Source organism: Sciurus carolinensis, chromosome 9 (genome assembly GCF_902686445.1).
Source record: "Sciurus carolinensis chromosome 9, mSciCar1.2, whole genome shotgun sequence".
NCBI classification, from domain to species: Eukaryota; Metazoa; Chordata; class Mammalia; order Rodentia; family Sciuridae; genus Sciurus; species Sciurus carolinensis.
In genome coordinates, this window is record NC_062221.1 from 12,724,416 (window position 1) to 12,796,504 (window position 72,089).

The window sequence follows — 72,089 nt, forward strand, 5'->3', positions numbered from 1 at the left end:
AATTTCCTAGATAATACTATTTTTAGAGCATGAAATGATATATTATCAGTTCTCTAAATAAATATGATTTATGGTCAGAAGAAAAATACATCGACACCTATATTTTAAGTCACCCAGCCCTGACTTCTCTTCTAGCTACAAACTTGAATACTGAACTACTGGAAACATCTTCACTTGGGTATTTAATAGTCCTCCAATCTTTTGGTCACCCTTGATTCCTTAATTTCTTTTTACAAGTCACTGAGAAAACAAATGCAAAGATCAAGGCCTTAAAACATTAATGGTCTTCAAAAGTGTTTTTCATTAAAGTCCCCTTGTTTCCCACTCCAGGTAGCATCAAGTGTCAGGTATTATGCACACTGGTTTCTCAGCCCTGTGCTGGTGAGGTCTCTCAGCGTCTATCTTTGCAGAGATCTAAGCAGAGGCCTGAGTGATTCCTCCACCCAAGAGCTGGAAAAGGGGTTGTCAAGGAAAGTGCTGACCACGGCTGGCTTGGACAAATAGATACTCCACATTCTTCATTCCATACTCTAAGGTACCTTTTTATCTTAGATAATGAATCTCAGAAGATGAAGTAGCTTAGGTAATCCTTTTCACATATTCACTACTAAGAAAGTATTATTCCATGGAAAATATACAGAAAAGTTCACTTTGTGTCCAACCATATTTGATCGCAAATTTGACCAAAGATCCCTGGCACAGATGCTAAAGCAGGAACACTAGATCCAGTAATAGTATGTGTATATGTGTGTATGTGTGTATGTATACTTACCATACATATATATTTTACTATACATATATATTTATATTATATTATATGTAATAATATAATATATTTTATAAAAAATATATATATAGTGAATACACACACACATACACAAATATACATATGCATTAAATGCTCGATAAAGTGTAAACTGTATTCTTGGAAATTTAAGTCAGTGCATTATACTTGTTTTGCTCTAAAATATTCAATTATCTAAGATTGAGACATTTCAATAAGATAATATGGAGAAATCACTTATTACTGTGAGTGCCCTATGCAAAGAGCCCATTTTCATTGTTAATAATCTGAAAATTAATTTAGATAATTGCCTTATATCTCATACTTCTCACTTAAATAAAATTCTAAGCATATAATAAATATCTATCTTTGTCCTTTAAAAAACTAGATGTTCTCAACCTTATTATTAACAGACTTTGTCTTTCTCAAAACCAATTAAGGGTCACATTGCAAGAATTCATATTACACTTGAGTTGTATTTGAGATGACATTGCATGTCCTCAAAGTGCGTTTTTAAAGATGCAATTATAAAATGCCAGTAAGTGAAGAGTCATTCTTAATTATTATTGACTAACCTAGGAACTGTTCCTCTGTAAAATATTTCTAAATTCCATGCTGAAGATATAAAAATACAAAGAACCAAAAATTGCTTATTTAGGCCAGAATACAAACAGTTCTTACAGATAGAAAGAACACAAATTGTATTTTTAACTGAAGTCAAGGGATAAGTGTTAAGATTTTTAAAAGAAACTGTGCAACAAGCCAAGCCATAAAAATGTGGGGATGGCAGCCTGCTGTAAATTTTTCTGGCAGTTATGTCTGTAATCCTAAATCCGAGTTACTGAAACCCTGTAATACAATAATAATAAAAGCAATGCAGCGTGAGCACAAGGCCTGTCAGATTTATGATGAGCTGGTGTCTTCCATGAAAGGAACACACCAAATCAAATTAGCAGAGGGGAGATTAATAGAATTTCATCAGTTTCTAGCATGGAGACCATAAGCTGCCTCATAAATTGTCAGTGTCTTGAAAGGCAATGGCTTAAGCCCTTCTGAAGCTGAGCACGAAAATGACCACCAGGAGTGACCTCAGCTATTGTGAGGCAAAGCTGTTCTGTGGAGCCCTAGGCAATTAAGACTGAGCAAGCAAGTTTCACAGCCAACACTAGTATCCTACCTCATGGGGCAATATGCATGGCAGCTGGCAAATTGGGACTACATCCAAATTGCTAGGGTTTGAATTCTGACTCCACTACCCACCAACTCCATGACTTTGGGAAATTTCTTAGCACCTCAGTGCCTCATTTTCTCAATTGTACAATGAGTATAATAATAATGATATCAAGCTTTCAGAGCTGTTGTGAGAATTAATATGATAAAGTGATGCCAACTGATTAGAAAAGAGTCATGGAATATTATGGTTTGGATCTGGAATGTATCGAAGACTTGGTCCTCAATGCAGCAAGATTTAGAGGTAAGACCTTTGGAAAGTGACTGGATCCGAAGGACTTGGACCTCATCAGTGGATTCAGCTATAATAGATTCATTATTTGATGGCATTATTGGAAAGAGGTGGGAAATGTAGCAGGTAGGGCCTAATTGGAGGAAGAGTTCACTAGGAGTGGGTCCTGGAAGGACATATCTTGTCCCTGGTCTTTTCCTTGTTTTCTCTCTGCTTCCTCCACCATGCTTTCTGCCATATTATTTCTGTCTTGCAACAAGCTTACCAGGGACTGAGACTCTGGGAAACCATGAGCCAAATTAAATCTTTCCTCCTTTAAATTGTCTATGTAAGTTGTATTTTGATTGCACTGTGGGAAACTGACTAACAAACACAAGGGAAATAATGTTACCAGCAATTCTTCTTCCACATCTTCTGATCCCTATCTGAATGACTGCACCAGTGAAGACGTAAGTAAGGCAAAAGCCAAACCAAAAATCAAAAGGGGCTGTTCAGTCCAGACTCATCTAAGGAAGACTGGGCAAAGAAAAGGAGAAAACAGTCCCTTCTACAAAGGAGGTTCCTACCACTCTGATATGGGAGTGTAGCTGCAGGAAATTCTGAGTTTTCCAGAGTCAAGATTCCAGCAAAGGTTAGTTGACTCATGTGGAAGATGCTGGCACCAGAGATTGGCCTAAAGAGTCAAAGTTGCCTCCATCAAGGCAAAGTGTTAAAATTGTAAAAATGTTTACTTGAAAAAAGAGGAAGGGATCGTTAACTCCTCCAACAATAAATCTCAACTCTTCTGGACTTTTAACCTGTTATTACTTTTTGATCTAGTAAACACTATTGGTCGCCAAAGACATGATAGTTGCTTGCTCAGTTTTGGTTTGTTTTATACAGAAAGATTCAAATTCATTTTCTAAGAGAATTTTATAATTAACTTAAACTAATAATTCTCAGATTCTCTAAGATATTATGGCTTTATATATTTGTATATTGGCCTAAAACTTCCTAACCTCTAAATTGGTTCAGTATTCAGGATGCTTCTTCAGATAGGGGAGAAAACAAATCAACTTTTCCCACATAAAGGGGTGAAGAGAAGATATGTAGAAATGGATAAAGATGCAAGATAGGTAAGTGGATAAAAAATTAAATAGTAATCCTAAGAAGACCTACCACAGACATCATCTCTTGAGATCCACACTGTGTTGGCCTATTTTATTTTTCAAATGGATTGTATGGATTGTATATCATCCTATCTATTTCTCACTAGGTCCCTAGAATATTGCTGTTCTGCATTTCTCTACCTACATTCACTCCCTAGATGATCCACAGCCTGTCTGGTTTAAATGCCATCCATTTGATTTAAACATTTCTATCTTTAGTCCTATCCTCTCTCCTAACTCAAGTCTTATGTATCCAGCTGCCTATTAGTTTTATTTGATATCTAATATGTTTCAGTGCATCCGTAAATGAACTATTGACTTTAATTTCTATAATGAACCCTAGAGTCCACTGGACTTGATGCTTCAACCAAAATCCCTGTGATTTCTCCTACCTTCTTTTTCTTTGTCCATCCCTCAGCTTTGAGGTGTTTTGATTCCATTGGCTTGTATCCGTATTATTCTGAGTCCTCTAGGGTTGCAGTAAAAATTTCCATAGATGATGAAGAGGAAGCAAAAGAGCTGATGGGAGCTGGATGGCTTAACAGTAGACATCCATCTTCTCACAACTGGGAGCTAAGAAGTCTAACAACGAGATGCCAACTGATTTGGTTTGGGATGAAGGCCCTCTTCCTAGCTTACAGATGACTACTTTCTAACGGGTCCTTATTGGTGGGGAAAGTCATCTTTCTCTTCTTCTAATAAGGGCACTAATCCCATCATGAGGGTTCTACCCTCATGACCTCATCTAACCCTAAGTACACCCCAAAAGCCTCATCTCGTACCATCACACTGGCAGTTGGGACTTCAACATGCAAGTTTTAGGAGAAACACAATTGAGTCTATGGTACCATCTTAAGAAGAGGCCCTTGGCCTACTGGAGCTACTTAGAAATCACAAGGAAACCGGGAGCTTATGCTGGCTCCCAATCCCGTTATCCCACACTCAGATCCCCGGAAAGAAGGAAAAGCAAAGCTTTGAGATGCTGTTTGTGCTCCAGAACTCCCTCTGGATTAAGGACAGCCTGGGTCTTTGTCTGACACGCCATCTCTTCTTGGCTTTTTCCCTTTTCTTTTCCTTCTCCCCACACCCCAGGAAATATCTCCTTGGTGAAGTGCTTGCTCCTGAATGCTAATCTCAGAGATTGCTTTTATTTTTAGACACCTCAAATATTATTTTCTCTCCTGCTGCGCTTCTTTCTCAGTAGTACTATGATTAAATCATGCTGCTCAGCCCCAAACCTCAGCATCTTGGTTCCTTTTTCTCCATATCTTGTTTGTCATCCATGAGAAAGTGTTGCTGGGTCTTTCAGAGAATACCCACCAGAACTGGTCACTTCCCACAGCTTTCACTGTTAACTTCCTATGTGACCAAAATGTGTGCTGTCTTTGAGTGTGAATGAGTGTGATACTAACAATTGTGTGGCAACAGCTGGAGAAACAAGGACTTTCCCAGGAGACTGAGCTGCCTGACGCCACTTTCCCCAATCTTAGTTCAGTCATCCGTCTCCTTCAGTCTTGGCCTATATGTATTCTTTGCACGGTATTGAAAGTGGGAATTGGGTCATGCCACCCTGCTGCTCCAAAACCCTCCAATGGCTTCACATCACCGTAGATAAATCCAAACTCTTTACCAATGCCTAACATGCCCTGTACGAGTTAGCATCTAATGACTCCTCTGACCTGAATTCCTACTGCTCTCCTGCTCCTCACTACCCTGCAACCACACTGAACCCTCTGATGTTCTTTCAGTCCTCCAGGCAAATTCTCAGCTTTGGGCTTTTGTGTTTTCTGTTTCTTCTGCATGAAATACGATGCCTCACATAGACCCATGTCTCGCTCACTGATTTCATTCATATCTCAGTCAGCCTGTCTGAAATACATGCACCTCTGCATTGCTTCGTACTTTGAACTTCTTTCCTGTTCTGTACTCCTTAGTCACAATTACAACAGCATGACATACCACCTTTGTTTATTCTTATTGATCTCATTACCCCTTATAGGATGCAAGCTTTTGGAAAGAGAGTTCAATTCAAAAACTACTCCTGGTCCTCAGGGGCTGGCAGTCAGCATTCAAAAATATTCCCCTTGGATGCCCAGTGTGTGTGAGTGTGTGTGAGTGTGTGTGTGTGTGCACGTGCACATGTGCTCACGTTTATTGACATGTGCACATGTACATTGCTTTAGCTAAAGCTCTTTAGAATTTCTAAAAAAAAATTCCAAAATATATTTTTATCCTCTAATCTCTTTTCACTTTAGACTTAATTATTGAATTAAATTTGTTGTAGATTTTGTATGTGCTTAATTTTAGAAACATAGTGAATTATTCATATTTAAATCAATAGTAAGAATTAATGTTGGAGGATGAGGGTTTAAATGTGTACAGTATTTGATGAAAGTACATTATCTATAATTTCTCAAAAACAAAATAGAAACCTACTCTTTACCTTTGAAAATCTGTATGTCTTACCATCTTTTTATTAAAGTCTGAATGCACAGTTCTTTTATTTGTATTAAGCATGCTTATAACGATTAATGTCTTATTTTTTAATATTTAATTTTTAAATTTTCTTCTTATTTTTATTGAGGTATTATAGTTTTACATAATTTGTTGCTACATATTCATACATGCACACAATAAAACAATATAATTTGGACAATATACAAGGTCCTTGAATATAATTTGCACACGTATAATTCTGGGAAATGAGTCAGGAAAGGTAGCCCAAAGCATTCCTGATCAAAATCCTGAGAATTTACAAAAAACACTGAGAATTCCTGTTACATATGGAGGCCCCATTTATTCCACGCCCCCGCTACCTCTTGAGGAACTTTCTACCACAATTGGAAAACCTACTTCTTCTAAATTTCAGCTTGAGCACTTTGAGGTCATCATATTTATTTTTAAGTGCAGATTTCTCCTGGTCAAGAAATTGCTTTTAGCCACAAGTCTACATGTTTTTTGGTCATTTCAAAGAAAGGAAGTGGAATCGCTAACATTTATTAGTGACCTATCTCCCAGTTGCAATGCTGTATTCTAAGATGCAATCTATTTGCTAAACACCACCCTCATCTTCAAATATCTTTTATTATAAATAATATGATTATTAATGTATAAATAATGTGAATACCTTCCATTTTAATTAAAACAAACTAGATCTACAGAGAGTAAAATATGAAAATCATTATTAATCTCTAAAAGCACCAACTGCTTTCTAATAGAAGATGTCAATAGTTAGATGAATGTCTAAACGGCTTTCTTCCTGTGAATGTGCATACGTATGTGTGCATATTTTTATTTATTTGCTTAGGTGACATCTCACCAAGTATGTTTCACTTTTTATGCAAGTTTAGATTTCCTTGTTCATAATAATAACTAAATATCTTCCATAACATATATTATATTTTTCAATTCCCTCTTGATTAACTGTGTAATTTCCAGTTTTTATATATAGCATTGTAGAAACATTGCAAAAAAATTCATATAAATAATCTTTGTGCACATGTGTCTACATGCTCATAGTTAAAAATTCATAAAATAATAAATTCTGAGTGAAATGCAATTTTTATTTTGATATATCCTGTCAAATTGCTCTCCATAAAGATTGCTCCAATTTATGCTCCCCCTGAGAGTACATGAGAGGAATATTTCTCCATATAAGCACGTAAGCACCATAGTTGATATTATCAATCATTTATATTCTTGTCCTTGTCGTGACTGAAAAACAAAGTCTAGTGATTGTTCTAATTTGCATCAATCAAATGAAGACATGTATGCTATATCTTTAAGGAGAAAAATATGACTCATTCAGGTTATCGTAGTCCCATATGTTTGAACTTAGTACTACTCCCTAGTTTCTTTATAATATCTACTTTCTTCGTTTTACTCTTTATCAGATATTCCTAGCCTATAAAACTTTTGGAAGCTTTTTCTTGTTTCAATTTCAAAATTTTATTTATATATTAGATAGATATCTATAGTATCTAATCTCATAAAACCTTTGAGTTTTTAATCTGCTTGTGTGTACTTGATTTTTCCCATTCTCCAGAATTAACTAGTAGCAATCATATTTCCCCGTAAAAGATCAAGTTCTTAATTATTATTTCCTCTCCCTCTCATCTCCAAAATGAAATCATCTTACTTGGAAATTACTTTGAGAGAGATGGGGAGGTTATTTGTTGTTGTTGTTGAGGTGAAATTTACAGTTAAATGATATTGTAAACGTACAATTCAGTGAACTTGGATGAACCCAGGAATTCATAATAATATCACTTCACTCGATGTGTGGAACATTTTTATCAATCCAGCAAATTTCCTTTTACCATATTCCAGTCTATCACACAAAGCAGGGGCAATTACTGTTCTGATTTCTAACACATAGATTAGTTTTGTCTATGCTTGAATGTCTTAAAAATAAAATCATAATGTGTACATTTTCCTCTGGATCATTTAAGTGAACCTAAAAGTTTGAGATTTGTCTGCATCTTTTCTCATAGCAGTGGTTTTTTTTTTTTTTTTCCTTGCTACAAAGTATTCTACTGGACACTTTGGTTGTTTCCAATTATTGGATATTATTAATCAAGCTGCTATAAGCATTCATGTGCAAGCTTTCCTGAGGGTATGTGTATCCATTTATCTTAGAAAACAGTCCCAGGGGAAAAACACTGTCATGTTATGGGATTGGTGCATGTTTAATGGTTAAACCTTACTTTTAAAAATTTCCAACAAGATTTTCAAAGAATTTGTACTATTTTGCACTTTTAGAAATGTTTGAGAGTACTGATGACTGCATATCTTCACTAACATGTTTCTCAGTATTACTGGGATCCATTTATAACTTTTCAAGAGTTTGACACAGTGACTAACTGCTTGGATCAAGCAACGTAAATTTAAATCCTACTTTCACCACTATCTACCTATTTGACACAAAACACCACGGCTAACTTTGTGTCTCTTTTGCCTCAGTCTTGAAACATGGATAATATTAGCACATGGTTCTCAGTTTTTTTCTTTCCTTTTCTTCTATAAAGATTGAAAATGAATATGCATAAAGATACTGGCACAAACAGTATGCAGTCATTTTTCTAGATATGTTAGACTATAAAAATTATTTTAGAAATAATATGAAAGTGTTATAATCATGGCTGATATGCTTTAATAATGTAATGATTCTGATTTCTTAAGTTTAAAAACTTATTTTTGTGAAACACTTTAAATGCGAATACAAGTTAATCTAAAAGTTGGTTCCAAAATATCTTTATCACAAAATTTGGAATATACTAATACATTTTATTCCAGGGTTGCTATTAAGCACTGTGGGACTAATTTAATTGTAGCTCTTCCATGAATTAACTTTTTTTGTCTCAAAATTGTTTTAGAATTTTTTCTATATATTAGTGCTCTGAAATTTCACCACTGTCTTCTTGCATTGATCATTGTGCCAGATCTATGGTTCTGGTAAAGTTTCTACTATTTAATCTGTATTTTATTTTCATTCCATTTTCCTCTCAGAAACTTTGTTTCACTAAGATTGGAATTTTTAAGTCATCTCCAGGTCTCTTACATTTTCTGCTTACAATTTGTATTACTTTTGATTGAAATTCTAGTTGATAAATTTGACCTACTATGACCATCCTCTTGTTCAGTCTATGTATAGGTAATTTTCCACTAGTCATTATTGTCTTTCAAAAGATGGTTATGCACTTTTAAGTTAATCTATTATTGTTTTCTGGACGTGATATCATCTTAATTCTCACTCCAAATTTAAATTTCTTTTGGTTTTATTAACTCAGTGCCGTCAGGTATGGGTTACTCTGTTTAGTAAATTTAATAATTTTCTTTCATGTTGCTGCTATTAAGCAGGGTTTGATGAGTTTTCTGTTCCATGAGGAACAAACACCTGTTTGCTTTCATTGTAACCAGTGTTTGCCACAGCTTGCTTTTTAGTTATGTATTGAATGTCAGGGTGGGCTTCGAGATTTTAGCCTAGAGATAATAGAACTCTATCTAAATCTATAAAGTTCCTAGTTACCTAGGTTATTGCCCAACATCTGTCCTGTAGGGGAAGCTCAGGAATAGACTGGAGAACTAACTTCCCCAATTCTCATTATCCTCTGTCAAATAAATCCCCTAATTAATATACACGATTAGGAAAAATAAACTTGTCTTTTCATTTTATTAATGTATTTCATAGACGAAATATTTATATTTTTATGAGCTCCAATTTATCAGATTCTTTATTATTCATTATGCAGCCTGTTCATAATAGAATAACTAAATACTCTTTATTAACCAATATCTAGACTTTGTCCAATGCTTTCTTCAAAAAGATAACATTCAATTTTGTATTTGATTCTGATATTCATTTTAATTTATACTTTCCATAAGGTGCTAGGTATAGTAAGAGGTTTATTTTCAAAATATATGTATTTATATATTTATCTTATTTATCTTAGGAAGTCGTCATTTCTATTCTTAAAAGAAGAAAAAAACTAAAAATCAGTGCTCTGTGCACTGAAGTACTGAGTTTTGGAATAAACTGCCACGCTGAGATTTCTGTTTAACACTTGACTTGTGGTGGCTCCTGCCTGGACACACCCCATCCTATGTACGGTTTGAGGTCAAAGTCCTCAGGGGTCCACATTTTTCCCAGAAGATAAAGGATCGTTCTTTTTTCTGCTCTAGTGTAATTTGTTTTCTCTTGAGCAGTAGTTTTACTTTTGTACATCCCCCAAATGCTGATGTCCATTCAAATAATATTCTAGCTCTGCCTCTCAGTTTGCACCCTAGCTTTGGGTCGTAGGAACTGTATCATAATTTTGCTTACCATCTACTCTTGATAATTTATTATTAACATTTTTTAAGACTCTCAAGAAAGCTATGGATTCTCTCTCTAGATGTTTATGAGTGAACCTGTGGACAGTTTTGCTGACAACTTCAGAGTAATTTTAGACCCTCTGAATAAGCACATCTGCAGGTTTTTACTGATGATTCATGGACTTGTCTCTTCAATCGTTTCACCATTTCAATTTTGCTTTTGAACAACTCATTGTCACCTTAGATAGCCCTCACACACTTCAGATGCAGTATGTTGAAGCAACTTTTCATGATACCCTTGACATTTATTTATTCCTAGCTTACAGTTGTCTACGTCACCAAATAGTGGTTCCATCTACCCATCTACTCAAGCTGGAAACACTTGTCATTCCTGATTTCTATGTCACCATCACCATCTTCTTCTCTTCTCCCAACCAAGCAAGTGTCAAGTCCTGTTGAAGCCATGTCCTCACAGGATCCATTCACTTATCTCCATTTCCTGAAGAAAACTGTCCTTTTTTCTATTGTAAACAAATGGGATACATGTTGTTTCTCTGTTTGTACATGGAGTAAAGGCATACCATTTGTGTAATCATAAATTTACTTAGGATAATGTTATTTGATTCAGTCTGTTATTTTTTCCCTTCCCCCACCTCTCCCACCCCTCTTTTCCCTTTATACAGTCCTTCCTTCCTCCATTCTTGCCCCCTCCCACCCCCCATTATGTGTCATCATCTGCTTATCAGTGAGATCATTTGTCCTTTGGTTTTTTGAGATTGGCTTATCTCACTTAGCATGATATTATCCAATTTCATCCATTTGCCTGCAAATGCCATAATTTTATCATTCTTTATGGCTCAGTAATATTCCATAAAAAAAGCTTTCTCTCAGCAAAGGAAACTATCAGCAATGTGAAGAGAGAGCCTACAGAGTGGGAGAAAATCTTTGCCACTCATACTTCAGATAGAGCTCTAATTTCCAGAATCTATAAAGAACTTAAGAAACACTACACCAAGAATACAAATAATCCAATCAACAAATGGGCTAAGGAAATGAATAGACAGTTCACAGAAGAAGATCTACAAGCAATCAACAGATATATGAAAAAATGTTCAACATCTCTAATAATAAGAGAAATGCAAATCAAAACTATCCTAAGATTCCATCTCACCCCAATTAGAATGGCAATTATCAAGAACACAAGCAACAACAGGTGTTGGCGAGGATGTGGGGAAAAAGGAACACTCATACATTGCTGGTGGGGCTGCAAATTAGTGCAGCCACCCTGGAAAGCAGTGTGGAGACTCCTCAGAAAGCTTGGAATGGACCCACCATTTGACCCAGCTATCCCACTCCTCGGCCTATACCAAAAGGACTCAAAACTGTCCTTTTTGAAACCTTCAAAACTATGTTTAGGTAATGGAACAGAATTGTGCCCAGCTCAAATCAACTTTCAAAAATGCACCTATGTCCATACTTCAAACCTTTAATGGAATCCCGTCTTTTCCTAACTTCAATTATAAGGGCTTTGTTTCATCCAACTTAGCTCCTAAACACACTCCACTTATCCTGAGCTTGCTCTAAGTTGTAAACCCAGCTAACTAATTTTCTAGGAGGAATGAGCAGCCTCTTCTCAGACCTTTCCTCAGGGCCCAGCCCCTTAAGGACTCCCCCCACCCTCTCCACCTTAGATACTCCTGTTGGCCTTTCAGGTTAGTCTTTTAACATGTCCCTTTCTCTCAAGAATGAACCATGTACATTTCATAAAGGGCCCTTCTCCTGGGATGCTCTAGTTCCTTCATTAAAGTCTTGAACACACATATTCTTGTGATTTAGTTGTCACTCTCCATCTATCAGAATACCATCTACCTGAGGGCCTGTAAAACATTACTGTCATATTATCTGTTCAGCAAATATTTCTTGAATAGGTGAACAGATGCTTCTAGAATCATTATAAATTTTGCTTTTCCCATGAAGATTCCCTCTATTATCACTTAAATCCATAAGATCATTTTCCTTAACTAAATGTTCCATACTTTGCAGTGTGGCACTTTGCCCTTGTACTGTATCATGTGGTTCATTCCCTATCACAGCTCCAATATCACCCTCCAAACCAACCTTGCTACCAGCCACCTCTTCCGAAAACAGAAATCTGGGCGTGTCATATGACCATTAAAAAATCTTTCTCACCCTAAAACCTTTTTTTTTTTTAAAGGTTGAACTTTACATTCTTTAATCATTACATTTCCCAGAAGTTGGAATTTGTTAAGTTGCTATACAAATGAACAGACAGCATGGAATAATTGACAGCATAATTCAGTTGAGGTCAAAAGGTTGATTGGAATTCTTTTTATTTATTTATTTGTTTATTTTATTGTAAACAAATGAGGTACATCTTGTTTCTTTTTGTACATGAAGTAGAGGCATGCCATTTGTGTAATCATACATTTACATAGGGTAATGGTGTTTGATTCATTCTGTTATTTTTTCCCTTCCCTCCACTCCTCCCACACCTCTTTTCCCTCTATACAGTCCCTCCTTCCTCCATATATATTTACAGTTTCTTTATCCATTCATCAATTGAAGGACATCTAGATTGGTTCCATAATCTGGCTATTGTGAATTGAGCAACTATGAACATTGATGTGGCTGTATCTCTGTAGTATGCTGATTTTAAATCCTTTGGGTATAGGCCAAGGAGTGGGATAGCTGGGTCAAATGGTAGTTCCATTCCAAGTTTTCTGAGGAATCTCCACACTGCTTTCCAGAGTGACTGCAATAATTTGCAGCCCCACCAGCAATGTATGAGTGTACCTTTTTCCCCACACCCTTGCCAACACCTATTGTTGCTTGTGTTCTTGATAATTGCCATTCTAATTGGGGTGAGATGGAATCAGGGTAGTTTTGATTTGCATTTCTCTTATTACTACAGAGGTTGAACATTTTTTTTTTTTTTTATGTATCTATTGATTGCTTGTAGATCTTCTTCTGTGAAGTGTCTGTTCATTTCCATAGCCCATTTGTTGATTGGGTTATTTGTATTCTTGGTGCAGAGTTTTTTGAAGAAAAATTAGGTCCAAATCTTCAACATGTCAGCTTAGGATCAGACTTCCTTAACATGATTCCTGTAGCACAAGAAATAAAATGAAGAATCAATAACTTGGATAGATTCAAACTAAAAAGCTTTCTCTCAGCAAAGGAAACTATCAGCAATGTGAAGAGAGAGCCTACAGAGTGGGAGAAAATCTTTGCCACTCATACTTCAGATAGAGCACTAATTTCCAGAATATATAAAGAACTCAAAAAACTCTACACCAAGAATACAAACTACCTAAATCCTGTTTACCTCAGTGTTTTTTTTTAAGTTTTAAATTCTCTCATTGCCTTATAAAATACCCTACAATTTGCATCTCTCCTAGGTCTCTAAGATTCATGCTCTCGTATGCCTCTTTGAAAGTTATTACTATATTTAAAGCCCCAGTTCCAATGCCACCTACTAAAGAAATCTCCTTAGCTCTTCCCCTTCAGAAGTCCTCCTTCCTCCCACCTGGATGGGACCTCCTGCAGTCCTCTGTGAGCATTAGCTTTTCCTTACCTCCTCTAGTCATGGATCACATCCAGCCTCTGGGGAAACTGCAGATCGCTGGCCATCACCTTCTCACAAACCCCGAGGCCATGACTCCCTACAGTCTAGGAAGGTGGCAGATCTTTACTGATGAGACAAAGGAAGTTTTCCTCTCCTTTATTGTTATTCCGAGACAGGGTCTTGCTGAGCTGATGGGATTGCCTTGAACCTGTGTTCCTCCTGCTGACCTGGATCTCTAGCCCTGAGCCACAGAGGCAGAGAAGGTGGCCTGGGTAGAGTGGAACCTGGGTGGCAAACGCCAGGCACAGCGTGTGGAGTCCTCCATGCCAGCACAGACCTGAGACGTGGTGAACCAGGCGAGACAGAGTGTCAACACGCCCTAGTGTGCGGCACCTGTGGCATGGTGGAGGCCTGGCATGGGTCAGGGGCCAATGCCCGCTCCATCCAACTCCACCGCCCCGAACCCCAAAGCATCCACAATTCAAAGACCTCAACCTCCCACGTCCCAGTGAGTGTTGGGAAGAAGGAAGTGGAGCGCACCCGAATGGAAGTTCAGACTCAAGGGTAAACCAAGAGTGCTAGCACGTTTCCAAGACCTGATTAGCACCAACTTGGACCAACAGTGTTGACCAGGTGAGATATAAGTCCCTACACTAGCAGCTCAGGCAGCCGCCCCTAAGGGGTCCTCTCTTTACTCTGCAAGAGTTCTGGTTCTATTCTTCACACTTGAATAAATCCGACTCCTTTCTCTCTGGCCTTCCGTGGTCCCTTGAATTTCATGCTTTGGATTTATGAGGAAAAAACCCTGGAAAGAAGTTGGCGGTGAGCTGCTGGGGTCCATGGAAACACTGGAGGGCACAGCCCCCATGTAGAGGGGCAATACGGAGAGCTGCCACCCACCACTCAGGGGTAGCAGAGAAGACTCTGCTGTGCCAGCTGCAACTCTCAAGAGTTGATGCCGGCAAATGGCCTGGCCGCGATTAGCTGTCACCCTGCAGTAGGCTTTCCGGGCTGCAGAGACCTGCAGGCTCCAGCCACAGAAGTGGGAAATAGTGTTTTGTCTCTATCACCAATTTCACTGCTTCAGCCTCCCAAGCAGCTGGGATGACAGGCATGTGCCACCACGCAGGGTTCTCTAGCAGTTCTTAATCAGACTCATTCAAGAATATACAGACAACTTTTAAAATGTTTGTCTAAAAACAGGTTTTTCTGCTCTTACAAACACAACACAGATGTCCCTTTTGATGTCAGATTAGATTATGCTAATACTTAGGAAAGGGAATTTTAAAATGGATTTCATAATATAGGTGAAGAGACACATTGTGATCCGTGAATGTGCTTTTCTCCTTTTTGTTACTTTAAATATTTCTCTCTTATTTTCACAGCACTGCCATTAAAGAAGTATGTTGGTTCCAAATTATTATCCCTCCCTCTGAACTCAGAGAAATGGGTGTGGAACTGTAGATGTTCCCTGTGAAAATGACCAGTTAACAGAGTTCATAAGTTCATCTTTTTTGGTCATCCTTAAATTTTGTTAATTTCTTGAAACTGTAGGAACACCTTACAGTTTTATGAAATGGGCATTTTACCTGCATGGTTAAAATTTAGCATAATGGTCTTGTATTTTACTGTTCCAGTAGAGGAGTTTCTATATCAGTGAGTTTCTTAGTGAACTCTTTCATCACATTTTAAGTATGCAGTACTATTTTTTAAAGTTTTGTTTTCTAAAATTTTAAATATAATTTTAAACTGGTACATGAAAGCATAGAAGCATACATATTAATGATGAAGCTTATAATGTTTCATGACATGTGAAGGTTTGTAATATGTAAATCAAGTTAAACACATCTATCTCTGCAAATGTCTGTCACTTCTTTCCAGTAAAAATTTTTAAAATCCTTTGTTCTCGTGTTTTGAAATGTACATTTGCTTTTACATGTATATTTAGCTGCAGTCTTGAGTTAAACGACATGTTTTACTTTTTACATATCAATTTTTAAAATATTTAACTTACATATGTGTGGAAATATAATAATAATAGTAATACTCATTAATTGAACAATTCGTGGTCCATTCATATAATTCTGCCTACCTCTGTGAGGTAGATTCTAGGTCACCCTTTTTTTCCTAATAGGGAAGAGTTAAGTGAAATAAGTAACTTAAATATCTTATCCAACACTACACAACTGTGGAGAATATGTGCATATATTTGCATAATCAGGCTTCTATAAAGGAGAGATACATTTTAATAACTTATATCTTATCTTCAAACATGGCTTTAAGAATTATCGAGCTATCCCCTTAAAAATAACCTATAAAATGTGATCTTGATTTAACCCATTTTGGGAAATTATTTAAAGTATAACATCAAACACAACCAACACTGAGGAGACCCTCGGTATACTTTTGACTTTCTACATGCAGACATAAGCCCTTTATTCTTACATATTTCTCTTTAAAGGAATGGTATAGGCAATAAATTCATGTGGGCCTTTAGTTTAAATGCCATATATATTGACTGAAGAAAGAAACATTCTAACGAGTGATGTCTTAAATCAAAAAGACATGATTAGAGGTTGCAAAGACCATAACTGCCAGAAAAGACAGTATTTGTCTCCCCCACAATTTTTATTTGGAGTTAAAATAAAATTCAATCTTGTTATCTATTACACAGAGCATTAGAAATAAGACTTTATATTTTCTGGGTATTTTAAACAACAGACTTGGGGTTTTGTTGGATTTAAATGACACCTAAAGATCCAAAGTGATTTTGCAGGACTCAGTTGCTGTTTGGACTCTGAGTGGACACCCAGTGCCAGAGAGTGATACCACCATTTACTGGTGACAAGTTCTGCTTCCTCTTAATGTTGAAGTTTGAACACTAGAGAAGCACGCCAAGGCAAATATATTAAGCAGGTTTTATTTAAAAGTAGTAATAATACAGACTTCTTCCTGGAGGGAGAAGGGGGCCATGGCTGATATTCTAGAATCCCAAAAAGTGAGCGCACCCTACATCTTTTATAGGCTAAGGTCTCTTTTGTTCTCCAGTTCTCTCCCTGCTTATCTCTCCTTTCTTCCTATGTGACTAGGTCCAGTTTTGCAGGTGAGATGTAAAAAGTGAGAAGTGAATGGGCAGGGGAGGGCCAAAGTGATTCTGGCCAGGCAAGGGCCCAGGGGGCATTAATTAGCAACTCCTTTCTTGCAGTCCTTGACAAGGACAGGTGAATTTGGTAATCAATGGGCTCCGGAGATCCTTGACATTCCACTTTCCCAGGGGTAGTCTCCAACTTCCAGAGGCAGAAGGCTTTCTTGGCCTCCATTTCCTCGATTTGACCCGATCCCCTATTTCTACACTAAGTGCCTGTCCCCAATTCTGGCTTCAAGGGGATCAGCATCCTCTCTGGGGCATGGACAGCTGCTTGAGGAACCAGCAACCTCTGCCAAGGACTCTAGGTATTTAAACTTGCATGGTGAGGTGGGAAGTTTCTCAGCAACTGTCCATACTACTCTGGCACAGGCTGGCTTTGCATTACTGTGAAATTGCTCTGGAATTCCTGGGGAATTTTACATAAGGATGACTCCACAAAACAATGAGTTGAATTTGATCAATGAGATGATAGTCAAAACAAAGACAAGTGATAACATACACCATTTCTGTTCTCCCCAAAATCATAGAGCAAGACATTTGATCCCTATTTCTTTTTTGATCCTTAGTTTGGTTTACTGCTTCTTTTGATTGTTTTTCAAGAAGGCTGTTAGAGAAAGTATTCCGTATTTCAGAAACTGAAATTTTATTCAATGATCATGTGGACACAATTTTGAAAGATGAGGGAAAAGAAACAGATTAAATATGTTATGATTTTGGCAAGAGTTTAGGAAATGGACCTTTGAAACAAATTTATTGTAGGAAAGACAGTGTGTGCAAGGTAGTGTAGGAACCAGAGATAGGGTGGTTTTGGGGGTGAGATTTGTATGTGTCTTAATTATACATCTGAGAGGCAAAGAAGCAGCTGAATCCAGTTCCAGCACAACAGAGGAATGTGTACTTTTTACTCTATGTACTGTCGATCTCATATTTTACATCATTTGGAAAGTAACATGATCCAGAAGTGGTCATCTCTTTTTTTTATTTTTTTTTCAGTTTACAAAGTTTTTTATTTATTTTCTACAGATACATTAGATTTGAGATGAATTTTAAAACCTCAGGGAAGTAAAAAAATTATTCAGAATGAGAAGAAATTTAAAATAGAATTTTTTCTTTTTTTTTATTTTATTTTTTTTTTATTGTAAACAAATGGGATACATGTTGTTTCTCTGTACATGGCGTAAAGGCACACCATTTGTGTAATCATAAATTTACATAGGGTAATGTTGTTTGATTCATTCTGTTATTTTTTACCTTCCCTGCCACCCTTCCCACCTCTCTTTTCCCTCTATACAGTCCTTCCTTCCTCCATTCTTGCCCCCCTCCTACCCCCCATTATGTGTCATCATCCACTTATTAGCGATATCATTCGTCCTTTGGTTTTTTAAGATTGGCTTATCTCACTTAGCATGATATTCTCTAATTTCATCCATTTGCCTGCAAATGCCATAATTTTATTATTCTTTATAGCTGAGTAATATTCCATTGTATATATATACCACAGTTTCTTTATCCATTCATCAATTGAAGGACATCTAGGTTGGTTCCACAATCTGGCTATTGTGAACTGAGCAGCTATGAACATTGATATGGCTGTATCTCTGTAATATGCTGATTTTAAGTCCTTTGGGTATAGGCCAAGGAGTGGGATAGCTTGATCAAATGGTGGTTCCATTCCAAGTTTGGTAAGGAATCTCCACACTGCTTTCCAGAGTGACTGCACTAGTTTGCAGCCCCACCAGCAATGTATGAGTGTACCTTTCTCCCCACATCCTCGCCAACACCTGTTGTTGCTTGTATTCTTGATAATCGCCATACTAATTGGGGTGAGATGGAATCTTAGGGTGGTTTTGATTTGCATTTCTCTTATTACTAGAGATGTTGAACATTTTTCCATATGTTTGTTGATTGCTTGTAGATCTTCTTCTGTGAAGTGTCTATTCATTTCCTTAGCCCATTTGTCGATTGGATTATTGGCATTCTTGGTGTAGAGTTTTTTGAGTTCTTTATAGATTCTGGAGATTAGTGCTCTATCTGAAGTATGATTGGCAAAGATTTTCTCCCACTCTGTAGGCTCTTTCTTTGCATTGCTGATAGTTTCCTTTGCTGAGAAAAAGCTTTTTAGTTTGAATCTATCCCAGTTATTGATTCTTGCTTTTATTTCTTGTGCTATGGGAGTCCTGTTGAGGAAGTCTGGTCCTAAGCTGACTTGTTGAAGCTCTGGACCTACTTTTTCTTCTATAAGATGCAAGGTCTCTGGTCTGATTCCAAGGTCCTTAATCCATTTTGAGTTTAGTTTCATGGATGGTGAGAGATATGGGTGTAGTTTTATTCTGTTGCATATGGATTTCCAATTCTCCCAGCACTATTTGTTGAAGAGGCTATCTTTTCTCCATTGCATATTTTTGGAACCTTTGTCTAGTATGAGAAAATTGTATTTATTTGGGTTTCTGTCCATGTCCTCTATTCTGTACCATTGATTCACCTTTCTATTTTGGTACCAATACCATGCCGTTTTTGTTACTATTGCTTTGTAGTAGAGTTGAAGATCTGGTATTGCGATACCCCCTGCTTCACTTTCTGCCAAGGATTGCTTTAGCTATTCTGGGTTTTTTATTCTTCCAGATGAATTTCATAATTGCTTGCTCTATTTCTTTAAGGGACATCATTGGGATTTTAATTGGAATTGCATTGAATCTGTATAGCACTTTTGGTAGTATGGCCATTTTGACAATATTAATTCTGCCTATCCAAGAACATGGGAGATCTTTCCATCTTCTAAGGTTTTCTTTAATTTCTTTCTTTAGTGTTCTGTAGTTCTCATTGTAGAGGTCTTTCACCTCTTTTGTGAAATTGATTCCCAAGTATTTTATTTTTTTTGATGCTATTGTGAATGGGGTAGTTTTCCTAATTTCTCTTTCTGAAGATTCATCACTTATGTATAAAAATGCCTTAGATTTATGTGCATTGATCTTATATCCCACTACTTTACTGAATTCACTTATGAGATCTAAAAGTTTTCTGGTGGAATTTCCTGGTTCCTCTAAGTATATAATCATATCATCAGCAAATAGGGATAGTTTGAGTTCTTCTTTTCCTATTCGTATCCCTTTAATTTCTTTGGTCTGTCTAATTGCTCTGGCTAGAGTTTGAAGGACGATATTGAATAGAAGTGGTGAAAAAGGGCATCCCTGCCTTGTTCAAGTTTTTAGGGGGAATGCTTTCAGTTTTTCACCATTTAGAATGATATTAGCCATGGGCTTATCATAGATGGCCTTTACAATGTTAAGGAATGTTCCCACTATCCCTATTTTTTCTAGTGTTTTGAGCATGAAGGGGTGCTGTATTTTATCAAATGCTTTTTCTGCATCTATTGAAATAATCATGTGATTCTTGACTTTAAGTCTATTGATATGGTGAATTACATTTATTGATTTCCTGAGGTTGAACCAACCTTGCATCCCTGGGATGAAACCCACTTGATCATGGTGCACTATCTTTTTAATATGATTTTGTATGCGATTTGCTAAAATTTTGTTTAGAATTTTTGCGTCAATGTTCATTAAGGATATTGATCTGAAATTTTCTTTCCTCGATGTGTCTCTGTCTGGTTTAGGTATCAGGGTAATATTGGCTTCATAGAATGAGTTTGGGAGGGTTCCCTCCTCTTCTATTTTCTGGAATACTTTGAGAAGTATTGGAATGAGCTCTTCTTTAAAGGTTTTGTAGAACTCAGCTGAGAACCCATCTGGTCCTGGACTTTTCTTTGTTGGTAGGCTTTTGATGACTTCTTCTATTTCATTACTTGAAATTGGTCTATTTAAATTGTGTATGTCCTCCTTGTTCAGTTTAGGCAATTCATATGTCTCTAGAAACCTGTTGATGTCTTTGAAATTTTCTATTTTGTTGGAATATAGATTTTCAAAATAGCTTCTAATTATGTTTTGTATTTCAGTCGTGTCTGTTGTGATATTTCCTTGTTCATTCCGAATTTTAGTGATTTGGGTTTTCTCTCGTCTTCTCTTTGTTAGTGTGGCTAAAGTTTTATCAATTTTGTTTATTTTTTTGAAGAACCAACTATTTATTTTCTCAATTTTTTGTATTGTTTCTTTTGTTTCAATTTCGTTGATTTCAGCTCTGAGTTTAACTATTTCCTGTCTTCTATTACTTTTGGTGTTGGTCTGTTCTTCTTTTTCTAGGGCTTTGAGCTGTAGTGTTAGGTCGTTTATTTGTTGAGTTTTACTTCTTTTATTAAATGTGCTCCATGAAATAAATTTTCCTCTAAGTACTGCTTTCATAGTGTCCCAGATTTTGATATGATGTTTCTTTGTTCTCATTTACCTCTAAGAATTTATTAATTTCCTTCCTAATATCTTCTGTTATCCATTCATCATATACTAGCATATTGTTTAATCTCCAGGTGTTGGAGTAGTTTCTGTTTTTTACTCTTTCATTTGTTTCTAACTTCAATCCATTATGATCTGATAGAATACAAGGTAGTGTCTCTATCTTCTTGTATTTGCTAACATTAGCTTTGTGGCATAATATATGGTCTATTTTAGAGAAGGATCCATGTGCTGCTGAGAAGAAAGTGTATTCGCTCTTGGTTGGATGGTATATTCTATAAATGTCTGTTAAGTCTAAATTATTGATTGTGTTATTGAGATCTATGGTTTCTTTGTTCAATTTTTGTTTGGAAGATCTGTCCAGTGGTGAGAGAGGCGTGTTAAAATCACCTAGTATTATTGTGTTTCGATCTATTTGGTTTCTAAAATTGAGAAGGATTTGTTTGACATACATGGATGAGCCACTGTTTGGGGCATAGATGTTTATGATTGTTATATCTTGCTGATTTATGTTTCCCTTAAGCAGTATGAAATGTCCTTCTTTATCCCTTCTGACTAACTTTGGCTTGAAATCCACATTATCTGAAATGAGGATGGATACTCCAGCTTTTTTGTTGAGTCCATGTGCATGGTATGTTTTTCCCCATTCTTTCACCTTTAGTCTATGGGTATCTCTTTCTATGAGGTGAGTCTCTTGCAGGCAACATATTGTTGGATCTTTCTTTTTAATCCAATCTGCCAGTCTATGTCTTTTGATAGATGAATTCAGGCCATTAACATTCAGGGTTATTATTGAGATATGATTTGTATTCCCGGTCATTTGGTTCATTTTTTAAATTTTATTTACTTATTTATTTATTTTTTTGACACACCTTGGTTCCTCCTTTATTTGACAGTTCCTTTAGGATAATTCCTCCCTTTGCTGATTTGCTTCTTTATTTTTTATCTCTTCCTCATGGAATATTTTGCTGAGAATGTTCTGTAATGCTGGCTTTCTTTTTGTAAATTCTTTTAACTTTTGTTTATCATGGAATGATTTTATTTCATCGTCAAATTTGAAGGTAAGTTTTGCTGGGTATAAGATTCTTGGTTGGCATCCATTTTCTTTCAGAGCTTGAAAAATGTTGTTCAAGGCCCTTCTAGCTTTTAGGGTCTGGATTGAAAAATCTGCTGATATCCATATTGGTTTCCCCCTGAATGTAATTTGGTTCTTTTCTCTCACAGCCTTTAAAATTCTGTCTTTATTTTGTATGTTAGGTATTTTCATTATAATGTGCCTTGGTGTGGGTCTGTTGTAATTTTGTGTATTTGGAGTCCTATAAGCCTCTTGAACTTGATTTTCCATTTCATTCTTCAGATTTGGGAAATTTTCTGATATTATTTCATTGAATAGATTGTTCATTCCTTTGCTTTGTTTCTGTAAGCCTTCCTCAATCCCAATAATTCTCAAATTTTGCCTTTTCATGATATCCCATAGTTCTTGGAGATTCTGTTCATGATTTCTTACCATCTTCTCTGTTTTTTAAACTTTGTTTTCAAGGTTAGATATTTTGTCTTCAATATCTGAGGTTTTGTCTTCCAGGTTTTGTATCCTATTGGTTATGCTTTCTATGGAGTTCTTAATTTGGTTTATTGTTTCCTTCATTTCAAGGATTTCTGTTTGGTATTTTTTCAATATCTCTAACTCTTTATTGAAATGATCTTTTCCTTCCTGTATTTGCTCTTTTAACTGTCGATTGGTGCTATCATTCAATGCCTGCATTTGCTCTTTCATCTCATTGTTTGTTTCCCTGATCATTTTAATTATGTACATTCTGAACTCCCTTTCTGTCCTTTCTTCTGCCATGCTGTTGTTGGATTCTATTGATGTAACATCTACATTTGTTTGGGACATTTTCTTCCCTTGTTTTCTCATATTGTTCAGGAATCAGAGGGTCATTAAAATATTGCAGATTTCCTCTATTGACTTATAATGTCCCTGAAGATTGCTAGTATATCCCCTCTTATCCTTCAGTAGCCTGAAGTCTTGCAGGAAGTTGATAATGGGGTGCTCCACAAGGAAGCTGCCTCTCTAGGGTTGGTGACCCTCAGGTGGGGTATATTCTCTGATAGTGGGCAGAGGTGCCTCCACTTGTTGACCAATGGTCATCCAAAGTGGAAGTAGGCTGCGGGCTGAGGCAAGGCCTGTTTGTGCCTGTGTCTCTGGTTTTACTGTCCTTGTGGGAAAACCTCACCCGGTGGGGAAGACTCACCTGGTGGGGAGGTCTCGCTGGTCAGTTCCCCTCCTAGAGGTTCCCCTCAATCTACAACTACCACCTGGGCTGGGCTGGCTTCCTCTGCAACATTCCCAGGGGCCCGGACCTACCTCCTGGGCCTGGGAGCCTCACCCTTCGCAGACGAGTCTCCTTAGGCTGCCTCTCCTCAGAGAATCTGCCCGCAGTCCTGGAAACTTCGCTCCACCCCTAGGCGTGTCTCTGTGCAGCTCTTCCACCAAGAAGCTGGTCCTGGGACCCTGCTCTGCACCTAATCGCCTGACTATGCGGCCCCTCCTCTGAGCCGCCACCTGGAGCCCCGTAATAAAGCTCCGAGACCCAGAGACCCGCCACACACCTCTTCCTCTGGACAGCTGCCCGGTTTTCGACGCAGTCACTAGGAGTCCAAGCAACTCACTTCTCGTCTCCTCCTCCCGCCAACCGCCCGTAGCCCTAGGCAGTCTCTCCAAGTCCAAGTGACCCTCCCTGTTCCTCCTCCTCCTCCTCCGGGTAACCCCCCCAGGTGTTCAGGAGCGGTCGCTCAGAGACCAAGCGACCCACCACGCTCCTCCTCCAGGCAGGCCACCGGTGTTCAGGAGTGGTTGCTTTGAGTCCAAACAACTCACCACTCACCTCCTCCTCTGGCAACCGCCTGTGGCTCTGATGCAGTCACTCCTAGACCAAGGGACCCGCTGCACTTCTCCTCTTCCTCCGGGCAGCCCCCCGGTGTTCAGAAGCGGTCATTCTGAGTCTAAACAGCTCGCCACGCAGCTCCTCCTCAGGCAGCCGACTGGAGCCCCAGTGGCTGTTCCGAATCCAAGGGCTGTGCTGAGCCGCCTCCTCTACGATGATCCCAGTTGCCCGTGTTTACCGCTCCAGTGGGGGGAGGGGCGTCCCGCTGATCAACTCCACTTCACAAAGTTCCCTGCGTTCAGGGGCTACCGCCCCATCCGGGACACCTCCCCAACAGGAGAGACTCACCCGGCGGCTTTGAGTTGGTCCCAAGTCTCTCACTATCTCCTCTTTTGAATCCTGCGTCCTGGAGCAACGTGAAATGCAGCCGCCCTCTAGGCCGCCATCTTGAAAAACCTAGCATGTGTGAGGTACTGAGTTCAATTCTTACCACATTTCCTGGTGCTCAAAAACCAGGCCTACTCCTGGGGATCTTCAGCACCCCCACAGCAGAGCAACTGGGGACTACAGAAAGTGAGAGTGAATCCTAGTGCCCCAGAAGTGGTCATCTCTTATCCCAAGCCCTCTCTGTGCCTGGAGAATTGGAGAGAGCTATAAGCAGAGGCATTTGGGGAAGACAGATCAGCCCAGCAGTACTCATCCAGAAACCTGGAACTGACACCACCGTGCTAGGGTGACTCTGAAGGAAGGGCTGTCTTTGCCATCATCATCTGTCATTCCATTCTCAAGGCGTGACTTGCTCTCTTCTTTTAAAAATCACACTGTTGAGGACCCTGAGTTATATACATAGTTATACCTTCAGCTCTGTTGTATCCATGCCATGTATCGACTCAAAAGCCTGTGTTTTTTCTTGATTCAAATATATTTGTGTATAGACCTACACGTTAATATATACACACAAACCCAAGCACTGCTTGATGTTATTACTTTCTAAGCACATTATGAACTCTAGGGATATTACTCATGCTTTTGCTTTTGTCAGCTCATATTATTAGTTCAATTTTTTTTCTAATGTACAATTGGTATTGCTTGGCAATGCGTAGTTTCAGATAGAAATTTTCAAACCTGTGAAATTGGTATGGTTTTCTAAGTGTTGCCACCTGAAAGGAGTTCTGATTAGAAATTTAAACAATAAATGAAGAGTTTGTCTTTGCTTCTATTACTTGTAATTTTTGTTTGCTTGTTTAAATCAAATACCCTCTTTGGGACTTAGCATCATTATGAGTAAAATGAGGGAGGTAAACTAGACCCCAAGGTCCTTATCAGCACAAATTCTCTGAGTCTTGTATTATTTCCACTTTTTGATCATTTATGAAGTGCACTTGTTTTGGGAAAAATTCAGGCCTAAATTCTTCTGAATCATTTTTTTCCAATAAATAGTTTAATTTTTTTTAAAATTTTTTTCTATTATTTACAGATTGCATTTTGATTCATTGTACACAAATGGGGTCCATCATTTCATTTCTATGGATATGCATGATGTAGATTCACACCATTCGTGTAATCATACATGTACATGGGGTGATGATGTCTGTCTGGTTCCACTGTTTTTCATACTCCCTTCCTCTCATTCCGCGACTCTACGTAATCTTAAGTTCCTCCATTCTTCTCTCACCTGGTTCTCCCAAGGTAGGGAAAAACAATAATAAATGAACAAATTGTTATCCATAATCTTTGAACATTTCCAATGCTCTGATTATAACATGTTTCCTTGCCTAACTTCCAATTTTAACTAGTGGCTTTGCATTGACATATTCTTCCTTTTCTCTTAGTTCAATTGTTTTCTGATGATAAAATCAATACATTGTCATTTAAAATAATAGCTCACGAAACACACACCTAAGAGCATGAGAAAAAAGTAATTACCTTTCATGTTTCTATCCCAGAGATCTATTACTGAAATTATTCCTCCAGGTCCAACTGCATGTGTGTGTGTGTGTGTGTGTGTGTGTGTGTGATATTTTACAACATTAGATGGATTGTGCTTCCACTGATGCTTTGTGGTATACCTTAATCACATATAAATATTGTGAAAATATTTCCATGTTTAATAAAGACAGAATCTATGCTATTTTAATTGCTATGCATTAATCCACTATTTGAAAGTGCCATGATTTACTTACTCAAACAAGGTATTTGAAAATTTAACTGTTTTTAATTTTTGTAATTATGAAATCTTTGAAATGAACATCTTTTGTTTTTAAATGCTTACCTGATTATTTCCTTGCATATAATATTTTAAATATCGTTACATTTCATTTTTTTTGTTGTTGTTGCTCAGGGTAGATGTATAAAAGCACTTATATCTGTGCAGATACCTTTTGACCCCAGGATTCAGCTCTTGACTCCCACTTTCCATGTTCCTGTTGCTTAGATTGTCAGCCTTCACCACCCACAGCACCAGGTCCCTGCCATCTCCAGAGTTCCAGCATGGCTCCAACCTCACTGTTACTCCAACAGTGTGGCTATCTGCCTTGGGTTTGAATTCTCCCTTTCCCTTTCTGTTTCCATAAATCCTGCTAGCAAAACCTTCTCCTCCTTCTGGTTATGTATCTTTCAGTTCCCAGCAACTATTTCGGGATAATGTGTATGTATCATCATGTGAATTATATAGTTTTTTATTTGTTCAATCCTCTTGGAAATCAAATTTTTTGGTTTATATTATTAATATCTGGATTATATACATTTTATTTATGGGTTTATATTATATGTAAAACTATTATGGCTGATCCTTTAATCCCTTGATTTTAGACTTAGTCTATATGCACTTAAAGGATTAATATAATAATTCAGTGACATGAATAAGATCAAGGAAATCCTTTCATATGATATTGACTACTAGGTTTAAGCAAAAAGCATGCATTTTTATAGTTTTTCAGATGTCCAGGGAAAGAAAATATAAATAAGCATTCCTACTGCTCAGGGGTCTACAGTCTCAAATGCATTTTAGTTTCATTTAATCTTCCATATTTTCTAAATAAAAACAATTATTTTTGCCTTTTCTGACAATGAAATCTCATAAAAATACAGAAGTTCTAAACAACTTTCCTAATATAGCAATAGCATATTTTTGTGCTAGGATAAAATTCAATAGTCAGGGCCTATGGCCTGACTCTGCCCATGTACTAAACCCAGAAAGCCAAGGTTAGCAATGTGTACCCTTGCCAGAACTTCAAAGCACCAAACCCAGAGCAGATGTCCAATACAGAAACTTTATGCAGACAAAGTTGCCGTGATGCTAGACCACAAAATGAGGAGCAAGATCACTGGCCAGTACAGAAATCTCAGGAAAACTGAAGAGAAAGAGCAAATATTTAAGGATTAAATAGAATAATACATCTGGAGCCATCTAGAAAACCTTGGAGATGAAGACAGGGGGGAGAATAGTGAGAGACCCTGTAAATGTAATTAAGGGTAGAGTAGGGAAAGGAGAAAAGAGTTCACTCATGTCTGCAACCTGGGAGTTGAGGAAAAAGGATAAAGATAATTGACCAGGATAAAAATTTAATTTAAAAAGGTCCAGAAAAGGCAACCAGGAGACAGATTTGAGCCATAAACCTTGCATGGCTTATGACCAGAGTTAGACATGGTGCTGTTCCTCACAGACGCCCAGGGTGATGGTTAAATTGTGGCTAATGAATTCAACTGGTTGAGCTGAGTTGCTTAGATACTGCTGGTGTAGTTAATCTGGCTTGGGAGTATACACACACATGTTCATGTGTGTATGTGCACACGTGTGCCCACATGCACGTGTGTGCGCGCACACACACACACACACACACACACACACAGTCCAACACCATTGCCTTATAAAGTGTGAGGTCACTTTTCTTTTCCACATCAGGACGAGGAAAAGTGGTTGCTGGAAACAAAACTGCAGAGACTTGAGGAACAGTGATTAAGCAGATGACATTGTGTCTATTCCTATGAAAGACTAGGTTAGAGAGATTAAATGCAGAAACTAATAGAAGTATGTTTATAAAAGATCATGAAATTCTGGGCAAATGTTGGAATCACCAGTGAAATTCTTCCATGAGGGTCTCTGTGAGGAACTGTAGTCTCTGTGGTGAAAGAAGGCATTCTTCCTCTATTGCATTCATCCCGACAGCTCCCTTATTTCTGGAGAACTTGTGGTTAGCAGGAGACAGCAGCCCAGGACATGAACAAAGACGTGCCACTTTCAGCAGGGAACTCAATCAGTTTCCTTCTGACAGACTTTCAGGTGACTGAGCTTACTTGGAAGCCAGATTAAAAGACATTTTAATACAATAATTCCATCTGACTCAATCACATAAGGGACACATTTTTCAAGGGAATTTCTGCATAAACTCAGGCATATACTGAAGGGTAAAATATTTTCCTGAGAAGTGGCAGGATACAGAGCCATTGAAATGTGATCATAAATTCATACAAATCCTACCTATAAGCATACACACAAAGTCTGGTGGTTTGGGGTTATATATAGAAATATATCAAAGGGAAGCCAGAGGTTCTTTGAGCATTGGCAAATTTACTTATGGTGCTGGAGAAGTTCCCATTTGGGAGTTTCTTGGTGGTCCAGTTCAATGTGAAACCCTCCAAATGACTTTGTAAAAAATACCAGGGAGTCCAAATCGACCAGAACCCTCCAGTTTCAAACACCGAACTGGAGTAGTAAAATAAGCCAATGCTTTTTCATAAATTCCTGGGATGGTTTCAGAAAAAAAAAAAAAAAAAAAAGCAAAGTCAAAAGCAGCCAACAAAAACTTTCCCAGGTCATAAAAATGTGGACCCTGGAGCCCCCCAAATAGGCTTGCTGTCTCCCTCTGATGAGATGGGGCAGCATTCGCTCACATCATCTGGAATAAACCATTTCTCCCTGACCAGCATTTAGAACATAACTGAGGGTCACCACATTAAATTCAGAGTAAAGGAAGGAAGGTTGCTGTTTTGTTAGTTAAGACATTAGTTTATCTGCAACATATGATAAATTATGCACCAGAGGCAGAGTCTGGAAGCAAAGGATGAGACATAATGATAGGAAGGGCCATCTATTTTTCAACATGAAGGTAATGATGAATCTTCAAATGACTTGTGTACTCTATCTTTGAGATATACAGCTTTTCCTTGAGGATGCCTGTGTCTAGGTGTTTGTATCTGAGTGTGTTTTATCTGAGAGTTATCCAGTTATCTGAGAGTACATTAGAATGCCAAGCTTGGCTGGGAGTGAGGACAGGTATAGGAACCCTGAAACCTATTCTAAACCCTGAACTTCCAGTTCATCCAGTTCATACAATTTCCATTCTTTCCCTCAAACTATCCATTGAGCATTCCTAATCCAAAAATTTGAAATCTGAAATTCATCAAAATCTGAAAAATGTTGAACCCCAGTATGATACCACCTATGGAAACTTCCAGAATTGACTGCATGTGTGAGGTCACAGTCAAAATTTGTCTTTCATTCCTCTACACGAGAGGAGTCATTTTAACATCTAATTTCCAGGTCCACTTCTCTCCATTCAAGGTTGTGATCCCCTGTGATTATCCCCAAATTTCCATTAATCACATTATATTTTAAATCCTAATGTCAGAAGTCAGTGATGCTAATTCAGTCATTTTAAGCAGATGCTGTATCTAAGAAGCAAGTTGGACAGGAGAGCAACCAGGAGGAAATTGGTGTCACAATATAAATGTATTCCTAGTCCATAGGGGGAAATGGCATCTCTGCTGATCAAATGCTCTACAGCAAGCTGGCTAAGTCCAGGGAAGGGGCAGGTGTAGGCCAGACAAAAAATGTCAGATCCTATCATTTGATAGATAGGGGCTTATGTAATCAGCAATACTGGGATTAGAGAACAAATGGTTTTATAAATTCAAATTTTCATTTCATTATAAATAATATTTGGCAGGTACATGCATCTATATATAAGTAATCCGTGCAACTAGGTATTTATATAGCATAAATATTTATTTCACAGCAGTTGAAATCTCTCATGAAATCTCATGAGAGAACATATTTTGACACACTTATATTAAAGTTGATATTTTATCATCTAATATCATATTACTCTGTAACAGTTTCACAGATTCTTCCTCCCCATCTGAAATTGTGAATTCCTTAGTTCAGAGCTACTGCAAAAGCAAGTACTAGGGTTTTGTTGCCATCTTACTTTTAAACGACTTCCATAGTTAGACTTGAACAAGGACCCAATCTTCAGGTAACTACGCTAGAAATGAGTCACCTCAACTTTCTCATTTGGGGTAACAACAAAGCTTGCTGTATTTTTCACATCACTGGTAGTTCTGTGATAGACCTAGGTAGACTCATAGCATGGGGTTGACACATTAGATCTCGAAGTCAGTGTGGATGACATGATGACAGGAACATCTGGATTTTCCTTCTGAGTGGTTTTGGAGTTCTAAAGTTTACCCCTAAAGCCAGATGCTCCCAGCACAGAGCAGCCACAACAGTCATTTAAACCTTCCATTTTCTTCATCTGGCTTCATCTGATGGAACCGAAAATGGTTAGCATTTATCATCTTTCAGCCAATGTCCACATGTGAAATTATGGATTTTGTAGGAAAAAAAAAAAAAAAAACCATGCAACTAAGCATTTGCTTATTTGAAGACTGAGAATGTCAAATTTTGAGACCTTTGGACTTTAGATATATATTCCTATAAATAAATGAGCTTCTGATCTTTATGTCTGTTCTTTGAAAACCAGAAAATATCATGCAATTCTTTGTCTCTCCTTTTATACCTAGAGTGGTGGATTCAGTCTATGCCAGTAGTATGTATCTCAGTAGATATAAAATTTTTGACAGAGCCTCGTAATAGAATTTAATCTGTAGATATCAGATTGGGATGACTTTCAAACTTCTCTAGAAAATAAAGAGCTCAATTACTCCCAGTTGCCAAGGAAACAACTTGAGTCCATAAGTCCACTGAGCACGGGGTCAGTGTGGTCAAGGCTGGCCACCCTAGTGAGGCGTATCCTGTCAGAATCCTATGCTCAAACATTCAAGTAATTGCGTTTTTCATTCAAAGTAGAAATATTTCCCTTTGATAAAACTAAATTAAATAAAACCTAAAGTAATTGGAATAAAGGAAACAACGATCATCTTTGGCATTCCTGATTTTACTCATACAAAGTCCAATGTATGAAGATTTTTACTTAGACAAGAACATTTTACTTTGGTGAGTCAATCAGATATGAATAAAATACATCAGTGCTCTTTGCTCACAGTGGGGAACCTACAGTAAGTAGAAAAATAATTAATTAATTAAGATTTCTGAATAAACTCCCTCATTTCTATTTTGAATTCTGCCTGGGTGGGGATGGCCACACAATCAGGCATATTTTGGCACCAGATTTCAATTATGCCTTTCTGTTTTGTCTCTCTAAATAAAATAGATCTCCTATTCTGTATGAAAAGAGGGGGCTGTTTCTCCCTCCCACATTCTCCAACCCCCTACTTCTTCTCTGTTCCTCTGCCACCATACCTAAGCACTACAGTCATGGAGTCATGGGTTGAGACATTTCCCTGTTACAAAGACATTTCTTAAAAGACAACAGAGGCTTGTCTCCCTGGCAACATTACCAGTGAAAACTTCGCATATGATTTACCTATTCAAGAGACAGTTAATAGGCAAATTCCAGATTTGATGGTGTCAGCTAATGTAAAAGGCAACTTGCTAAGACTTATCTGACATCCAGACTCAGTCTGAACCCTACCTTGGCAAATTCTAAATATGTTTGGGTTAGTGAAGGATGGAAGAGAATATTAGATGCAAATATTCTTCAGCATCTTATTTAGCCATGGCAGGTATTAGACCACACAGGCTTAAATATTTATGTTTGGATTTAAAATTAAAATGTTCTTTCCCTTTCTCTTTGTGAGGTTTGCTCTTCTTTGCAGGCCAAATGTTGCCTTCTTAAATACTGTCCCTGCTGAACTTCTCCTGGCACCCACCCCCTGTCAACAAAATTTTCTGTAACTGTGATCGTTTCATTTCCCTTAGAATATGGACTACAGTCTGCAGCTATATGTCTTTGTTTACCATTAATGTCTTTACCACCAGATTGTGAGCTTCACAATATTAATTCACAATATTAAAAAATATGTACTGAATAAAGGAGAGACCAACTACAATTTTTGATATAAGTATAATAAAAGAGTAAACGTACTCACTCATTTTTAATCTTAAATTTTGTGTCTAACGATAGCATAAATATTTTTATAACCTAATTTATATTTGGACATAATTACAGGGAAAACTTACAAAAAGTCACTAATGTATGAAGACATGAAAGCAGGCTCCATACATACCCTCCCTCCACTTCTGCTGAAAAGTGATGTGCATTTGCTGTGTTGTTGGGAAATAGTAGAGTCTACAAAATTCTCAATAATGGAATGGATAAAATTTGATTGTGGGGCTGGGGTTGTGCCTCTGAGGTATAATGCCTGCCTAATACATGTGAGGCACTGGGTTCAATCCTCAGCACCACCGCATAAAAATTAATTCATTCATTAATTAAAGTTTAAAAATATCCAGAATAGGTGTTAAGCAATGGGCAGTACAGATAAAACAAGAGCAGAGCACAGGAGTGATAACTGTAAATGAAAGATGGATGGCCCAAGTGGGTGATAAATACACAAGAGGCAGGGGGCTCTCAACCTCATGAGGTCTTAAATTGATCACCCATCAGTGACACTCACTCTGACCTCGCACTTCCAAGATAGACCCATAAAACCCCAGGCTGGTCTCCGTGGTTCGTCTATGGATTGGGTGTACCACTCTGCATCTGGAAGAGTCCCAGTCTTACCTGCAACATTTGCACAAAAACTGCTGTTTTTTTTTTTTTTTTTGTAATGGCAATTTCCCCACCTGTTGTCACTCCCCAAACAGGAGATATTCAAAAAAGGAAAAAGCAAGGGTGAGAGAGAGAAAGAAAGAAGAAAAGGGACAAAGAGAGAAAGGAAGGGAAGACAGCCAGCTACTCTGATGGTAGTCCATAATTACTCAAGGGTCCATGAAATGAATAAGCAACTGGAGAACAAATGGTAGAAAAGTACCTTTTCCAACTGTCCTTAGCGTAGGCCAGAAAGATCGGCCAGGAAGACTGAACTCTTGAGTCCCTTTCTTAAAAAACCAGTCTCGCAGGTGCTTCTGGAACTTTCCCATCTTACTTCCCTTTATTCTCCTACTGGTGTTATACAGAGAATGTGGGGGGAAACACAACGTGTATGCAACCTCTTGGAGCCTCACCCAGGCTCCTGACACAGCCCATCAGAAGGGGTCAGGGGTTCCCAGAGTGCGGGCTCTGCAGGTGAGTGGAATGTGGGCAATGGATGGGTGTTGGTGACAGAGCTCTCTCTGTGGTCCTCGCCATTGGTGTTCAGGTGGTGTGATCATGGGCCTGCTCAAAGAACACAGACTTGTGTCTCCTCGAGGTTATATATGACCCAAGGGCTGCAGGGAGTGGCCACAGGAGCTACAGTACATTCAGCAGGCAGGAGTTAAATAGGAAACAATCCTTACCATTCACAAGTAACCATAAAGTTTTTATTTCATTCTCTAACTCTCTTCCTTTAGGCTATACATTCCTAAACAATATAATAGGACTCCCTTCAATAGTATCTAGGCATTTCCCCTTTCTCAATTCCAATGAAAACCCTCTATATCCTAACTTCATACTCTACAAATATTAATGACCAATTAATTTGTAAAAGTCCCAATATTTACCCATGCACTATTTAAAATATCAGTTTTATCATCTTTTTGTTAGATCTTAAGGTATCTGCTTTACGGAGTGTTTTATTGAATCAGCATTTTATTTATTCATTTGTGGTGCAGCAAAAATAAAAGTATTTAGGAAACATCATGTTGCTGCAAATGCACATACAAACATGTTATAATGACTTACAGAACTTTGGAACTTCTTGGAATAAGCCTTGCCTTGGGCCACAAGAGAAACTCAAGCCTAATTATATGCTTGCTCACTCTATTTAAAAGCTGTAAATGCCCCAAACTTCAAATATTTGCTTGGATCTGGGAAGACTCTATAAAGAGCCAAAGTGCTTTCTATATAAATAGTCGAAAACCAATGGGAGCCCCTTAAACAGCTGCTCTGTGTAGTTAGTCAGGAATCTGGTAACAGGAGAACAATAGCCCTAGCACTGAATTTTTATTTAACCCACTTCAGTGCTTAGTAATAATTTTATTCCAATTATCATAGCATATTAGCGCTGCAAGAAAACTTTGTGACAATCCATCCAAATACTCTTTTATTTCTTACTATTGAACAATTTAGGGACAGAAAGTAGGTGATACGCTCACAGGCCCATAGATATTTACACTACAGAGCCATGGTTTTCTCCTTGCCCAAAATCTGACCACCACAGTAAAATTCCCTTTAATTACAGAAGCTACTAGGAGCTACTGAATGAGTGGGCAGAGAGGTTAAAGAAAGAGTTGATGCTCCAGTGTGCTCAGGATTATCTCAAATTCAGCATGGAAGGTCTGGATTCTGCAAAACTCCTCAGTCCCAGACAAACCAGGATAGTTACTTACTTTTGTTTTGAGTTAATAACTCCATTGACAGGGCGATTCAAAGTTTTTCTTATAGCTCTTTGATCTCCTGTAGAATCAGGAGGAAGGCAGGAGAGAGCTATTAGGTTCTGGTTTCATGGGGAGCATATGGTAATGGCTTTCAGAAGTGGATTCCTCCTGCTCTTCAGCCTTTTGGTTAAGTTCAGGTGCAGATGAGGATTCCTTACCCCAGTTATGCAAGAGGCAATAATTTAATATTAAATGAATGAAAGATTGACCAATGGAAGAATGTGAGCAGTAACTCTAAGGAATAGTATGTTGATAAAATGGAAGCATCCAGTACAACACCAGGGAAGCTATCATTTATAGATAGAATAATTACCTCCTAAAAGTGTCCCTAACCTAAAATCATGTCAATATTTTGTGCTACATGCCAAGGGAGAATTAGACTTGTTAATGGGATCAGGTTGATCATCATTCAACTTGAAGAGATTATACTTGATAGGTGAACTCAAGGCAATCACAAGTGTCCTTAGATAGGGAAGAGGAAGAAAGAATGGTCAGAACCAGAGAGAAAGCATTGTGAAAACCAGTCAACATGCCATTGTTGACTTTGGAGGTGGAAGGAGCCACTAGGAGAGAGAACTCCAGAAACTGGGAAAAACAAGAAAAGTGATTCCTATAAATCCTCCAGAAAGAACATGGGCCTATTAACACACCTTACTTTAGCACAATGAAACTCTTTTGGGCTTCTGGTCTTTAGAAGTATGAAATAACTAATCTGTGTTGTTTTAAGCTACTAAGTTTGTGGTGATTTGTTACAGCAGCAATAGAAAGCTAATACACTATTGCAAAGGAAAAATAATAGATCAAATTAAAATCCTTAAATCAAATGGTTTAAAGGAATTTAAAACACATAGTACAAAGCAAGGGGAAAGAGATGAAATAAATTAACAAAGTTAAGACAGAGTGCAAGCAAAACACTTGATTCCTGGGTACACATGATCATACATCCTGTCCCTCTCCAACAGATCAGCCTCCCAACCACCTCAGTGCATGGTTAAAAGAGGGTTGAGACTTGAAGAAAGTGTCCATGGAGTTAAGGTGCCCTGGACCAATAATACACATTACCAAGACAAGGGAATGAATATGCCTGGCCACATGTATATGTCACCAATCTGTCTGATGAACAGTCATGGAGGTTATTTGCATTTCCTGGGTAGAGGTGATATGGGATCAAAATGGCGTCAGCAATGGGTGGCCAAATTAAGACCTCATGCATACTGGGTGCTACGTATATTCAGTGTACCCTGAATAGTTAGTGTTTCTTATGTATTTTATGAATCAAGAATACTTAGTGCTCAGGTATTTCATGTATAATTCACACAACTCGTTAAGATGAATCACCTCTTGGTCTCTCTGTTCTGTCTACTCTCTGCTTTCCTCACTGCTTAGTACATGTCTACTTATTGGTCAACACATCCCATGAGTTTCTTTCAGCCCATGTTTTCATATCTTCCATAGTAGAATTAGACAAACAACAGAATAAATATGTGTCCTGTGTTCATCCCGTGAGAAGGATGAACAAAACTGAAGAGATGTTTCAGAGCTGAACCAAGGCAGTAACATCCTGGGAATGTGCCTCAGGTTTCACCAACATGCCGACGACCTCTGTCACTCCTTGGTATTCCTCATAGGGCAATTTTATAGGGAAACCATTGTTTTAAAGAAAAACAGTTTTTTCTTATCCAAATATAGAAATGTACCTGATTTCTTCCCCATGAAACCCAATTATCAGAAATAGTCCTTGTCTTTTTAATCATTGGAAGGATGTTCTTGTGTTCTTCAGCATAAAAGACCATGCACCTCTGAACATCGTTTCTTGTCCTTTGAAAGAAAATAAGGAACAGGAAAAGGAACAGACTGAATTTCAGGAGAGCGCATACTTGTCACCTCCTATCCCTAAATATCTCTGTGACAACAGGGCATTTACTCTGACATCTTGAGTGCCTCTCTGCCTCATGGGTAATATCATGGAGTCAGACTTGAGAATTTCCATGACCGCATTTGATTATATAAACTAGCTGCCATCACCTATGCCTGTCCCTGGGTTCGCCTAAATGTCAGCAGTTTCAGCTTCTGACATGGTTTTTTCTAAAAGCCTTAAAAATCCTGAAATAAAATTCATTACCAATCAGGTCTCAGCATCATATCTAACATTTAGCACATATGAGAAAAACAGAAAAAAAATTAAACCCTTTGTCTTCCTACCACTGAAATATGGTCAGTTTAGCTTCTTTGGTTTATATGACCAAGATTTGGATCATAGTGCAAGTAGCTAGCAGATCTTCTTAACTCTAACACAGAAAATTCACAAAAAAAAACCAGCCCCAGATTAGCCCCAAGCTACGGTACGGAGTCAAGCGCAAAAGGTCCTTACCAGTCAGCAACCAACCTTTCCAAATAAATGAATATTGCCTTATCTTTGACTCAGGGCAGTTATTCCAAAGCTTTGGTTTTGGCTGTGTTTGCTCTTGCTGTTAGATCATTCTCTCTCATAGCTCCCAAGCTGCATTTTAAAAACAATCCATGTTGCTCTGATCTGCTCACTGATCTTTATAGAAATAACTGGACCAAGTAGCTTTTCAAATTACTCTTCTTGAAATAAGACACCTGCTTCCTTTTGTTCTTCTTTAAGAGATCACATGTTATAATCTTTCATTGTTTTCCATTTTTTATTTTTTGTTTCATTTTTTTTCTTTTCTCTGAATAGGATCTTTAAAGAAGTGAAGGCCAGAAAAGGATCTGGTAAGAGGAAGCCAATGAGTGGACACTCAGAGTCCTACGGATTGCTACAGATGTGGGTGGCACCTGCCCCCATTCTAGGCGAGTCACAGACTGCGTGTGACTCAGAGACCATGCCTGACAGCATCGAAATTTGTGCCTTTGCCCAATTCAGACCTCAAAGCTTTACCTGTTACTCAAAAAGATTGAATGCACTGAATTCACTTAAATCTCAATTTACAAATTTCCTTATAAATAAATTCATTACCTGACACCTTTACCTTTTACTGAAAGACAAAAATGGAAAAAATAAAGGTTCAAGTGTCATGTACAAAAAATAAATAAATAAAATCCAAAAGAAGGCTACCGCCAATTTACCTTATTTCCTGTTACATCTCCCATATTAAATCCAATACAATGTCTCTTCTTTTATTCCTGGACTCCCTCCACAATAATTTTAAAACACAGACAAAAAGAAGTTGCACAAGGATATTTCCCTGTATAAAGAAAATTCTTTATAGAAGATATAAAAATGCTGCTTTTATAGAAACTTTACACTTTGATCAAAATGGTATCATTAGCATTTGCCTCTTTCAAAAATTAGCACAAGCTGAAATTCCCAGCTCTTGCTTTTCAAGAGCCATTTCTAACTTGTATATTTCTCACTCCGCCTCCGCATTATCTTCCAGTTTTAAATTTTTCGGCAGTGGAAATATGGATGTGACATCAGAAATACACACACATACACACATAGGCAGTCTCGTGGCTATGCAGATGCTTGAAAATGAGCCCGTGTCTTGCGTATTTCTGTATTCGGTGACGGTTGCTTGCACCAGGGTAAAGGGTTTTGATGCTTCTGATATTTCTTCTTAGAACTGCAAAGTTAAAAATGAGCAAACACCACAAATTCGCCTTGCCTTTTAAGATTTTCCTGGCATAAGATCAAAGGAAAGAGGAAGAAAAGCCCAAGATAAGGCTTAAAACTCTGAAGCTTGCACAAAAGCACGAGAATTGAAAACTCTGTTTGTAGTTGAAATAACTCTGACAACAACTGCTGCCTCCATAGAAACAAGGCCCCGGGTCTAGTTTGATTTTCAGGAATGAAAGGAAGGAACAGATGTTTCAGGTACTGAAAATGTATTTAGAATCTAAACTCCTCGTCTTCCTGAGAACTGGCCTTTAAAGAACTACGTGGCCACACATGTATTTGAAGTCAGTAAACAAAGCTGCAGGAGGAGGAGAGTCCAGGGACCCTGTCTGTTGGCGTCGCTTTTGCAATAAAGAGAAAAGAGGAAAATTACTTAGGTTAATATATAAATCACATACACTTAGTGAGAGGTGTGAGTTTCAGCTCTCCTGAGACAAGTATAAACAGAAAATGCTTTTGCCTTTTTTTTTTTTTTCCCCCCAGTGAGGTTGCTTCATAAGCAAAACATGATTGTACCCAGCACTGCCAGGAGCCAGGCCTACGTCATTCCACAGATGTCCCTCCTCAGTAATTCACCCTGGCAACCCTGCTCTTCTGCAGTCCACAAGGACAATGCATCCACACTGACCATCTGACCAATGTCCGGGAAAAGCCGTTACTCCTCGAAAGTCAACGAGTGACTGTTTTCCCTAAGAGAGTTTTTTTTTTTTCCAGGAATACCTTTAACTACATACTTTCTGATGTACTTTTGAGAATTTATAGTATGAGTCTCTAACTAATGGCTGAATATCTGAGGCTTTAAATGCAAACCATGTTAAAGTAACCCTAGATTTGTCTGTGTACATAGTGCATTTGAGATTTTGTGAGGCCTTTCCTTTGTTCCCTTTGGGGTTTTATGGGGTCATACCTTTAATACCGGAAACAAGAATTAACTTACCTTTGAAAACGCACCAAGCCAGGCTGGTTGATCATTTACAAAGAAACGTTGTCCTACATTATTGCAAGCCTTTGAAGCAATGGATTTAATTCACTAAGGCCAATTTAAGGCAGTGTATACAGAAAAAGCTACTCAAGTTGTGAATGCTTTTTTCAATTCAATTTCAAGGAGTCAATGTCAGATACTTAAATGATTTCTTAAAAGAAAAAAAAATATGTTTCTCTAGGTTGAGTCCACAGTGACATCATTTCTAATAAGTGCTACCTTCAAGTTTCTGGAAGCAAGAAGATCCAGTTATGAAGGTTAAAAAGGTCAATTATCTATATATTATAAATATTAATGGGAAATCAGAAAAAGTTCAGCAAGTGTCTGAGGGAAATTACTTATAAAGAGATACCTTGAAGTAAATGATACATGTATCTCTGTATATACATATTTATAGATGGGTTTTTTATATATGCAAGCTGTTGTCAATTGGAGAATATAAACAAGGACTGTGAATCATTTTTTAGCATAAACATTCAGATCTTCCACCTCCAGACCTCAGTTCCAAGTTCAAATGGGAAATCCAGAATCTCCCTGGCCATGACTTTTCTCTTGTCCCCAAGTGGCTAGAAGCACCGAAAAGGGAATGTGTGAGACTTGGAAGAGCTTTCTGAGCAGCTGTGTCAAGGGAGAAGAAGCTGCTTGCTTTTCTACCCAGTGTCTTGGATTTGATTTTTGAATATCAAATTTAGCTTCCTTTCCTTTCTGGTTTGCAGGTTGTCTTTACCCCAGCTAGGGAAGAATTAGCTGGAGCAACAGACATCCTTCACAACTGTTAATTGCCCACTTTTTTATAAAAGGAACTTGAGTGACCCTTGACTTGCTTAGTGTTGACAAAGGAGGAACAAATTTCCACAGATAGTAAAAAGAGTCTGAAAGTGTGACTTGTGGGCAGATAAACTGACGAACAGGTTGTAGGTGTGCCTTAGACTTCCAAATTATGGATCTGCTTCATCTTGGAGTGGCTGGGTCAATTTTCATACCAGACTTCTTGGATCTGGCTATCAAACTCTCCACCCTAGGTGTTTATCTTCTTCTCATTACTCATGCAGATGACTTCCAATTTCAACATGCTGGGTGTCCTGCTTTGAAAATGAGTTTGCACAGTTTTAGGATAATTTCCCTCTGAGAATTTTTTTTTCAGTCTGACTTCAATATAATGTCTTAGTTATCACTCTTTTGACATGTTAGGCAATTGGAGATATGACTATAGACTTGAAATCTGATACAAGTGGAAATATACACACTCATAAATATACTGATCAAAATCAGTTCTTGAATAATTTTCATGATTTACAGAATTTTGTTATAGACAGTGGATGAGAGAGGAGCTCTGTCAAAAAGTATAGTCATGAAAAATTATCCCTTTTTTATTATCAATATCAACGTAGCTATTTTAATAAGAAATTTAAAACCTGGAAACCACTAGAAGCATATAGAGATCTATCCATTTCATCTTCTCAGGCCTAATAATGTGTATTATGTAACATCAACACTGTAGGTATGATGCATGATTGACAGATGAATACTAAAACTCCAAAAATATTCTTGGATTAGAATATTTAGTAAATTAATCAATAATACATTTATTCAGTTCTACTATGGACTCATTTTGGAATCACTCACAATATAAATAAATTATTGACTACTTTAAAAATATTATATTATCAATATTTATTATCAATATATTTAGGGTAGAATGTGTATGGAGTTAGTTTATTTAAGGATGAAACCTTTATAAGGTAATTTCCAGTTATAGTTAAATAACATATTAAATATTTCTGAAGAGTTCGCTATTTATATACTTAAATTTACATAAAGAATCTAAAGTAAATCAGCACTTGATTATGATAAGATATATCAATGAAGGCACATGATTTTATTTAAACTGCTAAACGACAAGGAACAGTTGCTCTTTATTCCTTCTCTATTATATACAGCCTGCTTAGAACCTTACAACAATAAAATTAATTTCAAGGAAACACCTTATTCATTTCTACATTTCCCCCAATACATTTCCCCCAATACATTACACAGAATTCTGCACATATTTTACACACAATAGACTCTTCGAATTGGGTTAATTTGTGAAGAATAGACGTCTGCATTATTCCAATCAATAGTCATTCAAGGGGAAAAAGCACTCAAATATGTTTTCTAATAATGGTCCACTGAGTTACGACTGGTTTTCCCTTCTCGGGGGAAGCTGTAGAACATCTGGGGATTGCCAGCTGCTTCTGTTATAAATAGTGGTAAAGGTTTTCTGCATCTGAGCATTATGCGATTATCTCTTTGGGGAGCCTAATTTTATTGTAATCATTCGGCAGTTCATTTTAGCAAGAATTCATATTCACTGTCAGGACTTGCTCTTTATCACCAAATAAGTGGATTGCTGTTTAAACATCCGGGCAACAGAAGAACCAGAAATATGTCAAACTCCAACTCGCATTTCTTCCCTCTCCTACATAGTACAGGGATGGACTTGAGAATTTTGTATATTTTAAAATCTCCTACTGAAAACCAAACATGTTTTCTTCTAACATTGAAATAGCAGAAAGATTGTTTTGATAACTTATTATTTTAGAAAGACACTTTTCAACAAGTGTACATAAGTGTCTATCTGTCTCATCTATCATATTAATCCATTTATTCATTTGGTTCTTGATTAATGTTTTTCAGTCTTTCACTGACTGGCAATATCTAATTCCATTAAGCAAAATAACAGCTTACTACTGATTAATTCAGATAATTTTAATGAAAATATAAAAACTATAGTTAACATAAAGAAGTATTCAAGTAATACTTTTGTTAAATGACAGTTTTTTAGGTTGCATCATAAAAATACAGGAAAACAAAGACTTTGGAGTATTTTAAAGAAAGCCATAACTTTTTCAAACCAAGGGGATTAGCTAAGTCATAATTGAAGTAATTTATTTAAATCTGCTCCATTTTTGCAAACCTTATAATAGTCTACGCAAAATTTACTGGATATTTATCAAACAATCTTGTGGGGATTTTTGGTGGCTATGCATATGTATAAAAATAAGTCAATCCTTGCCCTTGGGGTAAATTATTTCAGATTTTGTATGCTTTTATTATATTCTTTAATACCAATTCAAGAAACCTAGGACCCTAATGTGACAAAATTAGATTCACTGCTCAGTATTAAGATGAATGCTGAAAAATTTTAAAGGACTTTTCTCCAGAGAAACAGAAGAATGGAACTACGTGACCAGATTTTAGGCAAATGCTTCTTGAAGGGTTTGAGCATATTTTTGTCAGTAGGAATTTCATCCCGGGTGCTTATAACATTTCATGTTATCTACAGTTTGCAGTATAGTGCTGTCTCAGGAATAAATGCAATTGACAACATCTGAACAAAATCAAGCTCCTTTTATATCTCTACATTTTGTAACACAATGACTACAACCACCAGAAGGAATTCTGGACATTCCAAATGGCAGGAGTAACTCTCAACTGGGAGTGTGTATCAAAATCTAAGTACGAATTTTGCTTTGTTCCTCTTGTGTTATCACTCTGTGGCTCTCTTGGCTATATTAGAGTGAAGTCTGGGAAGAGGATGTTTTGGGACTCTTAATCCCACCTAAAATTGCTCATGTCCCAGAAAGAATCTTCTGAATCTTCTGACTATGTCATGCATCCTCCAAGTCCTACAAGCCTTACCTGCAAAATAGCAGCATCTGCCCTGCCTTGTTCAAAGCAAACAACAACAACAAAATAACCCCAACAATTGCTAGAGCACTCATTGTGTGTCAGGCATAATTTTAAGAGCTTTACATGCGGTAGCTCAGGCATGGTATAAGGCCAGTGTGCTTCTAGTGGATCTCAGTTTGTTTCCACAGGTGATAATCTCTGCATAACCATGGGGTAGCCAGGAGGGTCCTGAGACAACCAGAGCCAGAGCTGAGCCCTCTAGAAACCACATGTTGGGACTACTTCATAATTTCACCTCGGAAGGCTGTAGAACTATGGGAACTCTTTCCTCACATAGTAAAAGGAAGTAAAGTCCTGCGGGGTGGCTCAAGCCTATAATCCCAGTGGTTCAGGAGGCTGAGGCAGGAGGATCACAAGTCCAAACCAGCTTCAGAAACTTAGTGAGACCCTAAGCAACTTTGAGAGACCCTGTCTCAAAATAAAAAATACTTAAAAAGGGCTGGGGTTGCAGCTCAATGATTGAGACCCCCTGGATTCAATCCTTGGTACCAAAATAAAAAGTCAAAATGAATTGAAAAAAATAAAAGAAAGTAAAGTTGAAAAGCACTGCTCAACCAATTTAATTATCATCTTAACCTTACTAGGTACATATAATTAATATCCCAATTTTACAGATAGTTAGCTTGAAGCTTAGGTAAAAGATGTTTTTATAAATAAACTTTATATTATTATATTTTAGAAAAAGGTAAAATTGTGTCTATACACTCACTTAATAGTAAATATATTATTCCAATATTAAAAATTAAAGCAAAATATGAAGAGAGAACAATTAGGCATTCAGCAATGTCTGTTAATGTTGCGTGGATTTTGTGTGGCCACTGCTCAAATGACTGGGTGCGGTAGATCTTGATTGTATCTTTACATCTTCCTCATGATTGAAATGTAATGAACTATAACTGAGCCAGTATGGTGATTCTTCCAAGGAGAGGTAATTATGTACCCCGAAATCTACAAATGACTATCAATACTAGCTGATCCTTTAGATGAAATAAAAATGACCAGTTCAATATTGGGAGATGGAAGGGGAATGTTGGCCTATTTTCCCAAAACGAGTTAATTTGTTTCAATTATTCTTTTTTCCAGTTGATATATATCTTAAGCCACCTGAAAGACACCGCTACCTCAAAACTACCCTCACTGAATTGGCTTTAAGGCCAGAGCTAAGCCGATTTCAAACTCCATTACTGTCTTAATGTACTGCCTCAATGCATGAACTTTCCTCGAATCAAAAGGTCAGACACCACTGTAAGGTTATTCTGAATTATTTTTGTGGAGAAGGATGGGAGTAGAGTATACTCTCCATATTTTAATTATGAACTCCTGGAAAAACAAATGCATGAATCAAGTTTTACAGATTTTTATCATAATGGTCTGAAATATAATAGACATTCAGTTATTTTTACATATCAAAGTATGCATTTATGCCACAAAAATTTTATTGCATAGGTCTAGTGACAAGGGAAATAATGATGATAAGAAAAAAAAGAACACTGCTTCAACAGAGATTGCAATATAGACAATATAGACAAGCTGAAGAGAGTTAACTGAAGTCATAATACAGTCAATCCTTGAGTCAGTCCACAATGCATTGGTTCCAGGGAACATCCAAATCTTCAGATGTCCAAGTTCTTTATATAAAATAGAACTGATTTTTATGAACATCCTCCCATATACTTTAAATCACCTCTAGGTGAGGTCTACTACCCAATGCAAATGCAGGATTAAGTTGTTATTACACTACATTGTATAGAAAATAGTGAAAAGAAAAGATCTATAAGTGTTCAGTACAAAGGTGCATTTTTTCTGAATAATTTTGATCTGCAGTTGATTGAATGTGTAGGACTATAGAGGGCTGACTGTAGGGTGGGAGTGAGGGAAAAGAACAGCCTTCAGTTATCTTAAAAACAAGGGGAGTGAATTCATACAGGACATGGGATGAGGGGAGGAGGTGATGGGGTCAGGAAAGCCTTCCCAGAAAAATTTTACTTGAGTCATCAGAGTTAACTAGAAGAAGAATTTGGGAAAGAAATAAGGGAAAAGAATGTGAGAACAGCAGGCAAAGAATGGAAACTTGGTGAGACCAAACACCTTTTGATGAAGGAAAGAATGTGCTTTGGTTGATGTATGGAAAATGGGGCCAGGGTATGGGGGAGATGTGAGCAGAATCAGGCCTGGGAGCCATGGACAGGAGTTTGACACCGAGGGTAGCAACAGCAAGACATTTGAGAGTTTTAAGCAAGGTAGTGGCAAAATCAGATATTCAGAGTTTGGAAAGACTATTCTTTCTGTAGTGTGGGAAAATGACTGAATCGAGGAAGAGCCATGACTTGGTCTTCATGAGAAAACAATTTCATATTCAGCTAGGGCCTGTGGAGGCTTGAAAGGTAGTTATGAAGTAGATTCAATGTATGTTGGTAATGGATTTGTTCCAAGAAGAGGATTAAGGTGTACTACGGGTCTTGTATGATTCCCTGAGCATAGGTGTCTGAGTGGACGGTGACCCTGTTCTCCTAAGCATACACTGGAGCATGCACAGACTTTCCAGCATAGATAGTAAGTTCAGTTTCAGATGCACTAATTTGAAAGCAGTGATACAATATGCAATTAGAAACATCCAGTATTTGGATGGATACACAGGGATGGAGCTCAGGAAAGAGATCTCAACAAACATGTAGGCCTGGGAGATCTCAATATCCACTTCATCTCTGAAGCTCATTATGGGTGTCATTAAGCTCATTAAGGGAAAAGGAATGAGAAAGAGCCCAGCATTTAAGCAACAAATAACAATGATACTCACAAAGAGTCTGAAAAGGAGCAGACAGAACAATAAACTCAAATCTAGGCAATCATATTTTCCTGGAAACTGTGGTAAACAAATGTCTTAAGAAAGAGTGAGCCATTTTAAATATTACTAGGGAGTCCAAACTGGGAAACCTGCACAGTATATTTGCCAAAAGGACACTACTGGTGACTGTCACAAAAAAACTTTGAGAGAAATGGTGGGAGATAAGAAAATAAAGTCAGCAAGTGTGATTATCTCTTTGCATTAGATTTTCCTGTGAAGAAGGAAGGTAAAAATCAAATGAGGATGGAAGAGAAAAAGGGATATAAGGACTGACATTTTTAAGAGGAAAGACACTTGAGGATGTTTAAATCTGAAAGACCATGAACCTGAGCAAAGGCAAATTCAAGGTCACAAAGAGGGAGGAGACCCATTGTTATACCCAAAGAAGCAGAATGAAATTGGATCCATAGATCAGATGAGAAGGACCTGGAATAGAAAGTGGGGCAAATCTTCAATGCAACAAGATGGAGGCAGAAAGGATTGGTACAAGTTTGATGAAGCCTGAGATTTTAATGGCAAGCGACTCAGGGAATCCCAACGGATGTTGGTTGATGATGTTGGGGCATAAAGGAGAATAAGGAGAGAGGCGGACACTCAAAGAGCTCAATGGAGAGAGAAAATGCATAAGATAGGATCTAGGAGTTCCCACAATGTTCCAGAGGAGAGTGGGAAAACTGAGGGAAGAAGGTGAAAGGCAGGAAGTTACATCATAAAATTATTTAATTTAATATTCATTAAATTTCAATCTGAGGTGAGTTTGCACAGGTGATAACAAAAAGCAGAATTTAACTATGAGAGTGGGTTAGGGAAATGGCACAGGGATTCAGGACAATGAGGTTGAGAGAGAACAACTAAGAATATAACGTGTTAAATGGTTCATGTAGCAATGCCACCCAGAATTAGTGTGAGGTCTGAAATGCAGAAAAGAAAGCACAGAGATTTAAGAAAGAATATAGAATAGAAGGTAGATGTTGTCCTGCATCCGGCCCAGGATGGAGAACGGGGGAGGTGAGCCTCCCTGGGCATATCTGGCCTCCTGTTACAGGAATGCCTTGGTGGAAAGAGGGTCTCTCAGAGCAATAAGCTATGGCCTCTTCTACTATGTTTATGAGTGGGGTCCTAACCCAATTGAGCAAGGGATTTTGTTTTCATATGAAATAGCAGCATCTTATGGTGTCTGGAAGAACACTCTGGAAGGAATCAGCCAGGATCTGCTTTGGTTATATGTATGATCTTGGTTTACCACAGTGGTTCCCATGAGAAGGTGATCCAGCCTGTATGATCTGGGTGGAAAGGGCTGAGACCCCAGAGTCATTGTCTTGTCTTTTAATTAAAAGTGTTTCTGGATCAAAAGGACATAGAATGGAATTTTAGTCACATTTTTAATAATTTTCAGTTTTGATAAATCAAAATAACTCTGAACTGGTCTACAAGTACAATGGATTTAAACTGCTTGTGCATGAATTAACAACAAACCCAGAGAGTTAGCATTATTCCAAAGAAAGAAGAGAGGACTCACCAACATGAAGTATGATCATTATGAACTCTTCAGTATTTATGTACAAACAGTAAGTGTATGTCACGTTTTAATCATTTGGCATAAACCCATCTTTTTCTCCTCTGTCAACAACAACAACAACAACAAAAAATTCAAAGTAGAATCAGGAGAATATTATTAAAATTTTTCTTTCCTTTTCCAAAGCAAGCTAAATACCACAAATAAAAGTGAATCTTTTTTAAGTATTTGTCATTTTTTCTTTCTTACTGGATGTGCTAAAATGTAGGGTAAAATACCTTCTTTGGTGTTTTAGAGGGAAAATGTGGTGTTAATCTGGAGAGGACAGTTAAATTTGCTAAGTGAGAAATAAAGACATTTGTGTTCTTGCCACATTTTTTTTTTTGTCCTAACTGGGTTTATCACATAAGAATTTGTTAAGTACAGTGTCATGTGAACATGAGTTTGCACTTAACAGTTTCTTTGTAAATTCTTAAGGTATAAACATTCTGCTTCTGACTCCAACTGAACCTACCAAATGTTGAGAAATTTATCACCATTTCATTATTTTGAGGTTTAACTCTCCAGACAGGAACATTGGTTTTACAAATTTATAATTCCTTTTTCAGCCTGAAAAAAAAAATGATCCTGGCAATATTTAAGGTTTCTTTTTTTTTTTTAAGGAAATTAATGTCATGGTTTTTACATCCATAAATGATATGTCTTCATTTAAGATTATATGAGGATCTCTAATGTTCTAAATCAAAATACTCACCAATTTTTATAAGCTCCAAATATGTAAGCAACTTGCATTTTCAATGTCACTCAGAGAGAACTGGCAATAAAGATTTGTCTGGAACTATAAGCATTAATAAAAATAGAGTTGTTAAATACTGCCAGTCTCCAGAAGGTTTTGCCAATCACAGATATGGAGAAGTGTGATAACATCACACTTGCCTTGGGGTTATATATTTCTCACTTCAAACTCTAATTTTAAGAAATGTCTCTAACTTACCAAGCCTTCAAAAAAGGTTTATTCTAAAAACTCTCCACCCTGTAAAAGGTCAGAATGCTGGAGAAAATTCACTTGACCTTAAAGAACGTTCCGATCCATTTGTCCATAGTCTAAGCAAAACCATTAGAAGAGTTGCAGAGTATCCTGTGACTTACCTGAGGAGGTGGACATGGTTCAAGGGCACCCCATATTTGGTGTTCTCCATACTTGAGACAATCTCCAGGAGGTATAGGATTACCTACAATTTACCTAGATCAGAGGAAATGTTTTGGCATCATAGGAACAAGACTGTTCTCTTGGCAAATAACCAAGCGTCCTTTGAAAAATGTACATTATTCTTCCCACCTTCCCTCCCTCCCTCTTTTCTTTTCTGCCTTTCTTTCCCTCCACAAGTACTCATTGGCCGGTGTTCTCTCCCTCTACTGACATTGTCATTTTGCTCTTTCTGTCCTTCTCCGAATAGACCTGTTAATTGTATCTGAGATCCGTTATTTATATTTGAACCTAAATCTGAGTTCATACATCAGCTTTCCCCACATGAGGGCCTTTGATGCAGATCCTCCCACAGTGAATGTGTCTGAGAAGGCTCCTACTGCTCAGATCTCTTCAAGGGATGCAAACTTTAATTCTCTGCTATTTCAGCTCTTAGTCACTTCAGGAGTTGCTCAACTGAAGAGAGTCCATGTGTCCAAAACCCCACCCCTTCCCAGGGCACGCACATTCAGCTACTATCAGCACAGAGTCTGAGGCACTGCCCATTTTGCCCCACTTAGGGACAATTCTCAGAACATTCCAGTTTGAGGGGACTCAGAGGGCTTTGCTGAAGTTGCACCTTACCAAATCTTCCCATCTGTCCAGTTTGATTCTTTTCCTTCCCTACCTTGGGTGTTGATTTCTGGAATAATCTCTAACAAATTTCTTGTACACAAATCTCAGATTCTACTTTCTAGGAAGCAACAAAGAGATTCTGTTTTATCATTGATTTCTCGCATGATGATTATAAAAATTAAATGAAAAGGAAAATGTTCCTGTCACTTAACAAATGATAGTAACTATGCATTGAAGGAAGGGATTCTTCTTGCATTGTCTGGGGCTTCAGGTATCAGTGAACAAAGCAAATCATCTGGGGTGGCAGGTGGCTCTGGCACATTTTCCAGTGCTTTTGAAATCACTTGAATTGGACGGTTGTAGCTGACAGCCTACTTTTTGCTGTTTAGTTTTAGCTTCAAGTTACTGGTATATCCTGAGACATAATGTTCTCAGGTTCTGTTGTATGTGTTTGGACCATTATGGTTGAAATTATTCCTCCTCAGAAATGTTCTTTTGAGCCAGAAAGGTGGTTAAGCCTCTCTTCCTCATACCCCAGTTAACCCAGCATTGAATGAAAATGCCATTAAGGGAAATGTAATTGTATTTTTTCAAAATGTCTTGTTTCTGCATTTCTGGACTTGTTTTCCTTTCCCTTCTGCAAAATGGGGATAGGTTGCAACACCAAACCAAGCATTGCTGGAGCTGGGGTCTGAATGTTCTGCTTAACTGGTAATTTACATCTTCTAAATATTAACCCCATGCTCAGACTTCTATTGTGGTCAGAAGTTGAATATCAATATTATTTTCACCTCTTTTAGTAAATATAATTTGTATTGAACAAGAACATACGATAGTAAATATCAATGCTTTATTTTCTTCTATTGGTTCAATAATACTAACTAATAATATTTAAAGCCAAGTAATAATTATTTGGTTAGTTAAATTCATGGATGGATTTTTCTATGACTCTCATCTCTGAGGCAAAGCAGAAATACAGGAATTGATGGCAGCATTTTCCATCATTTTGCAGTGGAATTTTATGCTCAATAAATGATATCATCATTGTGCGAATTAACATTTTCCCAATGAAAAAATGTTCCGTAAAGATGCACTACAGTGAGCAATCATCTAATGGCTATTTGACAGCTTTCTGAGTAAATCTTTATTACTATTATTTACTTATTCCATCAGGCAAGAGACAGTAATATTTTCCTTTTTAATGCAATCATTTTCATTCTAATATGATTGACATGTACACACCAGTATAGTTTTCTATTATTCTAGTGTATTTCAATCCAAACCTAAAATTATAAAATTGCAAACTGAAAAGTTTATTTCAATATTAAAATTTCTCACCTATCTTTTTTTTTTTTTTTTAACCAGAGATTGAACCCAGGGCCCAGGGTCATTTAACCACCAAGTCACATCCCCAGCCTTTTCTCTGTGCTTTATTTTGAGTCAGGGTCTCACTAAGTTACTCAAGGACTCACTAAATTGCTGAGACTGGCTTGGAACTTACGATCCTCCTGCTTTAGCCTCCCAAGCCATAGGGATTACGGGTATGAGCCACCACACCTGGCTTTCATCAGATTTTTAATGCTGACTTTGAAAAATGGTTTAAGCTTTTCACCCTATGGGGAATACATTACAAAATATTAAAGCATTATTTGAGAGCATCTTCATATTTAATAGTAACAGGATCCAAAATCAAAAAGAAAAAATTATGAATCGCTACAACACAACTCTTAAAAACTAGGAAATGTATTTTCACCAAGCCTCAAAGAATATAAAAGAGAGAAAACCTACTATCTCACTTTGATCATCCCCAACAGTCTTGCATTACTCAAGCAATGGGGCTCCCATCAATCCCTCCAAGATTATTGCTCTTCAGTAGGTATAAAAGCCTATTGGAGCATTTGCCACAGAGTCTATTTTCCCAGGATCATTTATTCACTTGACTTAGACTTTCTCAACAACTCAAGATTTCATAATGTCTTCAGCCTTAAAAAATATGAGAAGCCACACCATCTCAACCTAGAATTATGTAAAATGCAATTTTGCATGTAAAATGACATCTACAAAAGAACAGCTTAGTTCATTTCTTAGGCCTCTGACAAGCAGCTCATATCCATAGACATGTGATACAAGCCCTTCTTGATCTTCCTCTGACCTCCTGTGTATATCAAATACAAGTGAGCAGCTGCACCTGCTAAACCATCTGCATAGCCCTGAGTCAGTTATGCAACTTTTCTGTGTCTAAATTTCCTCATCTGTCAAATGAAAGTAACAAGAAATGCCCATACTGCATGCTCCTTATGAAATTTAAACCAATTAATACACATAGAGGGAATAGAAAAAAACCTAGGAAATAGTTAGTGATCAATAATATTAATAATTACAAAATAATTACAAAATAATCAGTACCCTTCTTTATTCTTTCTCTGTCTTTCCTTTACAAGTGTGGGGAGACTGTGAAGGTGTGAGTATCAGTGTCTTATGTGGGAGGACATGGCCAACGGATGGATAAAGTAAAACTTTCTACTAACAGTGGGAGTGGATTCTCTTCCTTGTTTCTCCTTTTCTGCAGTCTCCTCAGCCCATGCTTTTTACTTTCTCACCCCATCTTGTTTCTAGCCTGGGGTTGAGTGCTTTACAAATTCCGAGGACAGTTGAAACTGGCAGAAGTAAATGTGAACAGAGGAAAGAAAATTCAGATAACCATCCCCTCCTATGAGCCCCTAGCTCTCACTTCTCGGATTCCAAAGGTCTCTGCTCTTCCCTAACATCACAGCATGGGTCTCTTCAGATGAATAAGAGAGGAAGGAAGGAACCGGAAGTTGTGCCAGGAGAGATGCTAGGACGGCACACCTCCTTCTCTTTCTCATCCTAGCAGTGCTCTTGCCATGTGCAAGGTTCACTGAGCAACAGGGAAAATCAAGGAAAAGTTGCATCAGGCCCATGGAGTGTAGGGTGCTGAGTCCTCCAGACTCCACCTCTCTGAGTCCCATTCTTCTCAAATTCCCAGGACTGAGTTCTGTCTCTCTTTCTCTCTCACTATTTTACATCCTCCACCTTCACTCTTGAGGTCTCTTCTCTGGTCTAGAAGTTTCAGCTCAGGGAACCTGGAGCTCATGGAAGATTTCCTACCACACCAGTAAGAGCCAGAGGACAGTGATGCCCTTCAGTCCTGCTGTGGAATCGTAGACAGGCAGGTGTGGTTCTAGTATACCATACTGAAACTCTGAAATGCTTTCTTCCATTGAAATATGGTTAATGTGTGTGCAGACCTTTAAATTCATTAGGATTTTTCTTAAGAAATGTGTGAATGTCTGTCTTCAGTTACATAGAGAATTGTAATGAAATGAGAATACCTGTGCAAAATCAACTCTTCAGGAGAAAAATGCATTTCATGTTTCAAACCACTGAAGTGGAAATGAAGCTACAAAGTCCACTTTCTAGATGAACATAGCATAGATGTGTTATGACCCTTCTCTTATGACATAGACTTAAGTCTCTAGTGCAAAGACTTTCACCCTCATGTTGTTTTGTTCTGTACCATTTTCATAATTTTTTTTTTTTGCATGGTGTTTTGGTTTAGATGTGGTGTCCCCCAAAATCTCACATGTGAGATAATGCAAGAAGGTTTGGAGGAGAAATAATTGGGTTATAACCTTAATAAGTGAATTAATCTCTGATGGGATTAACTGAGTGGTAACTGGAGGCAGGTTGGGTGTGGCTGGAGGAAGTGGTTCATTTGGGGTGTGGCTATGGGGTATATATTTTGTATCTGGAAAGTGAAGTCTCTCTGTGCTTTCTGTTCATCATGAGAGCTGTTTCCCTCTGACACACTCTTCCACCATGTTGTTCCAGCCTCACCTGGAGCCCTGAGGAATGAACCTGGCTGTCTACAGATGGAGACCAATGAAAGCATGAGCCCCCCCAAATAAACATTTCTTCCTCTAAATTTGTTCTGATCAGGTCTTTTAGTCACAGAAAAAAAAAAAAAAAACTGAGGAAAACAGAAATTGGTACGTACCAGTAGTGGGGTTGTTGCTATGACTAACCTGACCATATAGTTGAGAAGTTTTTGGGCTTTTGGAATTGTTAGGAGGAATTTGGAGATGCTTAGCAGTACAATCTAGAAATGCTTCAGATTGTTGTAAGTAGAACTCAATGAGTAATTCTGGTGGGAGATCAGAAGACCAGAATGCCAACAGGACTCTGGATAGTCAAGACAGGGATCAAGAAGGTTTAGAGGAAAAGGAGGACACTCTTGGTAATTGGATTAGAGGCCATGCCGGTTATGTTCTGACTGAGAAGTTTTTTGCATTTTGCCCATATCCTGAGACTTTCTTTGAGGTTGATTTTAAAAGTGATGAACTTCTTAATCTGGCAGAAGAAAATGTCTAGGCACCATAGCATTCGGGAAGTGGCATGGGTATTGCTGGCAGCTTTTAGCCACGTTTGTTGTGATAATCAGGAGCAGAAAGCAGAGCAAAAAGATTTGAAAAACTTGAACTTGAAAGGCAGGAGTAAAACTGGGACCAAGGAAGTTGCAGTTGTTAATGACTTTACCTCCACTACAGAAATACTAAAGACTTTTCCCAGAGACAATAAGAAAGATGTCTTGAGGACATCTCAGGAACTGGCAAGACCACACCCATTTGAGGTTCAAGGGAGTAAAAATGAAATCTTTCTTGAGAAGAGGCCAGTGGTGAATTCTTCTTGCACAAGAGAGGTTAGGAAGTTTTTTTAACATGCTCAGCCATCCAGTCACTCAGAGGCTGCTGCAGCCAGGGTCCCTGGAGTGCTGACTACTGTTTGAGATGGCGGCAGACCTTGATGTCAGCCACATGGTGGTGGTTCTGCAGGAATGCAGGTTGCTGGAGTTAGGGAGTCATAGAGATTCCCCCAAGAATTCAAAAGAAGGCCTAGGAGGCCAGGCAAAGTACAACATGGTTGAAGGCAAAGCGTGAAGATGTGAGGAGGAAGACAAAGCTGCAGTGGAGATCCCTGAGATTAAGAAATGCCAGCAATGTGGGACATTGTCCTAGGAAAGCTGCAGGAATTCAGCAGAAGCAAGTCAACAGAAGGCCACTTGGGCTGCAACCAACAGGGTCCCAGGGTGGAGTTACACAAGCCCTTTGGAGAGAACATCACAATGCGATTAGTCCCAGATGCCAGACACAGAACTACAAGACTTGTTTGCAGTTGGATTTCAGTCTTTCTTTGATCCTCTCATTTCCTTCTGTGCCCCTAATTTTGTGAATGGAAATGTTGACTCTGTACCAGTATACATTGGATACTTGTGAATTGCTTTTAATTTTACAGAAGCTCACAATGCGAGATTGGCAAAAAAGACATTGAACTTGAATTTTGAGCAATCTTGGAACTCTGGGGACTATGGAGACTCTTGGGATTGGACTAAGTATATTTTGCATTATCAGATGAATGTAAACTTTTGGGGACCAGGGCCCCAAATATTATGGAATATCATGGTTTAGATGTGGTGTCCCCCAAAAGTTCACTTGTGAGACAATGGAATAAGGTTTGGAGGAGAAATAATTGGGTCATAGCCTTAAACTAATCATTGAATTAATCCCTGATGGGATTAACTGAGTGGTAACTGGAGGCAGGTGGGGTGGCTAGAGGAAGTGGTTCATTTGGGGGAGTGACTATGGAATATGTATTTTGTATCTGGAGAGTGGAGTCACTCTCTGCTTTCTGATCATCTTGAGAGCTGAATCCTTCTGTCACACTATTCTTCCATGATGTTCAACCTTACCGTGAGCCCCAAGGAATGGAGCCTGCTATCTTTGGATTGAGACCTCTGAAACTCTGAACCCCCAAATAAACTTTATCTCCTAAAATTGTTCTGGTCAGATCTTTTAGTCACAGCAGAGAAAAAGCTGACTAAAACACATGGAATGCAAGTAGCACATATATCTACTGTGGCCACCGTAAAATATATTGGCAGCTTCTTAAAAATATCATCCATTTGCTTCATAAAAAAATCAAAAAGTACAAATGCGAATGAAATAAAGTCTCCTTCATACTTCAAAATTTTCTATTTTTAATATCCACTCCTAACAGTTTCTTTTCCAGTAGACTCATTTAATAATTTTCAAAAGAAATTTCCTTAATAGTTTCAGTTGTGTTTTGTAGAGAGACATAAATGTGCTTGCTCCCCAAAATTTCCCTAGAAAATACAAGTTTTTCAATTCAATTGTCTTATCTATTAATCAATACATCCCGAGCCAAATACTGCCTACTGTCGAGGTTTCTTTAAGTGTATGGGACTAGGTTATGTCAACTAAGGTCTTTGTCCCTGAAGTGGACCTGATCCAAATTATTGTAGTTTTATCAGCAGTTAACAACATTGTGCTGATGCAAGAAATCTTCTGAGTCTCTCTCCACAGATATCTTATGGATGCTATGCCATCAATGCACAATAGGAATCGAAGGTTACTTGAGTATTTTCACGGCAGTGGAAGCAAAAGGGTTTCCATTGAGTTAAAGCAGGTATAACTGTCTGGGCCCTCAACATGCCTTTGTAGGGCCGCTTGCAGGTCACAGTCTGCTACAATCTGTTTTCTCTCTAGATAAAGAAGAAATCAGTGAAACGTATTTGGTAAATGATATGATCATACTGTAAGCTAAGAATCTTACTAATTTCTAGCCAGGTTGGCTTATGAGTTGGCTAAACAGCCAGGTGCCACCGAGATCTTTACCTTTTATAATTTTTTTCCTCAGTCTTTGTCCATCTGTGTGAGCCATATGAGCTTCCGTGCTCTGCTTAATATTTTTCTGTCCTTCACAGTCAAAAATTTCATTGATCCCTTTATTCCACAAGCATGATTGAATTATCTCCTATGTGCATGTGCTGTTCTAGGTATTTGGAGTACCTGAGTTCTACCGCTGAGGTAGACCTCTGTCCTCATAGAGTCCACATGCTGGTAGCGGAAGACAGACAATAAATGATAAGCACAATAAACAAGGAAACTATACAGAGTTGACAAGTACTCTGAAAGATATTTATAAAGTAGATCAGGGTAAGAGCACCTTTCTGAGTGGCCAAGTTTAAAAAGAATTTCATGGATAGGTCTTAGTGAGAAAGAAGCATGTAAATAAGATCTTGAAAGATCTGAGGAGTTAGCCAGGACACTACCTGGGTGCATTGCAGAGGAAGAAGAGATGATGCTGACATCCTAAGGTGTGTGTGAAGCACAATAAGCAGACCATGACAGGCAGGAGGAAATGCAATAGGAGGTAAAGCTAGAGGCTGGCGGAATCACAGAAGGCTGTGCGGACATAGACTAACATTGGCACAGACTCAGGCTTTCAAAATGAATGAAATGAGGAGCCATTTGACTTTTGAGCACAGGAAACCCAATGTGTCATCATTTTTAAAGTTGTCCGCTGGTGCTGGGGTTAGAGATAGGGAGGGATAAAAGTAGCAGCAGGAAGCTCATTTAGAAGGTTCTTCCAATAATGCAGGAAGAAGAGGTCATTCATCAGAGACAAGCAGAGCTCTCATGAAGAGGCTAGGCATGGACTGAGTCACCTTCACAATGTATTCTGATTTTATAAGACAGGGCTCTGTCTTCTCCCAAAAGGAGTATTTCATTAAAAAAAAAGAAAGAAAGAAAGAAAGAAAGAAAGAAAGAAAGAAAGAAAGAAAGAAAGAAAGAAAGAAAGAAAGAAAGAAAGAAAGAAGGTGTAAATGGAGGAAGTAATGAAGGAGGATACCACTCATGGTGTGACTTTAGGCATGCTGAAGAAGAAATTCCAAGTGGTGCTATTCCTGAGCTTCTCAAATTATTCCACAAGCACAGTTTGATTTAAGAACAAGGCAAAGTTTGTATAAGATTTTAGAAATTGTGAGGATAAGAAATATGGAAGAGGGAGTGTATAGTGCCCTCTGTGGATCAATTCGCTCATGCGTTACGCATTTCTTGATCCTTACTATGATTCAATAGTGAGCTAAAGAAACATTTCAGCCTTTCTAATTTTAAATTCCAGATAAAAACGAAAATAAAAATAAGCTACATAGCATATTATAAAATAACAAACAATGTTGGAATACAAACAGAACCCAGCAAGAAGGCTGAATGTGCAGTGGATGGGAAACATTTCAATTTTGTTTAGAATGGTCAGGGCTGGTCTCATTCCAAAACTTACCCTGAAGTTCTTACAGCTTCCAAAGGAATTAGAGAGTTGATTATTTAATACACCTTTGATTCAAAAGGACTTTGACCAAGAATACTTTGCTGATGATTGAACATAAAATAGTACTGTTACTTATAGCCTTTTATTATTTTTTTTGCAAATATGTTGACCAAATTTGAACCTCTTATATAAGACACTACTAAATAAAAGAGTTAATGTGATATGGTTCCTGATATGGTTGATTATAAAATTGCTGTTTCTCTTTTTTCAACACTATATGTGTGTGTGTGTGTGTGTGTGTGTGTGTATGTAAAATATATATATATGTATATATGTATAAAATATACTATGGACTATGACTCTTAAGATATAATATATATACATATATATAGTATTACATATTATATATAAATATTTTATATATTTATTATTTTTTAGGACATACAAAAGAATTTCAATCAGAATACATGGTCTAACTCAACAAAATCCTTCTACCTGCTTAGTATCAGGCTCAATGTGAAGAAAATTGAAAATTAAATGAAACTATGTTAAAATATTTATTTGTTTTTCAGGATGCGACTTGACTCTCCAGCATCAGAGTAAAACTCAAGTCTGAAGGAATCTTCCCGATGATTCTGTGATGAACTTCACCTCTCTAACTGACGGTAGGTCATGCCCTGTTCATTATCCAGAATAATAGTCAGCTTTAATATGTCACAAATCTGAACAGTTGTGACATTCATTCCCCAAGTTCAGCTGAAAATGCTAACAAGGCTTGAACCTGATGGAGAGGAGGGTTCCCCCCGTGGTGGTGAGAGAGCTCTTTCCCATTTTTCTCAGTTTAGGAACCAAACTCCAAGGCCACAACGTATTTAAATATTATCACTGACCTGTGACCTAGAATCTTCCTCCAGATGAAAGTGTAGAGGAGAATCTAAGAAACTACATTTCTCAGGATAGAAGTTTATAAGGAAAAAATGGGGTGAATGGACAGATAAAATTGAAAGGTGGGTGAGAGGGCATGGTTGTGGGTGCCTATATTCCTAGCTACTCATGAGCCTGAGGCAGGAGGAGGGCAAGTTCAAGGACGGTCGTGGCAATAATGTGTCTAAAAATAATATAAAAAGGGCTTGGGTGTAGCTCAGTGGCAGAGCACTTGCCTGGCAGGTGCAATGCCCTGGGTTAAAATAAAGCACTAGTTTAAACATGATCAGCAGGTTCCTTGCTGCAAGATTTCTCAGAGATTTTCACAAAATGTAGCCCCAAGAGATTGATATAATTAGCAATGCTCTTCAACAAGCTGTTTCTCATAGAATCATAAGTTTCATAGAAAATCCTATTTACAAGGAGCACTGCTAGGAAAATTCCCTGGAGAGGGTAGAAATAAAAATAGTTAGAGAAACTCAAATGCTGTACTGGGGGCTAGCCTCTTCACTTACATATTCTTATCACCTGAACATATTTGTCAGAACTCTTGTATGCAAATGAAAACAAAAATTTACACTGGTTTTAGCTTCCTAAAATAGTTTAGTGTATAATGAAAGTGAAAATACAGGACTAAAATCGGCATTGAGTATGGCCAGATCCAGGGACTCTAGTTTGGTCTGTGACTCTCCTGGCCGGTCTCCTGGTTCACATTCCTGTTAGAAACTTCTTAGAAGGTGGCCACGCAGGAAATTGAGATTAACCTCTTCTGAGTCTGCTAGTTCCACAGGGAAATGGCTTCTCCCTCTGCTGCGTAATGCACGCTCCTTAATTCTCATTGCTGTGACTCTGCTGATAAGCTCACTCCCACAGTCTCAGCAGTCAGGAGGACCTGCTTCCCTGGGCAGTTGGTGTCACATGCCAAACCCACAGGGAGGAAAATTCACAGCCACAGCCTCCCTGTCCTCGATAGAAGGATAGTTTCTCAAGATGTATTGAGGTGTGGTGCCGGTGGTACCTGTGGAGGATGAGATGAAAGACTGATAGGAAGGAAAAAGAAAGATTGTGACAATTCAATTGTAAAATTAAACAAATGAGAAATAAAAACGAATTCTGCTTTCCCTAAAAGCTCATATCTTTAAAATATTAGATATTCCCTCTTTTAGCACATAACTTTATTAAATCATATAAATTTATTAAATCATATATAGTTGTCATTGTAACAGGTTATTTTCTACATTTAACTCATCTACCTGCATGTGTGTATATACATATGCTTGTATATATGTATACGTATGCATATGGGTGTGTATATATGTATGGGCATATATACTATGTATATAGCTGTCTTATAGGTATGCATATTTGTGTATATATGTATGTAGATGTACTATATATACATATAGGTGTTTTATTTGTGTATTTATGTGTGCATGTGTGTACGGGTGTGTGTGTGTGCAACCAAGATTGCCATTTGGTAGTTGTTAGGTTTATGTGGCTTTTTCTCTCATCATTGGAGCTCCCTTTGAGGACAGGGATCTTACTCTGCACATCTCTGAACACAGGGCCTGGAACAGTACCTGCAAGTCTCAGGCAGCCCATGCTTGCTGAACTAAATAGAATTATTGAGGTAGAGAATATGTCTTACCTTCTTTCTCTAGCCTGGCACACAAATACAGATGTTCATTGGGTGAGCAAGAAAAAAAAAATGCTTAAGGAAATAGAAAACAGTAAATCAGGAATAGATTTAGCACTCCTGTTGGTAAATAAATTTCTGTTTGTGCACTCATCTGAAAGCATAACTTGAACATCATCATAAGAGTCTACTACAAAGAGAGCAGGAAAGCCATGATTTAACACATGAAAGAAATCAAATGCAAAAACTCCATATGAAATTGTCATTTTGATTATTCACTTCTCAGTTCAGAACAAAAAGAATAAAAATAAAAATTAGTTTTAATATTAATATACATTTTTAAAATTGCAATACAAATGTATTGTTCAAAATATATAATTACTTGAAAAACCAAATTTCAGTGACTCCAATGACCATGATAGAGGCTGCTGTTTGGGAGGACATCCTAAAATTATGTTCCTTTCTCTCTTACTAATAGGAATCCCAAATTTCAGCTGGGCACATGCAGCATCACATACAAATTACAGGGCTGGGTTGTAGCTCAGTAGTAGAGCACTTGCCTGCCATGCATGAGGCAATGGGTTCAATCCCTAGCACTACATAAAATGTAAAATAAAATAAAGGTATTATGTCCATCTACAATTAAAAATATTTTTTAAAAATACAAATTACAGCTTCTGGCTGACACTTAGTTAACTGTGTCCAGGTGACTAAGTTCTGGAAAATGGTAGGTACACATGAGTAGTACTCCTCATCTTCTTGGGGATGTCCTTAAAAGTCAGGAATATGACCCATTCCTTTCACCTTCTCTTTGTTATTATCTGAATTGTTATTTATGACTAGAGACAGAACAGGCATGTGTTCAACAAAGCAGCAGGAGCCAAGGAGCACGCTTTACAGCCTCGGGGATCACTGTGTCCCTGTCACCTCTGGACCCCACCTCTGCTCCTATATGTGAGAGAAAAATGAACTCCAATTGGCTTCACTATTTTTGAGTTTCTTATCATTTGCAGCAAAACTTAGTCCTATGCAAAGCAATGACTATTCATTATCTGCCCCATAGTTCCATTCCATCCATAAGAATGCTGAATACTTTCTCTGAACTGACCTGAAAATGTCTTAGCTAGCCTTTCACTTTTTTTCTGGTCAGTTTTCCATCTAAGCTTTCGAGTGATGCAGGCAGGAAGGTCAACAATAGCACATTGCCAAAAGCCAAAGGTCTCCCGAGGGAGCAACAGCTCTGACAGCACATGGCCTTCAGCATCCGAACCACACGGGCCAGATGAATTGATTTCTCTCACCCCTGAAATCATTCTAAATAGCTCTGTCACACTGTTATCAGCCGCCAGCTTATCTGACGTGTGTCCTTTCTTCCAGGCCCCGAGCTAGCTCCACTCCTTCACAGAGCAGTCCTGGGTGATCCCAGCCATTCCTCTTAGTCTCTCCACCCCTCATGTGGCAGAGACATTTTTTATAGAGAGAAGTGGAATTGCCGCCTCTCCCTTCTATCTCAGCCATGTTGGAAAGGGTTGACTTAACTATTGATTTACAGTCCTCAGAACAGCTTGGAAGGTGAACAAAGATAGATAGAGGGGACTTTTCAAGTTAGACCTTTCAACTAATAACAAAACAGAACATACTAAAAGCCCTCCACCCTGTTCGATGACAAATTTGAAGTCGCTTAAATCAATAGGAAACTCTGGCCTCTCTGCCAACACTGCAGGCTTTTGCTTTAAGAATCTGTGATACCTGATATTCACCAAATCACTATCATTGCAGTAAGAATATTCCACATTTTGAGTCTAGACTCTAGCACCTTCTCTATTCTATGAATATGTAGCAAAGTACTTATTGGTAAAGCAGTACAAGGTAAATATATGATCCAGAGGAAGTAGATTTAGAAGGTATGTGAATCCCTCAAGTCACAGGTACCATTATTCCCATTTTTACTTACCCCCCAAAACTTTATTTGGAAGAGATGAAGCAATGGAGACTCATGTGATTCCCCAGTGATCTCCTTAGATGACAGCACAAAGCAAGCAAAGTCCCCATAGCTCTGTGTCCAGGTTCTCAGTCAGAACAGTCTTACCAACAAGTCACAGAGTCCCTACACTTACAGAGCCCTGGTCACCACTACTGCCTTCTCACCTCCCGACTTCCTCTGGTCTCAGCTGCCCTGTGAATGAGGCCTCACCTTGGCAGGGTCTTCATTGTTCCCAGGGAAGCAGAAGCCCAGCAGTTCCAATGTCCACCTGACTCTATCTGCCATTTCGGGATGACAACTCCCCATGAGCCTGCCAAGAGAGAAGCAGGTATGACAACCCCAAAGAAAAGAGGAGCAAGGACACCAGGATGAGAATTTGGACCAGTGAGGGACAATACATAGCAAGCAGCTGGCAGATGAAATGCCGGGGTCCTGCTGTTCACATTTCCCCGTGGATGCAGAATCAGCTGTTTTGTTGTCAAGTTGTAGATGGATCAGAAACAAAACACTTTACATTTTCTTTTTTTCCTTCCTTGCCTCCATTTTCCTTTTACTTTCACCCCCATGAGTAATAGATTAGCATCTCTGTTAGCCCAAGTCTCTCTCTGATTTCTAAGTGTCCTAGACCTATGAGTTCATAGTCCAATGAGGATACTCATCTACCAGGTATCAGAGGTACAATGGAAGAAATAGAAAAGAGAGAGGGAGAAGGGAAGGGAAGGGAAGAGAAGAGAAGAGAAGAGAAGAGAAGAGAAGAGAAGAGAAGAGAAGAGAAGAGAAGAGAAAATGTACAGTCCCCCCTTAATTAGAAAGTTTCCCACAAATTACAAGCAAATTGACTAAATTTAGGCAGAGCCATACCTAACTGCTAAGAAAGCCTGCATGTTCTGGAAGATAATGCATTGACCTAAAACTCAGAGAACTGTAATAGAGGAGAAAGTAGCAAACAATTTCGAACATGGACAATTAGTGATCTTCCATATGTCACCCACAGCTTGGGACTGAAACAATTCTACTGCTGTGTGACTATTTCAATGATTTCCCTCTGTCTGCGGACCTCTTACACACCTTTCCTCATCTTTGTTTTCCCTTAATGATGTTGGTTCCTTTTTCATGAAAAATTGGAGCAATCAGAAGGATCATCCTACATGTTCCTATATGACATCTACCCTGCAACTGTGTCCCTATTCAGTACCTGTCCTTGCTCCTAACAAGACCAGTTTCCTCATTTGTGCATTAAAGCACTTTCCTTCTCACATATTCTGATTCCACCAATTCTTTTCCTCTTTCATCTTTCATTTTTCTCAGCATAGAAAAATGTTACAATTTCCCAAGTAAGCATTCACCATCCTCTCATCTTCCAATTGTAGTTCCATTTTTCTCCTTGAAGCAAAATCCTTAAAAGAACCATGGATATTTTCTTTCCCCAAATTTTCTCAACAAATTCTAGAGTGCAGTAAACTACTTGCTTTTACACCAGTTCACTGAAACTTTTCCCATCAAAGTCTTAATAAAGTCCATGTGTTGAAGATGACAGTCCATTCTCCTTCTTCATCTTCAGTGACTCAGACAAATATGTGCCACAATTAATCACTCTCTCCTTTTGCGGGGAGGGACAAGGAACTGTGAAACTTGTGATGTTTGATAATTAATAGCACAAGATGACCAAAGACAACATGTAAAGAGACCATATTCAAGAAATCTGGGGGTTAACCCTCTACCAACTATTATATAACAAGAATGCAAGCTTTATAATATGTCTATCTACATAAAGTAGTTAGCTGAAAAAAGTCATTCAGTTTTCTCTTGGATTGGAAAAATGGTGTTCCAGATCTCAGGGCAAAATATTAACAAAAGTCAGCACTTTTTTAAATTTTGGGATTTTTGTTTTGTTTTGTTTTGTTTTGATTTTGGTGTGGCAGATATTTTCTTCTCACTTTCCAATTCTTCTGTCTCATGTCATGAGACATGATGTTTTTCCCCCCTTTAGCAATGTTCACTCATATCTTTAATTCTTCTAATGATCCAGTCAGACATGGCCTGAAGTTTATCTTGCATCTTTTTCAACAATATCTTCAGATCAAGCTGCACTCATCCCCGGCATAGGGTCAGTTTAGCCATCTCTCTAGCTCCAAGCTCGGCAGTGATGTCTCAGATCATCACCAAGACTTCTCTGTGTCTGTGTGCATGCTTAAATCACTGCTTCTCACCAGGGTAGTACTGGTCTTCTCATCTGTGACTCACTTACTTTGCTTAACTCACAGCACAATTTTTTAGTTATCTTGTTTTCCCCTTTCTTGCCTCTGCATCTCATTTTTTTTTCCTGCTGATTATCTTTTCTCCTAGTCTCTAAGTGTTACAGTGCTATAAGGCTCAGTCCTCAATTCTCTTCTCAATTCTATCTGCAATCACTTGCCAAGTGATGTCTTATTTCATGGGTTTGAATACCATGTGGCTCCCGCATCCACAGAATTTCCCTGGTCCCTATCATCCACATTCAACAGCCACCAACTCAATATCTCTACTTGATTTCACTCCTTATGTAACATGTCCAAACCTAAGCCCCTGACCAAAACTGCTTCTTCTACTGTTTTCACCACCTCAGTCAATGGCAACTCTGTCTTTCCAGACAAAAAGTCATTCTGGACTCCTCTATTTCTTTCACATTTCAGCAAATCTTTCCCACCTCACTTTCAAACTAATTTCAGAAGGTATCACTTTCCACTACTTCAGCACCACCTTTGACCAGGGTTGGTGCTATTACTGTTTAGTCTGTTCTTAACCCAAAGTCAAAAGTATGAATTAAACACAAGTTATGTCATTTTGGGACTCTGATGAAAAGCTCTCTGTGACTTTCCACCCCATTTGGGCAACAAAGAAAACATCATTACTAGGATCTTCAACTCACTGTATGACCTGCTATCTGTCCATTACCTTTCCTAACTCTTAATGTTCTTCTCAAGAGAGGGTGTATCCTAACAGGAAGTTCAGCTCATCTCAGTATTTCTTTCTTTCTTTCTTTCTTTCTTTCTTTCTTTCTTTCTTTCTTTCTTTCTTTCTTTCTTTCTTTCTTTTTTATATTGATACACCTTTATTTTATTCATTTATTTATATGTGGTGCTGAGGATGGAACCCAGTGCCTCACACAGGTACAGGGCAAGCTGTCTACCACTGAACCACAACCCCAGTCCCATACCAACCCTTCTTATTTCTTTCCTCTGCTTTATTTTTCTTTTTAGTGTTTAATATCATATAATGCAGTACATAATTTACTTATCTTGTCTATTTTCATCTCTTCCTTTAAAATATAGGCTAAATTAAGCAGAGATTTTTTTTTTCTACTTCAGGTGGCTGTCTGCTTTGGTTACCACAGTGTCCCAGTCCCTAGAGAAGTGCTTGGCACATGATAATAAGCATTCAGCAAATTTCTGTGAAGGGGATAAATGATAGACTGCCCTGCAGTCTCACAATGACTTAGCTTGTGCCACATTAGTGTTGTTCAAAATAGGCTCACACCTGTTCTTGGCTGTGTACCAAGAACATTTGGACCTAAGACTCTCCAGAGACTTCCTAAAAACTGCCTACCTAGAGTGTGTAGAAAACCTTATTGCAAGAACAATAGCTATTTGGAATGTGAAAATGAATTCAATAACAACAAATGACAAAAGTAAGGCAGCTATGAGAAAAAATATAAAATACATGAATTACATGAAACAAGACCTAAATAAATGGAAAGGCATCCTGTTCAACTAACTCTAAATAAATATAAAATCTATTAAAAGTCAGTATATACTCTAATAAGACTTCAATTGGAATTTCAGAGATATCTTTTTGGGACTTGGTATTGTTTTAATTTTTATGTTGAAGAATGAATTTCACAGGGTTTCCTAAAAAAAATAGAAAACTAATAAAGACTATAGATAGCCAAACAAATCTAAAAGTGGTATGATATTAAAGCAGCAATAGAAAAGAATAAGGAATCTAGAAACAGCACCAAGCACACAAAGAGATAAAGATGATAAAGATGGTGATACACATATTTAAGAAAATATGAGATTTCAAAATAAATGAGATTGGGATCACTTGCAATCCATTCAAAAGAAACTCACAATCAAACATCCTACCACATACCATATGTTGAAAATTTTTCCAGATGCATCAATAATATAAATGTTTGAAACTAAAGTATGAGAGGTTTAGGAAAAAACTAGTAAAATATAGATATAACATAGGCATGACAATAGCTATTTGAAACAGGGAGGGGAAAACAAAGGTAAACAAAGTGCAGATTTATGCAAAAATTTACTAAAATGGTTTAAAGAAATTGACAGAGACATATAGAAAGCATTCCTTGGAAGGAGAATAGAAATACATGAACTTGAACATGCATGTTAGAAAGGGAAGAATAACCCCTAAATACTAGAATACTTGAGCACACAAATCAAGCAGAATTCATGGGACATAATTAGATTTAGACTGCGAGTAATTTGTTCTATGACTTTTCTGATCTCAAATAAGCAAAAACTCCCAGGCCTATGTCTAGTCTCCTTTTAAGCATAAAATGTCTAATTTGGCATAACAATGAACTCCTCCAGTTCTTTCCAAAGGTGATGTTTCTCCCTTCAATCTCCATCTGGAGCCTGTTGCACTGGGGCTGCTGGCCTTCATGGATATGGTGACATCTTTTCTTCTTTATTTTTTCTAATTAGTTTTACATCACAGTAGAATGCACTTTGACACATCATACATAAATGGAGTATGATTTCTCATTCTTCTGGTTGTACATGATATAGAAGCACACCGATCATGTAATCACGTATACACATAAGGTAATAATGTCTGATTTATTCTACTGTCCTTCCTACCCCCAGGAGATCAGCAAAGACAAAGAAGATGAGACACCCCACCTCCAGGACTAATCTTTGTTCTTATTGATCTCCTCCCAACATGAGAGTTAGACTCCTCCATCCCTTGCCAGGTGGGGTTTTAGTCTGGTAAGGGATTCAGAGATTTTCTTATTTTAACAACACTGTGTTTGAATGTGAATTCCACACAAACCCTTCTGACTTTTGTAGAGATCCCAGTCTTTGGGTACTCTTGACCTCCCCTTGCCCTTGATATGGCAGCCCCTAAGAACACAGATATTTAATTTCAAACCTGTTTCGAGAGATTGATTCTACTCAGACCCATTTAATAGCATCTAAAACAACATTCACAGCATCTAAAAGATGAGCCAGAGGGGGACCACTGGAAATCCATCTAAAGAAATATATATAAAATGGGTATCAACTTCAGTAGTGGGAAGAATTCCATTACTTTTGAAATTGATAACATTTTTGATTGGAAATTTAAAATGCTAGCTAAATCAATCAGGAGAATTTTAGTAGTAATAATTTTTAAAAATTTATTTTTATTGTAAACAAATGGGATACATGTTGTTTCTGTTTGCACATGGAGTAACAGCATATCATTTGCATATTCATACATTTACATAGAGTAATGATGTTTGATTCATTTTGTTATTTTTTTCCTTCCCCCCCACCCCTCCCACCTCTCTTTTCCTTCTATACTGTCCCTCCTTCCTCCATTCTTGCCCCCCTCCGACTCCCCATTACGTGTCATCATCCTCTTATCAGTGAGATCATTTGTCTTTTGGATTTTTGAGATTGGCTTATCTCACTTAACATGATAGTCTCCAATTTCATCCATTTGCCTGCAAATGCCATAATTTTATTATTCTTTATGGCTGAGTAATATTCCATTATGTATATATACCGCAGTTTCTTTATCCATTCACCAATTGAAGGGCATCTAGGTTGGTTCCATAGTCTGGCTATTGTGAATTGAGCAGCTATGAACATTGATGTGGCTGTATCTGTGTAGTATGCTGATTTTAAGTCCTTTGGGTATAGGCCGAGGAGTGGGATAGCTGGGTCAAATGGTAGGTCCATTCCAAGTTTTCTGAGGAATCTCCACATTGCTTTCCAGAGTGGCTGACTAATTTGCAGTAGTAGTAATAATTTTAACCTTTGTTTCACCAATTACAATAACCAAAAATATGCTTTGATTAAGGAAGTATATGCTAAATCAAGAGGTAGGAAGTACAAAGCAGGGTAGAGAAAAATTATTAATTAATTCTTTGACTTTTAACCCAATTCCCATCCTCTAGAAACACCAGGACTTCAAAGATCTTGATGCCTACCTTCCTACTGATAGCATCTTCTCTACCCAAAAGTTCTCCTCCATGTCTGTGAGTCTCTGAATCCCGTCCTTTCCTTAATCTGGAAAACTCCTGGCTCATTCAGATTGCACAAGTGACTCTGTTAGGAACAGAGATTCAATCCCTCTGGGCATGGGTGTAAAGGATCACCAATAATGCCATGCAGGTTGTGTTCAAAAGCATCCCTCTCTATCAAACAGGGGACCCTCTCTTCTTCAAGTCGAGCTTCTCAGTTTTGTGGGACAGACACATCTTCCCAAGACCTTTTTCACTAATCTTTGCCTAGATTTTCTAATTCAAGAATACCACGGCATTCTAGTTATAAATATATCATTATTATTTATATCTTAGAGATAAAATACATTGAATTCTACCTTTATGTTATGGAATTACTAAAGTGCATTAGCAGAATAGGTTGTTCACACTTCTTTCAAATCCTACAAACATTCCTAGTTCTTAATTAAACACATGCAAAGCAACAGATACTCATGAGTACCATGCATCTCTCACTCAAGATTTATAGAGGGTGCGTTTGCTAATCTAACAATCTAACATCCATTTTAGATAGTAGAAATGGCAGTGTTATGGTTATTTAAGGAAATGTGGCCACATTATTGGAACAGTGAATTAAGTCATGGGTGCGATGTTAATAATCGATACCTTGAAGTAATCATACATAATGAATCACACGACAACCTATGTCAGTGTTTAGAAGCTATGAAAACAACATTTTCTAATTATTTAACTTGACTCTCCAATACTAACTAGCATGAATGTTTATAAATTTTCCTAATTTATTAACAAAATAATCAGTAACAAACACAAAAACACTCACATATTAGTATTTCCCAAAGATCTTTAAAAATTAATTATAAGAAGCAAAACCTGACAAAAAGCAGACACGGAAATCTTAAATTCAAATGCTCCCCACACTCTTAGATTATAAACATAAAATACTTCCTTGTGTTAAACTCTTCACCTGAATGTCTTCAATTTATTTCTTCCCATTAATGTGATTGCAAATCATTTTCGGTTTGTGAAGATCCTTTTAAAAATATAATTCTTTAAACTCATAGCCATGAAAATGCATGAATCCAATTTAATAAATGGCTCTGAATCCATTAAATGACTATTGCAGCCCACGTTTATATTCATGGATAATGATAAATATGTATATAAATGTGGGTATCATTTACTTTTCTGATTGCAATCTCCAGCTAATAGACATGCCGGGTAGTGCATCACACTGTAGAAGATTCAAATAATTATCTGACTCTCTTCATCTCTGTGGCACTGATAGTGAAAAATGAAGGAATTCTCTCTTCTAGCCTCCAGCAGGAGATCACTGCTTCAAGGAGGAGCAAGACAACGAGGGCTAGAGGTAACGGCCAAAAAGCCAGCGGCAACAGGGGCTGAGACCAAATTAGTATTCAGCTGACCAGGTTTCATTTCTTTCTCCCCAATATTTTTCAGGTATGTCTTGTTCAAGGTCAACAAGGGATTCGTGCACAGAAAAATAAATGGTAAAGCCAAAGGGTCCTGGTCCAGGCCCAGAGTCCCCTGGGCTTCTAAACTTGGCTCATCCTCTGGGAACTCACCTTTAGTCATAGACTGACACTATTAAAAGACCATTCACACACTCAGCAGTTAATTTTAAAAATCTCATTATTGAAGGCATTTTGCACTTTAACAATGCCAATCAAATTCTCTATTAACTAGATAAAAATGAGGGAGAAATGGTACACATCCAAAAACAGATATCTTCTTTAACATACTTCTCATTCATTTTCGACACTTCAAAATCCCCACATTACTATCTTTCAAAGTACTATGGCTCCTTTGAAGCCGAGTTACTTGGCAATTTAAGGACCTTAGCCAATTTTTGAGTGGAACATAAGCCCCTGACATCATCGGAATGATACAGTATTCCCGCGGAGTGACTTAAATTAAAAAGTACTTGTCCTAACTCCCGCTCACATTAGTAGAGCTGTCCTAATTAAATCCACTAGCGGTTCTGGTTTCCAAATTTCTGAGAGTCATTTGCCTCTTGTGCTAGCTTTCTATGACAGGGCAAAGACCTCGCATGAGATCTCGCTATTATTTCCATGTGAATTGGTTTCTTTATTATTCAAGCCACTGTGAGAACAAGAAAAATCACACCCTCAAATATTTGCTTTATCTCCACAAATTGCAAATAAACACTCTTGTTACTATCCTATTCTATTTGAGTTTACAGTTTAAAGAGCAGTTTTTCTGTCTCGAGGTGATATATAAACATTTCACTATAAAAATGTTCTGGCTTAATCAAAATGAATCAGAAAAGAGGGCTTAGCCAGGAATTTCCAATCCTTCATCAAAAGTAGCACTGTCAAGGTTGAAAGAAAGCACTAATAATCCAATTTTCTGTTCTCAGTTCTCAGGCATTTCTCCCTGAAGTCTGAGTGTTTATGCCAGTTTGAGCACTCTTGCAATCAAAGGCCTGCGAGGGAGGGTCTGATGTACTCAGAACATCTGATGGAGTACCAGCCAGGACTGATTCTAATGGAAACCTTGCAAGAAGTAAGGTCTGTTTGCTTTCTGACACTCAGGAAGGGAAGTCAAAAAGATACAAAAAGTTTTTTAGTATCAGATTGAAAAATGAAAAAGGTGAATCCTTTTTGGAACACAGAGGTATTTTATTTCAGTAGTCATTTTCATTATTTTTAATTGCATGAGAGTTCAATGACGTAGTCTGACCTTAGAAACCAAAGTAGTCATGTGGCTTCTGATGGTGCAGCTTTGGTCAAAGGTAGTAACTGTGCAGGCAATGCCAGGGCTGAAAGCAACAGTCTTCCCTTATGAAATAACAAGACACCGATCAAATCCAGTGGGCAAAGTCTCTCCAAGTCTCTCTGTGTACACTGAGGGTTTCCAGCCTGGGCTTTTGCTTGAGCTCATAGGACTGATGACAGTCTAAATAAGATTTCCACCCATAATTTTCTTATTCTTCAAAAAGGTATTTGGGTCCATTGTCTGAAATAAACCATGTGTTCAAAGTAATTAGAAAGAGTTAGAGGTGAGAAAAACCTGGTTGAGTCAAAGAATTAAGAAATTTTGAAAATCTTATATATATGTGTATCAAAACATACCATTAAAATCAAAAGATGTCCCTTTCCTCATGGTCCTGAAGAATTCTATAGGGATTTCATGCTAAAACATTCTATAATATGAGTTCCTTTCACAACTTAAGCTGAGTATCTTGGCATCTGTTAAATCCCTTTTATAGATTTGCCAATATTCAATTCACGTAAAGGCAATCTGACATGCTGTCTAGATTTTACCTCCATGCAACGGTTGCAGAATATGTCATTCTTTCTGTGCCCGACCTCAAATGAAGATATTGTTGAGAAAATATGGAATGTTTTTTCTCCCACCAGAAACATTTTTTTTTTACTGGAAGTAAACTGGTTTTTAATAAGTAGATGAAATTGTCTATCTCCATACTCCATTTAAGATGGTATCCAATATAGAGTTTGTGTTAATGAACTTTCTATCACTATAACAAAATGCCTGAGGTAACTAACTTGTAAAGAGAAAGTTTTATTTTGGCTCATGATTTTAGAAATTCCAGTTCATGACTAGGTAGAATCTTTGCTTTTAGGCCTCTGGAGGGGGTGGGTGGGATGGCAATGGTGGGGTGTATGTGACGGAACAAACTGCTACCACATAGCTAAGAAGCCCAAGAACCAAAGGAAGGAGCCAGGTCCCTTGATCCCCTTTGAGGGCATGCCTCCAATGAATTAAGGACCACCCACTGGGC